Here is a 72,089-nt window from a genome sequence, read left to right as displayed (position 1 = left end):
ACACACCAATATTGCAACACACCATTTGCCCTCATTAGTCACTTGTCGATGGTATAGAAGTGCATTGCTTGGTGGTGATCTCTAAACCCCAAGATCTCTCTCTCTATTACTTAATCTCAATTACATACTTTTGTTATCACTTAGTTTAATTTAGTTGCTCTCTAATCAGCTAACCAACCAATTGTTTGATCACTCGACCTACTAGCCCTAATAACGATTCCACGACCTTGTTCGATCCTCACAATCCCTTGGGACGATCCTTACTCGCCCTAGCTATATTTATAGCGAAAGGTAGTAGTGGCTTCTATAAATGTAAAACTCTTGGCCCTCGCCTTAATGCACACTCTTAAGCTTATGTTAGGACGACGACCAGACCCCCAACTGGCGTGCCAACACAAAGGAAACTATCCCGCTGCATGACCTCTAGACCAAAAGAATGTGCAAATGAAGCAGATATGAATGAATGTGATGCACCCGTGTCAAGAAGAACTCTAGCCCATGAACTGAAAACTGGAAAGATACTTCGAACTATAGAAGTCCCAGCGGAGGTATCGGCCTGTGGCAATGCATAGACTCGTCCCTGAGCCCCTGACTGCTGAGAACTGCCCTGCTAAACTGAATGATGTCCGGAAACAGTAGGTGTAGGGTTTCTACTCGGATACGAACTAATCGGTGCAACTGGTTGTGGGGCTTGAGGCACCCTGAAACCTGACTGTGCAACTGTCAACTATGCCGGTGTGGCCTGTGGACCTGTGCCACTTTGTGCCCTGCTTCGTGGATGAGGGCGATCCTTCCTCATGTGACCTAACTGCTTGTAATAGTTGCAAGTCCCCTGAAACCCATTTGTCGAAGCTGTAGGCTTACTAGCCTGTAACTGACTGGCCTGTGGCTGAAGTTGTGGGCAGCGAGGCTTGATATGCCCCGGCTGCTGACAGTGGTGGCAAATCACTCCCTGGGCTGACCCTGAAGATACTGGAACTGCAGATGCAGACCTAGCCTGCTGTGACTATCCCTGAGTACGTGAACTGTCCCCGGCCTTAGCCTTCTTCCACGGTCCCCTAGTAGATACTGATGGAGCCTCTCCACGAGACTGCTTATACGATCCTTTGATCTCTGCCTCAACCATCATAGCCCTCTGGACCACCTCTCCGTAGGTCCTCAAATCTAATACTGAAATCTATGGCTTGATATCAAGATGTAACCCATCCTGAAACTTCTTTGCCCTGAGCTCGTCGGTAGCTACTATCTCCGGTGCATAGCGAGAAAGAGAAGTGAAGTGTGTCTCATACTCAATGACACTCATCATGCCCTGATAGAGACCTATGAACTGCACTCTCATATCCTGCCTCATAGCCCTCGGAAAAAAGCGGTCGAAGAACAATGTCCTGAACTCCTCCCAAGTCATCACCTCCACGTCGTGGATATTGGTCATAGACCTCCACCAGATATCGGCATCTCCCATGAATATAGAGGCTGTCAAGGAGATCCTCAATCGGTCTGTGGGTACTCCCATGCTATCAAGCTTGCGTACCATGAGATCAAACCATGCCTCCGAAGCAAGTGGATCTATACTTCCTGTAAATTGGTTGATCTTAACCCGCTGTAACTTCATAAAGTAGTCCAATGCCTCATTAGCAACTAGTGCCGGTGCTGGTACCAGTACCGGAATTTACATCCCTGCAATATGCTGACGAAACATCTGCTGAATAAACTCTGACATCCGCAAAGCCACTCCCTGTGCAATCTGCTCCTCATAAGTCGGAGCTCGTGATGGATTAAGACCCATGCCACGAACTGGAATCCTAGGCCTCCCTGGACCCCTTGTAAACTCGGTGTCACCCACCTGCTCCTCAACTCCCTGACGCGAAGACTCCCCACGTGTGACAACCATGATGCTAAACATATGCAATGAAAGAGGTCAACAATAACACAAGTTATTATGACCGAATACAACTCGTAGTATGAAAGTAAGAAACACGAAGCAAGATGAGGTATGTAACATACGGTCATGATAAAGTAATCAAAGAAAGCTGTTTAAATAGTTAAGCACTTAAGCAATATGTCGAACAAGGATGCTTCTTAAACATATAAGCATACAAACATAGAGACATATCATAATAACAAATATGTCACCAAGAAAAATGTAATCATGTTATAATGCCAAAAACATGTTATCAAAGGTATGCTAATAAATCAAAGTATACTAACAAAAGCATGTTATGCACGCAAAACCCGTCGTTCTAAGGTTTTCGAACCTAGGAGCTCTGATACCACCTGTGACGGCCCTGGTTTTAGGCCAGTGCGTCCTATGTTAAACCGAATAAAAATCAAATAATGATTCAAGAATGCGGAAGCTAAAGTGAAATATGGCCTCTAGAGATTTACATCATCCCTAAGACACAAGGATAGCTTCCTAAGAAGTCCCAAGACTCAATGGAAGCAAGAAGAGAACAAAGACTTTAAAATCCTATAAGAAATGGACTAAGGGTATTATGGTCCTTTCACCCTGAATTGAATGCTACCAGGTACACCATTGGAAACACAATGAAAAATTAATGAATTTAGACTCAAGAATCACCTAATTCGGAGTCCGGACGGAAAAGATATGAATTTTAGAAGAAGAAGCATTCTCTGATTTGGAGATTTCAGGAACCTGTCTCACTAAAATGGTCATAACTTTCACTACAGTTGGATTTTTTGAGTGTTCTTGGTATCAATGGAAAGATGACTTCAAGATCTAGAGGTTAGGCTCAAGAATGACATAATTAGATCAGAAATGAAGGAGTTATGGCCCTCTGAAGTTGACCCAAAAGTTCTATCCGAGATGTTGAGAGTGAACCATGCTTCAGGGAGGATCAATCGGCTGAACCTCCATCATCAGCCGACCGAAAGTCAATTGTCAGCCGACTGAACCCCAATCATCAGCCAGCTGATAGCTTATTTTTTTCTAAAATGGCTACTGGAATGCTACGAGACCATCATCAGTCGACTGATGATTGCCATCAACCGACCGATGGAACCTGCTGCTGCTAAAAATGTCTGCTATACTCACTGTAATCCAAAGGGAAAGATGTTAGGATCATTTCTAAGGTTATGCATGCTTTCTAAGTGATTCAAACAAGCTTCAAAACATCATTGGACCTTACTTGAACAACCATTACATGCTAATTCATGAGGGAACCTTGAATGATGCTCAATGCATGAGCTTTTCATGAAAATTCATATTTTCCTCCAAAATAGTTCAAAAGTTGGATTCAATGTATTTTTCTTGATATGAATATGCACGCATGTGTAAAATGATGATTTAAACGTGCTATAATGGCCTACGGCCTCATGGCATATTATATGCAAAATTTGACCCTTCAATGGATGAGTTTTCATATACTTCACAAACAAAGTATGAAAATTAAGTAGCATACATGGCTTAAAGTATCTTTGGCCCTTGGCCTCATTACAATACACATATATAGAGTAGCAAAAGGTGTACTTAAGTACACATTATATAGTTTAGACAACCAAATACAAGTTTTTATACTATGCACCAAAAAGATCATAATATACTAACAAGTGCATATCAATAACACCAAAAATACTTCAAGACCTCTAGCTTGTCTAAGAGTGTTGTGTATGCCACAACAAAGCTTCTTTACCTGCAAAACACCCAGTAACTTCGGGGTGAATGAACAAGACTAACAAGTTTATTCGTAGGGGATGAGCATGCACATAATTAACTTATTACAAAGTTAGCAATTTAATAGTATTTGGTCCATGCTATTAAAATGACATTGAGATTTTAACATGGTACATTGAAATGCAATATCACAAGATTATTAAGTCTAAAGATTAAAGAGTGAAATCAAATTAAGGTGGATACTTGGATATCGCCCGAACTAAAACCGTACTCTTGAGATCACTTTAAGGCTATTAACCCATGGGTACCTTTCCCCTAGTGTGCACTATAGTTTAGGAGGACAATCCCCCGTACTAGAACTAAGCTCTAACCATGTCAAGTTCTTGATAATATCCCAAGTTCCCAAAATCAACATATAGAGCAACAAGTCATAATATGTATTAACACACAATAATTTCCATTAATTACATGATTTAATCATAAGATCAACATGATAGAAATTAAATAGACCAACTAAGTAATATCTCTAGATTTCAAGAATTGTCCAAATGATTCCAATTAAATATATAGCAATGAATAAGTCATGATCATGCCATATTTCAAGTCTAGGATGGAATTCAAGTATGATACAATTAAGTAGTATTTAAATCAATTCATACTAATTAATTCTCTAGATTTAAAAGATTATTCAAATCATGCCAACTTGATGTATGTCATGGTTCAAGTCATGATCATGCCATATACAAGGTTTAAATTGATTTATATGCAAGCTACAATTAAACCCTCAATTTCTCAAGTTAATACTAGACATGCATACAATTAATACATCACTAAAAAGCAATGATTTACTTGAAAAATAAACATTAGAACACCCCCTACCTCACAAGAGGATTGATCCTCTTGAATCCAATGAAAGCAAAGGAAACTCAAGTTCTCCTTCTAGGGTTATGAAGATGATGATGAGGTAAGGCTTTTGTATCCCTAGCTCAATGATCTAAGGCAAATGGAAGGGCACCAAAATGAAGCTTTATACCATGACTCAAGCTTTGCTCTAATGGTGGTCAAGTTAGGGTTTGAGAGGAAAAGATGAAATATGCAAGAAGAAATACAAACCTTAAGTTAAATAAGGTGGTGGGCTTCTCCACTCACTAGGTGCTCTTGCACCACCTCTCACACACACTTGTAAGACTTAATCTTGTGTTTACACTTGTCATGAATCCAAGGTGTCTCCCTACACTAAATCCTTAGCCTACACTTGTCATGAATCTAAGTCAACATGTGCTCCAATCCTAGGCTAACAAATGGGTGAATCTCTACCCTCCATGTGTTAAGGGATAATGGCTCCAAGTGGTTTCACAACCAAGCCAACAAGTGGCACCTTAGGAATGTGACACTTGTCACATTTTTTGAAATTGCAAAAAAATCCTTTTTGAAAATATCTTCCAAATTAAATTACAAAATGGTCCCTAAGACGAAAAATAATTACTTTACTTAATTACACAAAAACCCCTCAAGTTTAAGGAAATTACCTAAAGTTATGCATTTATGCCCTTTACAAGGGAAGTGAACATTTAACATACTTTTCTACAAAAGTGTAAATGTAGATATCCTAGAATTCTAATATTATGGATGTATGCAAAGACGGAGTCAAATCCAAGCACAAAAAGTGGGATTATGCAAAGAAAAATGAAAAACGACAAAAGGACGAAATAGGGAAAAGACGAAAAAAAGAAAATGCCGAAAATGAAAAGGAAGGGAAATGATCGGGTCATTACAACTCGGTTGAGTGCGAGGAGCTTGTCGCTGGTCGTGGACTTAACTATAAAGAAGGGAGTTGGCCATCCCTACACAAACTGGTCGGAAGCTGGAACCGTTCCCCTGACGAGGCCAAGGCAGGCAGAAACCAGTCTGCATGTATCCTTAGGAAGGCAGGTCGTGGTGGTTGACCAGGGCGCTTGCGCGAGCTGAAGCAACACCTTGGTGCCGCACAGGCCGTGCCGCTGCACTAAATCTCTAAGCCCTTGATAGCGGAGTGTGAAGTGGTGGACCCCACACACCCTCCTCTCTTTGTGTCATGTTAAAAGTCAAAGTATGTTGCATTGTCTAGTACAGTATTCTTAGGTATATTAAAATAGTAATGTATGCTTTAAAATTGTCTCATTAAAACCTTGCCATCCAGTGGAATAAAATCTTGTCAAAAAAAAGTATACAATATGAAAATACCTTTTAAATCAATAAATTCCCCTCATAAACACATTCATCAAGATTATAGATGTTTCAAATAGTTCATCATGAACGATTTTTAAGTTGATGCATTCTAATATTGTGCACCAATTTCTTAAATGCCACCATTGATAGTACTTTAGTTAATAATTCTGTTAAATTGTCACTTGAGCGTATATGCAAAAAAATCATCAATACAACATTCTTCTGAAGCTCATGTGTGTGTAAGAATTTTAATAAAAAGTGTTTTTTTCTATTACTATCAATATAGTACCCTCCTTTTATATGTGCAATACATGAAACATTATTTTTATATAATTTTGTCTGTCTGTTTTTCTTTGAGGATGACTATTATTTTCCAAATATGTTGGACTATGGATCTCAACCAAATGCTCTCCAAGATTGGTTGATGAAATGCAGGTGTCTCATAGTGATTTGAAGAAGGTTCAGTTATTGCCTACAAAATATAGTCGTTTACAAGAAGTAAATATATATCGTATTTGTGAACGGGTTTTATATGGATTTGAAAGATAATGCCACATCAAATTAATTGAGTTCTTTTACCCTTTCAATAAAGCAAACTCATATTAGTTGTTTAATGAAAGTAACACGATATGTGTTTGACCTCATTTTAATGGCTTTGAATTGATACATAATTGTATCTTATTAGTAAATTGAAGAAAGATGTTATGTGAGGTTGTATGTGATTGCAAGATACATATGAGCAAATGTCATACTCCCTCAATCCCAAAATTCTTATCCATCTTTCTATTCTGGTATGTCTCATTCTAAAAATGAATGTACTTGTAACGACCCTCACCCTAGCCAGACACAATATTGTTCGTTTTTTGCTCCCCCAAACCAGAGACTTCCCAGGGGATTACCCATCCTAGTACTACTTTAGGTTAAGCACGCTTAACTCTGGAGTTCTGGCAGGTTCACGGCCAGCATGGCTTTAAAATACGTTGTGTCATAGAAAGGTGTTGAATCTACATATAGCACTTACCCCATCCACACACAGGCGATGTTGGATTGTGCACCTATAGCTCGCCCAATGTGATAGCCTACTAGTGCCACTTGCACATGCTCACACACACCCGCCCACAAAGTCGCCACAATCACCCCCCTTTTAGGGGCCAACGTCCACGTCGGCCATACTTCCGGCTGGATCAAACTCTGATATCATTTGTAATGACCCTCACCCTGTCGAGACATAATATTGTCCACTTTTGGCTCACCCAGACCAGAGATTTCCCAAGGGGTCACCCATCCTGGTACTACTCCAGGTTAAACATGGTTAACTCCGGAGTTCTGGTAGGTTCACGACCATCACAACTTTAAAATGCGTTGTATCATAGAAAGTATTAAATCTACATATAGCACTTTCCTCATCTACACCCAGGCAATGTGGGATTGTACACTTGTAGCTCGCCCAATGTGATAACCAACTGGTGCCACCTGCACACGCACCCACCCACCCACCCACAAGGTCCCCACAATCACCCCTCCTTTAGGGCCCAACGTCCCCGTTTGTCACACTTCCGACTAGGTCAGGCTCTGATACCATTTGTAACGACCATCACCCTGTCGAGACACAATATTGTCCGCTTTTGGCTCACCTGAACCAGATACTTCCCAGGAGGTCACCCATCCTGGTACTACTCCAGGTTAAACATGCTTAACTCCGGAGTTTTAGTAAGTTCACGGCCATCACGGCTTTAAAACGCGTTATATCATAGAAGGGTGTTGAATCTACATATAACACTTACCTCATCCACACCCTGACGATATGGGATTGTGCACCTGTAGCTCGCCCAGTGTGGTAACCTACTGGTGTCACCTGCACACGTTTACACACACCCGCCCATAAGATCGCCACAATTACCCCCCTTTTGGGGCCCAACATCCTCGTTGGCCACACTTCTGGTTGGGTCAGGATCTGATACCATTTGTAATGACCTCACCTTAGCCAGACACAATATTATCCGCTTTTGACTTCCCTAGACCAGAGACTTCCTAAGGGCTCACCCATCCTGGTACTACTCTAGGTTAAGCACGCTTAACTCCGAAGTTCTGGTAGGTTCACGGCCAGCATGACTTTAAAACGTGTTGTGTTATAGATAGGTGTTGAATCTGCATATAGCACTTGCCCCATCCACACTCAGGCGATGTGGAATTGTGCACCTGTAGCTCGCCTAGTATGGTAGCCTACTAGTGCCACTTGCACACGCTCACACACTTCTGCCCACAAGGTCACCATAATACTATTTTTTATAACATTCCCAAAGTATCCTTTTGACATTGACTTGATTAAATAAGTGCACTAATTATGGAGTATTCCTTTATCTTTCAACAAGGATAAATTTGAAAATTCATTTTTATCAATACAATAAAAAAAATATTAAAAACCCAATACAATAAAAAGTCGGATTCCCTAAAGACCCCAGAAATTTTGGAACAGAGAGAGTACTCTTTTGTTTTGTAAAAGTAATATGTCCAAATCAAAATCAAATGTTATATTCCAGTTATCGGAATACAATATTTCTTTTGCAAAAGTTAAAATTGATGAAAAAAGTATTTTTGAAACAATTTATGCTACGTTTGGTGTGCAGGAGTGGAATGGAATGGAATGTCTATTTCAATCATTCCTTTGTTTGGTATTTAATTTAAAGTGGGAATGACCTTTTTATTCGAATGAAAATCCATTCTACAGCAAAATCTATGGACTGACCATTCCATTCCCAAGTAATTTTTTTTTAAAAAAATCAAGTTCCCAAAAAACCCTTATGTTCCAAGTCCAAGAACCACTACCACCACTGCTTACTACATTTCACTACCACAACTATTTTCCACCACCACCACCACTGTTTTACACCACCACCTTCCACCACAACCATCGTCTCCTTTTACCACTGCCACCTCTATTGTCTTCCACCACCGTCACTGCCATCGCCACAATTATTACCGACTTCAACCTCCACGCCACTGCCACCTCTACTGCCTTCCACCACCATCACATCCACTATCTCCAACACCACCACTGACTTCCACCACTACCACATTCGACCACCACCATAACCACTACTGTCGTTGTCGTCACTACCACCACATTCCACCATTGCCGCCGCCACCACCCACACCACTACCGTCTTCCACCACCACTGTGATACCCCTTAATTTCTACATATAAGTTGGTTAGGCTTATACATAAAAAAAAAAAGGAGAAAACAAACACCTGGTAGCAAACATGTACAAAACAACATGCAATAATGAATAAATAATGGCAGAAGGAAATACTATCATTAAATGAAACTAAATCTGATAAATCCCATTTATTAAAACTTAAGAATCCCGTAAGCCTACGACCCCTAAAACCAAATGCATAAATATTATCCATAATCCATAAAAGTATAGAAAAAGTAATACTAGTAAAACTTATGCTGAAATAAATCAGGAAAATAGTAGATGATCACACCCAAGCTACGATAAACTGAGTTTCAACCCTATGGCTGAAACTATCTGGGAGTTGAAATATCAACAAAAGGTGGGTTAATCCCACGAGCAAGTCCTCTACATTACAGCCAATAGAGAACCGATAAACACATCTTCTCAAACAAAACCAACACAGTAACAAATATACCCCTGACTCAATACGTGATTAGCAATTATATGTATAAGAAAATAAGCAATTCAACTATGCATGCAACCAAACCACATACCCAACAACTCAACCATACCTTAGCAAATCAACCATGCTAATAGGTAGGGATGGCAACGTGGGCGGGTTTAGGCGGGTGTACACTCCCCCGCCCCTGAAACCGTTTAAAAACCCTGCCCCCATCCCCGCCCAAAACCGCAAAAACAGGGGGATTTTCCACCCCATCCCCGCCCCTGTTTAACATTTTTACCCCAGCGGGTACCCGCCCCGCCTCGTTTAAGACCAGAATTTCTCTTTCGTTTAATTTTTTATCAACTAAAATTATAGAATTATTGAAAAGATTAATAAAAAAATGGGCAATAAATAGTTTAATAAAAAATTCAACATTAAAAACATTCTATAATAGCAATTTCATAAAAGTAATAATATACCAAAACCAGATAAACCAAATTACATTGTTCCCATTTGGCTTCCAAAAGAGTTTTGATATATAAACAAAAAGATAGTTCATTAGATAGTGGCAAAAAGTTAAACATTGCAATAACAAAATCAGAAAATTAAGATTTCAAAACAATCTTCTCATGAGTTTCCATAGTTGCACAATTTCTTCAACATCCCCAAAAGAATTATATGTTGATGATTAATCTGCAGAAAACATCACTATTCACTAAAAAGTTCAAAATTAACATGGAATATTAAAGTAAATTCTTATTAAAGTTGAAACAATACCTTGGCAAACCTTAGTAACACATTCATTATCAGAATATATGTTGAGTTTGCATGGATCAAATATTGAATCAGTTCCTAAAAACAAAACAAAAGTGTCAGATAACTAATCCATTAGAAAACAATAAATTAAAGAATTTTAATATAATCAACTTACCACCCATGTTTTCACACATTAACCAATTCTGAGCACACATCAAAGCCTCCAAAGTAAATTGATGAAGTCTTCTACGATGTGGACTAACCACTTTACCGCCAGTGCTAAAAGCAGATTCCGATGCAATGATAGACACTGGAATAGTTAAAATATCACGAATAATCTTCTACAAAGTAGGAAACTTAACTCCATTCGAACCCCACCAAGTCAAGACATTAAAATTTAGGGTTCTACGCAGCACACTCTCTTCCAAGTAAAACTCCAACTCAGTCCTTATATGAAAATTAGTCACATTAGAGTTGAGATACTTATCAAACTTAGACAGACTTGCATCCTCAAACAAATTAGTAGCTCGACTTGAAGTAGGAGCAACATCAACATCTACATTTCCATCTGTCATTGTATTAACTTGGTACACACAAAGCAAGTTATGAACATTTTGGCGAACTTTTTGAATTTCCCTAGAAGCTTTATCTCCATATATCTCTCCAAAATGATATTCTACTAGTTTCATCTTATATCGTGTTTTTAAAACCACAGCCACTGCCCTTACTACATGACAAATATTCCAATATTTCAAAATTTATCTATCATTTTTTGTGCCATCACTTTAATGATCTCATTAGGACTTTGAAGCCAAAGAGACAATTCCTCTCCGATTAAATAAACTTTATGAAAATAATAATTGGAAGTAGGGTATTGAGTACCAGAAAACAATTTTGTGGTAGTGTAAAACAAATTCAATTTTTCACAAATTTTTTTCCCCCTTTTCCCAATATTCACTCGTTGGCAATCTAGTGTAAAGTCTCTCATGTTGTTTTAATCGTGGGAACACATCTTTATAATACAAAGCAACTTCAAGCATAAGATATGTTGAGTTCCAACGAGTTTTACAATTAAGAGCTAACTTTTTAGTATATGAGATCTTTAATTGGCGAGCAGCTTCTTCAAAATTTTCAATTCTACTTGGTGTTACTGTCCAAAAATAAACACTCACACGTATTCTTTCTATCCCATCCCCAATTACTTCCAACCCATTTTTAACAATCAAGTTTAGGATGTGTGCACAACATCTTATATGAAAAAAGCTTCCCTCAAGTAAAAGTGCATTAAAATCAAGTTTGTCTAAAAGACGACCAATGATATCATCATTTGTGGTGCAATTATCCAAAGTAGTTGTGGATAACTTCCTATTTATATTTCAATCATAAAAGGTATCCATATGAACTTTAGAACTGACTTCCTTATTATGTGGAGCAGGAGCATACAAAAACCTAAAATGAATCAAAATAATAATAAAAAAAATGCTTAATTAATTAAGTATAACAAGTGAAATAAATAAAATAATTGAATATGTAGTGAATAGACATAAATATGTAAATGAAGAAACTAATATTAGTCTATTACCTTGAAATTCTTTGTTGTAACTCCCAAGAATCATCAATAAAGTGGGAGTTATTGCCATGAAACCTTTCTTCGAACAATTGCAAGTCCACGTATCAGAAGTGATGGTAACTCTCCTCCCAAGGGTCTCCAACAACCAAGATGTTTTAGCTTTCACAGATTTATAAATACTTAAGATGTCCCTTTTGATTGTATTTCGATAAACCATCTTAAACATGGGTTGAAGGGCATTAACAAATCTTCGAGAGCGGGAATGTTCAACAATGGAGAGTGGGTACTCATGCAATATAAGCATGCCCGCAAGCTCATCACGTGCAACTTTTGCAGCTTGTTTATCAAACAGAGAAGTACGACATTCTAAATGTCCATCCATCTTTTTTCAGATTTTGTTGTAAAACAAATTGTCTCAAATCCTTGTTTCCAACTTTCTTACACCTCTTTAAATGGTCGCGTAAGTTACTTGTTCCATTCCTACTAGGTGCTTTCAACTTTGAAATGCAATGGTTGCAAACACCATACTCTGTCCCATTTATCTTTAGCTTTTCAAAATCATTCCACATAACTGACGTTAATTTTTTTTTCTTGGGCAAAGTTTCTGAATCAGGACCTGATTCATCAACTGAATCTGGATTTGTCATTGGAGCAGAATTAAGGGTTGGAGATGAGTTATCATTTGATGATAAATCTACAATCTTCCTTTTATCACCTTGTGACATCTTTCAATTTACTTATACTGCAAAATAGACAACAAAAAATAATGAAATTAAAATGATATATAATAATAACCTACAGGTCCTATGCTAAAAAAGAATAAGAGACAATTTTGAATCATTGGTTGTGAAAAAAAAAAAAAAAAATCAGCCAAAAAAAAAAAAAAAACAGATCAAGACATATTGACCACTATTCAACAGATCAGTTATAATATTATAAACAACATTAGAGTGATTGTTTGTGCTAAATTCCTTTTCAAATCACAGTAAGTTTACACCAAAGGTTCAGATTACGATGATTACCCCTACACTTATTGATGATAATGATTTAGTTGATGGGAACGTTACAAGATAAAATACAACATAAGAACCGTGAAAAGACAACTTAAGCTCATAATATTCCAGGATAAACATTACTGCCTTGGTTAAACTAAGAACACAAAAAGTAGTAGAGTAAAATTTATGGCTAGATAAAAGAAATATGTTGTATAGGATATATATATATTTTTGATAAGTATATGTTGTATATGATATCACAAGGAAAAGGAAATAAAACATTGACCTTAGAGTATAAGCACTGGAATACATCCATAATGTGAAGCTAAAAAGGGATTGAGATGCATTTACAGCAGACAAGAATTTATGAAAAGAATGTAAATGCATACATAACAAATAGATGTTGTGGGTGTAGATGTTGAGGGAATAAAAAATAAATAAATCATTCAAAATGCATCCTACAAAACAACTTTCTTGGTCCAATTTCAAGATTCCTTTACTTTCATAGTTTCACTATTCTTTTCCAATTATTAAAATATATATATAGACACATAGAGATAAAAACACAGAGGACTCAGAGTTGAGAGTGAAACAGATAGGAATTATATGGTATGTCGTGATATATATATATATAGTACATCTATATGTATATATATGTAATAGATTGGAATTATATAACATCTACACACACAGAAAGGACTAATTAATAGATATATCATCTATAAAACTCTATAAGCAAACTGAAATCCAGCAAGAGTGAAAATAACAAGATCAAAATTCAGTTACCCATGAAAGATGAAGAAAAAAATCTCATTAACAGAGGATGGAGAGAGAGAAGAGAGAACTCAAATACCATGAAAGAAGAAGAAAAAAAACCAGTAATATAGAAGAGGGAAAAGGAGATAATTGATCTGTAATGCTCTCTAGAAGACTGAAGAGTGAAGATCAGGCTGACAATGACAAGTCGGCACCGCTAACAGTGAAGAAGACTAAAGAGTGATTGAGAGTTATGACTTGTGAGACCTAGGGTTTCTAATACAAGTATATATATTAAATAAAATAAGGATAATTAACTATTGGGTGACGGGTAGGCGCCGCTGAGAGTAATTATGTGAATGAGAGTTAAGAAACCTAGGGTTTCTAATGGGAAATATATATAATAATCAAATTAGGGTAGTTAAGTAATTTGCATATCTAAACATGGCGGGGCGAGGCCACCTTCACTTGCCCCCACATCGAATCCACGCGGGTTTTTATTACATCAAACCATCCCCGCTCAAATAAGTTAAGTGGTCCCCCAAAACTGCCAAAAATGGGGCGGGGCGGGGAGGGTAGCCGCGGGTGCGGGTCAAATTGTCATCCCTACCATTAGGTACTTGTGAGACTGCGTTAATAGTCAGCCCAAAATGGTTCCATAATCCCATTCCCATGCTTATAAACATAGTGTGATACCCCTCGATTCTAAAGCCACGGGTGATCCAGTCCGAGCACAGAATATAAGGGATATCAAATAATTAATATTTAAACAAGCATTTGAATACAAGATGAATTAAGAATAAATAAATGTGTTAAAAGAAACTAAATAATAAATCCTCATTTAAAAATCCTCAAATAAAAATAATTAAAAATCCAATAATAAAATCTTCCAATCCTCTAATACTAGTAATTAATTAAACTACAACTCAGGAATCCATACTGTGGACCCCTAATAATATCCTAACTGAAATAAAACAATAAGTAAAACATAAAGAAGAGTTCTACGTAGAGTCGGAAGAGTGAATGACTGTCTCTGCTCGGCACGAACAATCTCTAAGACTGGAACTGATGAACACCTGAAAAATAATGGTGGGCCAGGCCCACATACAAGTTCTAATCTATTACATCCCAAACAGAGAGCCGATACACGTACATATCCTAATTAATTCAACAATAATTAAATAGTCCATATATAGTTATACACACACTAAAGGAATCTCACTAGACTATAAAGTTGTCTTAACCTGAATAGTTGGTAACATGCAAAACGCACATATAGTGGGCATGAGTACCTAGACCTACCAAGGTACACAACTACACTATATCTAGTTACACATCCCTAGCAATATACGCATCCTAACCACTAATCCTGAGACTCAAGCTCATATCATGACATATAATTATATGTAACATCCGTCCTATCCAACCATCAAAATAAACTATCCAATTATTATTTTAATAATATATTATAATACCCCTAATTTTAAAAGGATAGTCTCGGTATTTATTTATTTATTTTTATTGTATTTTTTTTAATTGTTTAATTGATTATTTGACTAATTGTTTATGTGTTTAATTGAATTAAGTGTTACTTGATTAATTGGCCACTTATCTATGTGTTATTTGTATTTTGTCTAGGTGTTATTTGTATTATTTGTTTAATTAGATTGTGTGCTTAAATGATGTATTTGATTAATTGTAATTAATTGTAAATTAAATGATTAAATGTTTTATTTTATTTTATTTTATGGTTATGGTTAGTGGTAATGGGCTAACTAATTGAGTCCCATGAACTACTTGGATAGGAGGTTGGATAGGTATGGATAATTACCCATGGATAGTTGTATATATATATATATATATATATATATATGTATGTATATACATATATATAAAAAGGAAAGTAATTTATTAATATTATAGTAACTTTAGTATTAATAAATAATCTGATGTATATATTTTATATATTTATATAATAAGGATATACATATATTTTATACGTAACATGTTTTAAGTTACATTTTTAATATTATGGTAACTTTAGTATAAATAAATAATCTGATGTATATATTTTATTATTTAATGAGGATACAGATAGATTATATACGTAACATGTTTTAAGTTACTTTTAAATATTATGGTAACTTTAGTATAAATAAATAATCTGATGTATATATTTTATTTATTTAATGAGGATACAGATAGATTATATACGTAACATATTTTCAGTTACCTTTTAATATTATGGTAACTTTAGTATTAATAAATAATCTAATGTATATATTTTATTTAATTAATAAGGATATACATAGATTATATACGTAACATATTTTAAGTTACCTTTTTAATATTTTTATTTTTTTATTTTTCTTTATTAAGTTGACTTAGATTGGAAAAAGGAATATGGTTATTATTTAGCCTATAAATACACAACTATAGGTTGAAAAAGGAGTGAAAATATATCACGTAATATATTCTAGAGAGAGAGAGTTAGAGAGAGAAGGAGAAAGAGGAAGGAATGGGGAGAAAACCCTTTAGAGAGAAGATCAAGGAAGAAGAAGTTTAACTTTCAGTCCGAAAGTTTAAGACAAGTTCTTCTTCTATCTCTTTCCCTTTGATTCGTGTTTCTATACATGCCTAGAAAATTTCAGGATTTATTAAACACTTAAAATTAAATAATTATGCATGTTTAATTGGATTAGAATATAGGTTTTATGAATTTGGTTCATATCTGTTCTTATGTTATGAATTGATAAATGCATAATTTTGATTTGATTTCCGGTGTGAATTTTTACATGTTTAAATTATGTATATTTCATATCTGTGGAATGATGGAACGTAGAAACATGCCTAGGATTCCTGAACATTAAATAGGATCTAGGTTTGGGTTTAAATAGACTCAATCATAATGATGCTTGCTATTTGAATGTTTCAAACAAACGAATGAATTTAATCTTTTAATATGTTTTAACAATTGAGATTTAATGTGTAGGATGAATTAGATATGGAGAATGCTTATTTGACGGTATAATAAAATATCATCATATGTATAAGATTCAGTTTATGTAGGACATATGATATAGGAAACTTAAATAAATAATAAGTCATTCCTATTTTGTGATAACTTGATATCATATTATCATAATTATTTCTGGATTGTTTGATGTATTTCCTTAATCGTTACATCAATTGTTGAATTGTGTGATTTATTACACCGGTATGGGACGGTGGCATTCTAGGAACGGATTAACTTATCAGTTAAGTCCTACCTATTTTATATAAGGGAATGGATTAACTAAAATATTAAGTCCTACTTATATTCAAGTCAGGTCAGCTGAACAAGTTGAATGACTTTTGGAGGATTAATTTATTATATAAGGGAATGGATTAACTAAAATGTTAAGTCCTACTTATATTCAAGTCAGGTCAGCTGAACAAGTTGAATGACTTATGGAGGATTAATTTATACTGAATAGGATGGTTACTAGATTTTATATATATAAGTATGGTGCCATGATATGAGCTTGAGTCTCAGGATCAATGGTTAGGGCGCGTATATCGCCAGGGATGTGTTGCTAGATATGGTGTAGTTGTGTACCCTGGTAGGTCTAGGTACTCATGCCCACTATTTGTGCGTTTTGCATGTTGCCTACTATTCAGATTGAGACAACCCTATAGTCTAGTGAGGTTCCTTTAGTGTGTATATATATATATACGGACTACTAGTTACTGTTGGATTGATTAAGATGTATACGTATATCGGATCTCTGCTTGGACTATAGTAGAGTAGAACTTGTTTGTGGGCCTGACCCACCGTTATTTTTCAGGTGTTCGTCATGAGTAGAGGTTGTTCGTGCTGAGCGGGGATCAGTCTACTTCATTCTTCCGATACTACATAGGAGTTCCTTTATGATTCAGTTTCCTGTTTTAGATTACTGTCATTTGTTTAGTTTGGATTTTCTAAGGGTCCACACAGTATGGATTCCCGAGTTGTATTTTGGAGGATCAATTGTATCAGAAGAGTTTATTGATTAATGGAAATATATTATGAGGTTTATTATTAGATTATCATTTTAGTTTCTTGTCAGCATTTTATTTATTCTTCTTTATTCTTTTGTACTCTGTGCTCGTTTATTATCAATTTGTTTTGATATCCTCGGGTATTCGGGCGTGGGCCTGGCCAACCCGCATTCGAAAATTCGGGAGTATCACATATATCATCCAACTATTCCGTTGACCTGACACGAATAAGTATGACTTAACACTATGGTTAATCCGTTCCCTTATTAAAAATAGGTAGGACTTAACTCTTAAGTTAATCCATCCCTAATATGTCTCCATCCCATAATGGTGCATTAATCCATTTCATAACCAAATAAAAGTTTTCAATCCAAGGATAATATAAATAATATTTACATCTAATAATTCAAATAAACATGATATAAATCATATACACATCCTTTTCATTTACTTAAGCAAAAATATCAATTCTAAGTAGCATGCATTTAATTTACATCACAAGAAATTAAGATGTATCTCAACTAAATTGTACATCTCCATGTTCTGATTAAATTAATTTAAATCTAAGCAATTGATTAAAATAATTCAATCCAACAATATCTAATTAATTTATCTTTTTAAAATTAATTAAATTCCATACTTAGCATGTAAACTTAAATCATGCATACCAATTCTTAATGAATCTATTTAAATTAAATAAATGTTTAATTCAAATCCATCAATCAACACTAACAAAAATTAATTTAATTTTCTAACATTCATTAGATTAATATTAAAAATATTTAATGAACGAAATAATACTATCAAATCACAACGGAACAACAAATATATATAAAACAATTTAAAAAATAATTTAAATAATCAATTCAGTCCATTAAATTCATTGATTTCCACTTCCTCGTTTGACATGCATACCATATGAAACAAAAGAAAACCAATTCCAATTATACTGATTATCTTTTTAAGCCATTGTTTGTTCGTGTTTTTTTTTTTTCTTTTTGTCTTTCTCGTACGGCGTGTACATGCAGGAAACATTCTAATTACAATTGTATGACAAAGTCATTGTTTTTTTCTTGTTTTCTCCTAGTTCAGCGTGCATACTTGATGAATAAACAAACAAAAAAATACAATTTTGACTATACCTTTATGAAACATTCTGATTCAAGAATTAATCTGGCATACGTAGGGTATGAATCAAAGGAGAAGAAAAGAATTAAAACTTGCCTTTAGGGATTTGATAAAAAATCCTACCCTCCTTCTTCATTTTTCTCTTACTTCGTCTTCCTTCTTTCTTTTTTTTAAAAAATATTACGTGATATATTTTCTAACCTCTTTTCATAACCTATAACTATATATTTATAGACTAAATGAAATAACCTAATCATTTTCTCAATCCAAGTCAACTTAACAGATAAAATAATAAATATTAAAATATTAAAAAAATAACTGAAATATATGTTACGTATAATCTATGTATATTCCTTTTTATATATAATATATAAATATACATCAGATTATTACTAAAGAACTTTCCTTATATATATATATATATATATATATTTATTTATTTATTATATATACATATACAACTTTTCATGGGTAATTATTCGTATCCATTAAATCCCTTATCCAAGTAGTCCATGGGATCTAATTGGTTGGTCCATTACCACTATCCATATCCAATTCCTTAAAAAAATATAAAAAATAAAAATAAAACAAAACACTTAAATTCCTAAACAAATTCCCATCATCATATACAATTTAATTTAAACAAATAAGTCAAATACACATAATTTTAGCACACCATTTAATTTAAACAAACAATTCAATTAACACATAAACAATCAAATCAATTAAACAAATAAACAATTAGCCAAGAAATCTAATAAACAATTAAAAATGCAATTAAAATAACTAAAAAAAAATATCGAGATTATCCTTTTAAAATTAAAGGTATTGCACATAGTAAATTTATTCTCATATCCAACCACTAAATTAAACCATAAATATTGTTATATATCAATTATAACACATAAGGCATGAAATTAATTAAACTATTCACATCATTAATTCCGATGTAGCACTAAGGTTCATGCAAAAAATTCTAAGGTCGAGCCTGAGGTCCAGTGGGGCGGAAATTTCAACCTAAACCAGCATAACATAATTAAGAATCAAAACTGGTAAAACCTTACCAATTATGCATTACAGTTTAGATTATACAAATCCGCAATAACATAAACATATATAAAATTTGAACCTGGTATGCTAAAATCATACAAATCAGCAATAATAGAGACATGCATAATTCAAACACGGCATACTTAAATCATACCAATCAGTAATAACATAAACATATTCAGAATTCAAACCAGAATATTAAAACCAATATATGTCCTATAGATTTAAACATGCAGTTCAGAATTAATAGAGGCGTTTCTATAATCCAGTTTAGATCTCAGAATCGTTTTATGTTTTAACGGTGTATAGACGTATATATATATCATTTCACAGAGCTGAAACGTTTATAGGTCCAAAGGGGAAGAAAAGAAAGGTACTTGCCTCATGGATTGTAAGGCAGCAATACGAATCCTTAAGCCTCCAGCCTAGGGTCGTAGTCCTCTCCTGGTTTCCCTTCTATGACCTAGCCCAGTGTTTCTGTTTTACCTTTTTCTCTCTCTCTATATATATACATATGGTCTATAATCCCTCTTTAACTAACCTAATTATAATATTAAACTAACCCACTAAGCCCACCAATAGGCCTAACTCGAATTCAATGCTAACCCATGGAACCCCATGACCCTCAGCATAAAACCCAACCCAATAAACACAACCTAGTGCATTAAAATCCCATAAAATAAACAACACGACAACAACACGAAATACACACTAGTAAGCATATAAATATTTAATCTAAACCTAATTTTAAAAAATAATAATTTCATTTATTTAATCCATAAAATTATGGGGCATTACAATCGCTATCACCACTGTCCACCATCACCACACCACCATCGCCTCCACTGCCTTCGACCGACGTCTAGCACTACTACCACCTTTTTTTTTTCTTTTTTTTCCTAATTAGGACTCACACACACTGCCTTCACCTTTCACTGCCACCTCCATTGCCTTCCATCAACACCACTGCCTTCCACTACCACCACCTTCCACTACCACCACCACCTATAATATTGTCGTCTTCTACTACCACCACACCATTGCCACCACCAATGCCTTCCACCATTATTTATACAACAAATGCCATCTACCATTACCACCACCACTGCCATTGCCATTGCCTTCCACCAACACCATTGCTGTTTTTCGCCATTACCACTGCCGCCTTCCAACATCACCACTGACACCACTACCGCTTTCTACCTTCACCAGCACTATCATCGCCATCTACCACCGTCGTCATTTCTTTTTAAAAAATTATAGAAGAACGTTATTTTGTTGATTTAATTTGTCACCAACAGGGGTATTTTGAATAATTCAATTTAAAATTCATTCCATTTTAAATTTTAAATCAGTCCAACCTCATTTTATTATTATACATTTCATATTTGAAGAATGAAAATGATGATTTCATTCCATTCCCATTTTTAATGCATTCTATTATTGCATACCAAATGCAACTTTAAAGAATTGTAAATTTAACAAAATGAAATGAATTGTATATTTAATCACCAAAAAATAATTTTTTTAAAATGAAATGAAATGAATTGTATATGAATTCCAAATGGTTGTGTTTTGAGGCATCATTTCCTAACCTTACTTATCGCCTTAGGCTACTTCTTTAACGATAGATCATTTGTTTTTATTTCTTGATCCATTGTTATTTTGATTTCTTATGATTCATTGTAAATTATAATTGCTCCTCATGATGGCAACGTTTAAATATTTGTATCTCCAAAAACCATTATACTGTTATGATAATAGGGCCCACAATTTTATTACTATGTGAGTACATTGCAAGTTGTTTTGCAAGTTACAAATTGTAATGATGTATCAAAATTGTAAGCAAGAAGGAAGCATACGTGATTGGTGCAAATGAGTGGCTTGGTCGGCATTATGTGTTATAAATAGGAGTGATATATGTTGAATTGTATTTGCACGCTTGAACTAATATAAATACAATAGTTCTTACTCTCCTTGATTTCCCTCTATCATATTTGTTGTTCTAGTTTGTCTTCCAATATATATTTATAACACGTTACAAGCACGAATTCTAACCAACTAAGACTTGAATTAACAAAAATCTCTCTTTCTATCTCAACTCTATATATCTCTTTTGTGATATTAGTTTGCTAGATTTGTTGAATTTGCTTGCTTTGCTGAAAATAACGAAGAGGAAAATTTTATCTCTCACTCCAAAGGTTATTCTGAAAAAAGTCGAATCTGACAAAGTTGAAATTCGTGGGCAAAAATTATTTATCTTGAATTTTGGATGCTCAAATTCATCTGGATGCCACAGGTCTTGGAAATACAATTCAAGAAAAAAATAAGGCATCATTAGAAGATAAGGCGAACTAAATTATATTCCTTCGTCGTCATATAAATGAGGATTGAAAAACTGAATACCGTACGGTCAAAGACCCTCCCATTTTGTGGAATAATATAAAGGAGAGATATAATCATCAAAAAATAGTTATTCTCCTAAAAACTCGGGTTTATTAACAGCAACTACGGTTACAAGATTATAAAACTGTGGGTGAATATAACTCTATCTTGTTTAAAATCAGTTCTACACTGAAATTATGTGGTGATACTATCTCTTTTAATAAATAAATAAAGCTCAAAGAAAAACTAAAATAATAATTAAATAAATCCTTCAATAATAATATCCCAATAAAATAAATCTCCAAATACTGTGATACCAATAATCCTCTAGAATACAATTCTGGAATCCATAATGTGCATCCTTAATAAAATCCAAACTAAAACAATAACTGAAATAAATATCTAAATACAAAGTCCGAAAGTATAAAGTAAAATCCTACGTAGATAATCGGAAGTGTCTGGTCTTGACTCTGCACGAACAATCTTTACACTTGACGAATACCTGAAAAAAAATAGTGAGTCAGGCACACGAACAAGTCCTTCTCTACTACATCCCAAACAGAAACCTGATACACAACTACATCTTAGTTAACTCATACAATAGCTACGTAGGCCGTATTTATACATAGATACACACTAAAGGACTCTCACTGGACTATAGGGCGGCATCAACTGGATAATAGGTAACATGCAAAATGCACATATGGTGAGCATGAGTACCATGATTTACCAGGGCACACAACAATTTACTATATCCAACTATGCATCCCAAGGCAATATACGCTCCCTAACCCCTAATCCTGAGATCTCAAGCTCATATATAATAGTTCTCACTCTCTCCGATTTCTCTCTATCATATTTGTTGTTCTAGTTTGTCTTCTAATATATATTTTTATCACATACTACATATAATTAAAATAGTATGGTTCCATTTCCTTAAGCAGTGCTTTGTAATATTTTCATCATTTGTAATTATGCAAGCTCGTTATCACGTTATCAAGGTGATGTTGGATGGGTCATCGATAATTATGAAAACTGTTTATACGAGCGTGTCTGTGGGCGATCTGACACATTTTTCGAGATAGTTTCAACGAGTCCATTTCAATTTGAAAAGGCTCATTTGTGATCGAGATATGGTCAACAATCAATACCACCAGATTAATGTCAATTGATCTAGCCAAATGAATCCTTCTCAGCCAGTGTTGTTGAGAAATGCAGTACGTGAGTTTTTGAAGATATTGTTTGGGTGCTTAACGGCTCCTTGTAGTCTAATGGTATTTTCTCAGTGCCATAAAGTGAGAGAAGTGAACAATCAAATTTCCATAAGAGCAAATGAATGTGAAGGATTCTTGCCAAGGGAAAAAAAAAAATATATATATATATATATCATGTTAGTTCCAAACAAGATAATGCTACAAAGTCACCATTTATGGCATACTAAAATCACTGAATACAAATGGATGCAATGATGCATAATTAATTTACAATTATAAAATAAAAGAAACAAGTAAAAGGTGAATAACAATTCAACCTAGGGCCCCTTTTGTGGGAGGCTACCTCTAAGAGATGTCTCCTTTTGTCACAACAGTTCTTTCTGCATGCTTATATAAAAAAATATTCTCAAAAACAACTTCTACATGATAAAAAGACCTTAATTTTCCATAGAAACTGACCATTATTAATTTAAATGTACTTCATCAGATCATGTATATATATAAATCGCGGTGTCGTGGTTGAGCTCCGGCTAGCTACAAGTCAGGAAAGCATTCAAAGAGATGACTTATGTTGTTTTGAGCATTTAGCTCATCATATTCATGGTAGATTAATGGAATATTTGAATGATCAAACGACACCGGTTCTGTCACTTGTGGTGCAAGTAAGTTGTCCAAATTCTTCCAATCAACATATTGGTTACCATGGTTGCTCCTTCCATCATCACAATCCTCATTGCCTAAGCCATTCTGCTCAAAACCTTCTTTTGTTGCCAAACTTGTAGAAATGGAGGGGCTATCTAGTTGTGGAAGTTCAACAAGTTGATTTTCCAAACATGTATGGTTGGACATGAGGTCCTGGTCTGAACCCAAAGGCAATTGATGATAACTTGTGCCTTGATTGGGATGAACTGCTTGCACTTGACTAACTGTATCTTGATATGAAGGCGGCCTAAAATTGCCAGTATCCCTGAAATAGTAAGCGTGGTTCCAAGCTTCAAAGCGCTGCCCTTGATTCGGACTTGGCTTCTTGAATGCTCGACACACAACCCATCCTTCTTCCTGCAATATTATCTAATTAAGTTTAGCTACTAGTTGAGAAAATGTGATGATAGAATTGGTTAATTAATCCAGAAGCATATATATGCATGAGATGCTACAAAGGGATATGATAGAACTTCTAGGGAAAATGACTTCCATTAGTTGGTCCTAGTGGATTAATAAGTCAAAGTGAGCATGCATGCCTTGCCTTAATTTGTAACAAAATTCTCCATTTTCAACCACAAAAGATAACTTTATTAAGAGCATGGTACTTTCTTTATGTATAAATCACATCCAAAGGAACATTTTTGTTAGAAGCTATATATTTACTACTTAGAAATTGAGAAGGAAGCTACTATTGCAGTATTTTTTGCATCAATTAATTTTTTTTTATGAGTCATTTTTAATTTATTGAATTTAACATCTGTACTTTAAGAACAAGTAAAAGTGAGCATGCATGCTTTGTCTTGCCTTTGTAACAAAATTCTCCTTTTTCAACCACAAAAGATAACTTTATTAAGAGCATGGTACTTTCTTTATGTATAAATCACATCCAAAGGAACATTTTTGTTAGAAGCTATATATTTACTACTTAGAAATTGAGAAGGAAGCTACTATTGCAGTATTTTTTGCATCAATTATTTTTTTTTTTTAATTTTTTTTTATGAGTCATTTTTAATTTATTGAATTTAACATCTGTACTTTAAGAACAAGTAAAAGTGAGCATGCATGCTTTGTCTTGCCTTTGTAACAAAATTCTCCTTTTTCAACCACAAAAGATAACTTTATTAAGAGCATGGTACTTTCTTTATGTATAAATCACATCCAAAGGAACATTTTTGTTAGAAGCTATATATTTACTACTAAGAAATTGAAAAGGAAGCTACTATTGCAGTATTTTTTGCATCAATTAATTTTTTTTTTTATGAGTCATTTTTAATTTATTGAATTTAACATCTGTACTTTAAGAACAAGTAAAAGTGAGCATGCATGCTTTGTCTTTGAAACAAAATTCTTCACTTTCAACCACAAAAGAAAACCTTATTAAGACTATATATGATACTTTCTTTATGTATATATAAATCACATCCAAAGAAACATTGTCCTTAATTAGAAGCTTATAATACTAGCTAGAAATTGAGAAGGAAGATACTACATGCAGTGTTTTTTACATCAAAATATTTTTCTTTGGGAGTCAATTTTTCAATGAATTTAACATCTTTACTATAACAACCAATTTCGTTATAAGTTACTTTTCAAAAACAAAAAAAAAAAAAATAGTTATAAGTTGATGATTGAGCTTGCCTGTGGAGGTCCATGTTCAGATGTTTGGAGCCTATATTCATGCATGATCCAGTCTGATTTCCTTCCGTTGGGTGCACGCCCCTTGTAGAACACTAGGGTTTTTCTCATTCCAATTATTTTGTTCTTCGAAAGGACAGCCTTGTCTCTCCCTGTTGCTTTCCAGAATCCGGCAGCAGTGGCTCTATTGGTTCGTGTTCCGGTTGGATACTTTCTGTCTTTGTGACTGAAGAAATACCACTCATTCTGTTCTTCACATCCAAACTTGCACTTGTCTGCATGTAGAAAATAAATGCATCATTAGAAACTCAGTTTCCAATTATCCAATTATTTTCATTATTATTTTTCCAAAACAGTGTAATTAGGTACTGAACCACTTCTTCTTCTTCTTCTTCTTCTTCTTCTTCTTATTCTTCTTCGATCTTTTTTTTTTTTCTTTTATTATTTTTTTATTTTGTTGAGTGGGGAGAGGATGACTACTTCTGACTATAGAGGAATGTGCTAATTAATGTCTCTTCTATGCATCCTCAAAGTGGATGGCTCCCAAACTTTTAATTATCTAGATGGTTTGACATGCATATATATATATATATATATATATATATATATATATATATATATATATATAAATATTAGTGATTGGTTCATAACATTCCAAATTAAAAAAAAAAAAAAAAAAAAAAAAAAAGTGAAGCAATAAAGATCTTTTCTTATTTGTATTTTTAGTTCCCATTTGGAAGAAATTGATTTTAGGCCATTAATTAGGACTATGTATATATAGGTGTTCTTTTACGAAGGGCTATATATATGTTGCAAGTGAATAATACCTTGAATGTCCCATGGCTCCATTCTGTAGAGATCAATGTCCACTATAACCTCTAGATCAATTTTCTGGGAGTCAACCTTTCTCTTGAGATAATAACCCACAAGCTCTTCCTCCGTCGGATGAAATCTGAAACCTGGAGGGACACATGACTCCATATCCATTGATTTTCTTCTCCTGAAATAAGTAAAACCAGATGTATGAGAGAGAGAGAGAGAGAGAGAGAGAGAGAGAGAGAGAGATTTTGAAGTTGTATATGCATTTTTAATGCTTCATATATTGCTAAACATATTAAAAGAGTGATCTTGAAGTTCTATATATATATATATATATATTCTTTAGAACCCTATCATGAAAAGAAAATTTTGGAAGCTAGACATGAGTACTCTTGATAAAAATGAAATTGTAGAATTCATTTGGTGATCGAGTAAAATTTTATTTTATTTTATTTTTTCTCATTTTTGTTTTGTATGTTAAACATATATATGTATGCATGATTCATATCCATTTGTGAAGATGATGAGAGTAGATATATATACATACATATATATATATATATGTTAGTTATGATCTCACTTATTGGGACCCAATTACAATGGTCCTGTATGTGTTTGAACAATGTCATCACTAGGAAAATGGCAGACCAATAGTGGTACCCACCAAAACAAACAAAGATTTTTAGCCTAAACATAGCCATTGGAGTTAGTTGCATGAACTTAGGCAAAAGAAGCTAGCCGAAAAGATTGACTTTACAGACACAAGCATGTTACATTAGTATGTTTCTTTGAGTGCAGTCCACTCCATGCTTGTGGTGGAAAAATGTTTTCACACCAAACATTTCTCAACTTCATGACCAAATCATTATTCAATGAAACTTACTTGCTACACAGTGCTAATTAATTAAAATATTATATTACTAAATTAAGCTCCTCTCTTTCTCTCTCTCTCTCTCTCTCTCTCTCTCTCACACACACACACACACACACACACTGCACACATAAACATTCTTGAGAGATTGATTCAGCCTTAAACCTAAGATCTATAACAAGTTAATCTAGACATGCATGCATTAGGCCATCCATTTCAGATCAAACTGGCATGACAACACACACACACAAGCAAACTAGTTGAGGATAGTCCAAGCAGAAAGACAAAACTCTCAAAAAAACTTTGAACATTTATGACATAAATATCATCCATATCAACTAACAAATTTTTACTAATTTATTTATTTTTTGGGGAAGGTTAATCAACTAACAATTTATTACAACCAACATATTACACTAGACAATTACCCAATATATATATATATACATGCATACATATATATATATATATATTACATGCACTAGAAAATACTAACCAGAAATTTAAACCTCTATTGTATGCTTGCACTGCCACCAGAGAGAGAGAGAGAGATTGGACAATCTGTTGTGTAAATGTTGTTGTGAAGATGGGGATATAAATATCATAAACAAGGTATATATATAGAGAGATGAATATGAATATGAATATGAATATGGCAAGTTGATAACATATAGAATGAGTGTGTGTATATATATACACTATATATAAAGGAAGGAGAAGGGGGAAGAGAAAGTGTTATTGATTGCGCGTGGGGTGGCAGATACATGAAAGGTTTGTTTGGACGGCGTGACACCAAATTTTCACGCCACCCTCCACCGCTATATTGTGCCCTAAGATTTTACAAAAACAAACTTAATTGAGATCTCTCTCATTTCTTTTTCAATTTGCACTAAAACCCACCCAAACACATTCTCTCTCCCACAATCCAGCTCTTCCTGTCTGTTTGGTGCGCCGCCCTTCGACAAGTGTCAACCTCGTGAGGTGTGACACGTCAGATTTTTCAACCTGTCAACATCACATTATCAATCATTTGTGGCCACCTAGAACCCGAATGAGACTCACATTACCCATCACACCGTTCACTCCACATAGCTTGGCTCAGCTAGGTTAAATTTGCCATGCATGCAATTAAGAGATTATTAGATGTAGTACAAAACCTATTTTGTTAGCAACACTACTTATTCTTAGATATATCCATCAAGGATTATAATCAAAACCGAACTCGTTGCTCATGTAACAGTTGTTGTGAAATTTATAAAGGAGTCACGATATATCTTCTGTATTTTAAGAATGTCTACTGTGGGGTATGTGTGAGAGGGGTGTGACCCCACATTAATTAGCAAGTTAGGGAAGTTGAACCGTGCATAAAATTATTCATGTTTTGTTGAGAAAGATTGAATGATGAAGATGCATGTAATTAAGATGGTCCATACATTGAATTATACTCAAAATCTATGTTCAAATTTGTCCCCCTTTTGTCCTTTCCTAGCTATCTCATGATTTGCAGCTATCACGTGAAAATTGCATATATATATATATATATATATATATATATATATATATCACAAAGTACAAACAAACAACCTACCTATATATAAATAGCAAGAGGTATCAACATTCTAAGGTACAATTGAAGCTACTTGCATTCACTCATGTTAATGGTTTACTATTTTGGACCATAAAATATTTGGTGCTCATAGTTCAGTCAAATTCATTTTTCAATTATTTTTTTATTTTAAAATTCTGCAATATCTTGTGAGTTCATTTTTTTTTTTAGTTATAAAGTTTTGATTGAACTATAGATAAGAACCATCTAATACTTTATTTATGTCTGATTAAACATTATTGATACAATGTCCTAGACATTTTCGTTTTCACTGTTATATTAAAATAGAGCGGGGAGAGAGAGAAGTGAATAAATAAAAGGGAGAAAAGTGTCAAAGCAACAAAATAATTGGGAAATTTTTTGCCCCAAAATTTTTTGTTTTTTTTTTCCTTATAGCACGTGTATCGACCCCACAATATACGTACCATTCAAGTCAGGAGTACAGCTTTCTTTTCATATAGCTGCCAACACTGCGACGCTCTTGGGGAATGATTTTACCCCAGGCTATAGCACAATCACAAGTACAAGAAGTTAAATTTAATATATATACAAAAATATCCAGCAGAGATATATATATATATATATATATATATATATAACTATATGCATTTATAATTATTATGATTAGTGTGCTGTTATACTTTAAAGAGGTTAGTTAATTAATGACATGGGTCAGATTATTAAAAGCAATTATATGCTACTAATTAACAAAATGACAAAGTGGTCCTTTCACTTGGTGCCGAATTTGGTCGGCACGTCACTTGTCATTTGGACCTCAATTCTTACTTTTTTTTGAATTAATTAACGTGGGAACAAAAAATATTAAATGTACGGATTTGATAATCCTATGTACCATTTTGCCCTTACATTCGTGAGTTCCTAGGGTACTTTTGTCCATACATAGTGTACCTGATCAACTAAACACTGGATAAGAAAGCAAGTAATTAAGAAAAGAAAACAAGGAGTGAAAAGTGGCTTTTTCAATTCTTTTCGGTTCTTTTTTATTATTTTTAGAATTCAAAACCCACTATAATGTTATATATGAAAATAAAAATAATTTCTAAATTAATTGATTAAATTATTTCAAAAATAAATACTAAAAGCTTGTTGAAATCATTGCATATGCCTTTAACTGTGCAAGTAGATAATGAAAGAAGTTGGTTAGATGGGGTTTGTCTACATACCATTGGTCTATATACATACACGTGTGTGTGTGTGTGTATATATATATATAATATTTTTAAAAATGGTTAAATGTGATAGAATATGTAAAGCAAACTCCAAAAGAAAATACTAATTAATATGGAACAAACTAGCTTTAAAAATAAAGAAAAACAACTTTTTTGTTTTAGACGTGGGAGAATATTCTATAATGAGCAAGAGGTTCTATTTTCGAAAGAATCTTTTAATTGTTTCTCTCTAAATGTTTTTTAATTATTTTAATGGTTGTCTTCAAAATGTGTCTTTAACTGTAAGATAAAAAATGAAGTCATAATAATAGTGTTTTTTTTTTTTTTTTTTTTTTTTTTTGGTTAATTCTCACTTTTGCAAGGGATGAGTTCTTGGTGTGATGACAAAGAACAAGTTTGTAAGGTCGGTCTAAGTCCCAAAGCTTTATCAAGCTTGTGGTTTAGTTGTATCTCCTTAATCTTTTAAAGTTAACCGTCATAATTCGAGTTCTTAAAAGAAAAAGTAGGTATCCGAGTGATGTGTACTTTTTTACCAATAAATAAAAAATAAAAAAAATTCCAAAACTCCAAAATGTAGCAAGTGGGATCATGGTTCGCTGTATCGGTCGATACGCAACCCTTTTTCAAATTCGATATGCGACCTGTATCGACCAATTTACACCGATTTTGTTCGAATCCATTACACCGCGACCGCTACTACGAACCATGAGTGGGATATACAATAGGCAAAGAAAGTGTTGTTTTTTATTATAATTTTTGCAACCTACAACGATTATCACCCAAAATAATGTGACAACTATCCTATTAGGGTTGCTCAATTAGTACATCTTACAGTTGGTATTTTGGGATTTCAAATTCAACATGAGATTTTGATTGTAGACATTTGGAGTTTATGTTGAAGTCACGAGACTAAGGATTGACTGGTTTAAACCGTTCCCTATCATCTATAAAAAATAAAAATAAAAAAGACATATCATAAAGCTGTGTCTGAACATTAATTGTACCATTTTTTTTTTTTTTTAATCAATAAGGGTGATATCAATTAGACTTTTTAAAACACTTTATAATTTAATGTTGATACTTAACAATTATCAAAATAAATTTTTATACAAAATAACCCTTCGCCTTTCAAGACATGAGATGAAAATCTTTACCATCACACCATCCGTTATAATTTGAGTGGTAGGAAAGCTGTGGAGATGGTATTATATGTGCACCGTAAATAACAGGTTGAGGATTGAAGTTTGATTGTTGTGTGTGTAGCGTGCATATGCAAGCTCTTTAAGCTCAGCAGGCTTTTGTGGGGCCCACGCTCATGACTTTGTTTCTGGTTTCTGTTGCTCTCGTGGGACCCACCCAGACTCCCAACCAATCAAGTGCGAGCATCAGTATCATTAACTCAATCTGGCGAAATCATCACAATTTTATGTGATCAACCGACCTCCCCTTTTTTTAATCTTTATCTATACATTAATTCAAACTTGCCAAATAAAATATACTACATATGTAATTAGAACCAAGATTTGATTAGGAAAAAGGATTGGAGGATTAGATAACTAATCATTTTAGCTAGAGAAACTCATGACTTAAATCGGTTGCTTGCAATAACAACCATTAATTCAACAAAACAAAATCATAATGAAGCTCAAACTCAAGCTAGGGTTGTACATCCTAGTGATGTCTTGTGTTAGATAAAAGAGTAATGATGCTCCATCCCAATTGAGTTGTGGTCGGAATTCTCTCTTTTGAAAATAATTTTTGTTAGGGTCAAATATTTCTTGTCTGTTAGGGTTTTGGACCAAATTTTCGGCGTCTATTGTAACTGATAGGAAAAAATAACCTACCTTGACCAGCCGCTGGACCTCTTCGACATATTTCGTTATCAGAGATAAAGATTTCCATCGGATAAGGATGATGACATTTCTTATCCAGGATAATGAATGACGACGTGGTTCAACAAGGTGAGGATAACCTTGGCATAATTTGAGAAAGTCAAAGGAGTAAATCATATCCCCGACAAATCTGGCAACAGACGATCTCCTCTGATCTCGCACAAGCAGATTTCTCGCGGGACCAATTTGATTACGATTGACAGCCATAAATAGGGCACTAAGCCGTTAAAGAAGGTACGTGAAAAAACCCCTAAACATGATATACATAATTATTATGTGATACGATTACAAGTACTAACTTGATCGTCAGAAGGTCCTTGGCTGGCACCCCACCAGTGCCATTCGAGGTGACGTCCCTTTGTTTTGCAGGTAAACGCCGTCGTTCCGAGTCGTAAGGATTTACGCATCAACAGCTGGCGCCGTCGGTGGGAACGATTAGTTCTCTGAAGAAATAATTATCCCGATGCGACTTGGCTCGAACGGCAAGACGAAAGTTTCTGATCATGAAAATCATTCCAAAGTCATCAGTTGACAACGGGTTTCCATGTTCTTATATAAGGACGGGACTCTACATCTTGATTACCCGTCCATCATACTGGGGGCAAACCAGTGGGTTGCGTGATGCCACCCAGTGTACGATGACAATAATCAAAATTTGGCATGTCGACCCAAGCCGTCCAATATGGTGATTTCCATCTAGCGACGCTTGGTCCCCTCACTACTGAGGTTTGGTCATGTAAGACCAAACTCCATCTCATATCGGGCAGCAGCCAATTACCAAGGCCTGATCGTTGAAGACTAAGACACGGTCCTTCTACACCTACATAAATGGGTAGGTCTCCACCCATCAAGAAGATCACCACCAACAAGGAGGTCTCTACCTACTAGTAAAGCCTCTACTACTAAGGATGTCTCTAGCAACGGAGTCTCATTACTCCGTCCGTTCGTGCAACTAGGGTGGCCTTCTACACCCAAGTATGTATCGAGGCCTTCAGGTCCAAGGAGTTCAATGTCCCTCAAGATCCCATGAGGTCTGTATTCCCAAGGAGGTTCCTAAGTTAAGGGCGATCATTAGACCCAACGAGGTATTGGCCACCAGACCGTCATCTGTCAGCCGTTGGGTACCACGCCCCTATCCACCAAGCATCAAGTTAGTCGCTGGACACTAAGCCTCCACCTACCAGACGACAGTCGTCACCTCTCTTGCCTTGTAGAATTGTCTATTAACTTCAGATTATGCAGAATTTTGGATTGACAATCCATTGAAGGTTAATTTTCAGTAATTCTTTCTAACACAATTTAATATTTTTAGACAACTGTAAATTGTTGCAGCACCAGACACCCCGTCTGTTGTATAAACGTCCATAAAATGGGTCATCACCCAAGATCCCAGCACCGGGGATAGAATATTGGATCACACGATATCAATCGGCGATCTACATATGATGACAAGGTTTAGAAGATTGACGTACCTTGGTGCATTGAGCTAGTTGGGTTTTTAGTCTCTTTCCTTTAGCGACCCCTCGGGGGCACTAGTCATCTAAGACCGGTGCTCGATCCTCCGAAACCATAACCAGGTAAGTCTCTACACACCGGAAAGGGTACAACCCTTGGTTATCATAAATCAAGGCTTGGTTATCCAAAACCAAGGCCTATTCAACCAAGATTAAGAATTGATTGCCCAAAGTCTACAAAGGCTCGGTCATCCAAGATCAGTGCCCGGTTACCCCAAGTCTGGTCATCAGAGACCAAAACCAGAGCCTAACTGATGAAAGTATGGTCATCAGAAATCAAGACTTAACCTACAGAGGTCAGGTCAAAAAACGATCCTCCCCCTCACGTGTTATACCTATGTGGTAATTAATTCCCTTACTAAAAGGACGAGCTGAGTTAAGCTCGTAAAACCTAATTCCCTTACTAAAGGGACGAGCTGAGTGAAGCTCGTAAAATTTATTCCCTTGCTAAAAGGACGGGCTGAATGAATCCCGTAATCAATATCCCCGTACTATAAAGGATAGTAAAGAAATATCTTGTACTAAAAGAACTCGGGTTGAATGAATCCCGCAATCAATATCCCCGTACTATAAGGGATAGTAAATAAATGTCCAGTACTACAAGGACCGGGGCTGAATGAATCCCGTAATTAATATCCCCGTACTATAAGGGATAGTAAATAAAAATTCCTTACTAAATGGGACGAGCTGAGTAAAGCTCGTAAAGTTTAATTCCCTTATTAAAGGAGTGACGACCTGAGTGAAGCTAGTCCAATTTATTCCCTTACCAAGGGAAGAGTACTCAAGGGTATCAAAAAGAATACCTAGGGGTAGAGTACCTAAAGGTATCAAAAATAGTACCTGGGGGCAGAGTACCCAAAGGTACTAAAAATAGTACACGTGAGGAGATTACCCAAAGGTACTAAAAATAGTACCCGAGGGAAGAGTTCCCAGGGCCAAAAAAAAAAAAAAAAAAAAATAGTACCCGAAGGAAGAGTTCCCAGGGCAAATAAAAAATAAAAAATAAAAAATAAATTAAAAAAAAAAAAAAAATCTTCTACTATTCACATGAACAGTACCCGCGGGAATACTACCAGCGGGGTACTGTTCCCAGGGTAAAAATAAAATAAAAAAATTACATTCCCAAAGCTAGACAAGCAAGCTTGGGAATGAAGGGCAACTGATAGAGAAAAATAACCTACCTTGACCAGCCACTGGACCTCTTCGGCATATTTCGTTATCAGAGATAAAGATTTCTATCGGATAAGAATAATGACATTTCTTATCCAGGATAATGAATAACGACGTGGTTCAACAGGGTGAGGATAACCTTGGCATAATTTGAGAAAGTCAAAGGAGCAAATCATATCCCTGACAAATCTGGCAACAGACGATCTCCTCTGATCTCGCACAAGCAGATCTCCCGCGGGACCAATTTAATTACGATCAATAGCCATAAATAGGGCACCAAGCTGTTAAAAAAGGTACATGAAAAAACCCTTAAACATGATATACATAATTATTATGTGATACGATTACAAGTACTAATTTGATCGTCGGAGAGTCCTTGGCTAGCACCCCACCAGTGCCATTCAAGGTGACGTCCCTTTGTTTTGCAGATAAACGCCGTCGTTCCGAGTCGTGAGGATTTACGCATCAATAGTAACTATAATATATTAAGAGCGTTGGAATCGCGGTTCGCCGTATCAGTCAGTTTGTAATTCTTTACACCCCTCCATGAATCATTTGGTTTGCCCAATTTACACTGATATTCGCATGAATTCATTACACCAACCGATACTATGGTTAGAATTTTGTATGTTTCATGCATATGGGGAATCCCGAAATATATAGAGAGAGACACAAAAAGTATATAGGGATTATGGTTTGAGAGACTTGTACATTTTTTTTTTCTTTTTCGCACAGTAATATCTCCTTGTTGTCTTCGCTGTGAATACTGTTACGACAATCGCAGCAAACCAAACAACAATTACGAAACACGACAGAAAAATAAATACACCACACAAAGAACACAAAGAGTTTATACGCGATTTGGCAAAACCTACGTCCACGGTGGAGATCCGATGAAAGTCTTTACTATGTGTAAAATCAAATATTACAAGTTTCAACCCCTCACTCACTCATACAATTTTCAATGTCCCTTGATTATCACACTCTGCGCCCTCTTATTTATCGGATTACAAGATAATACTAATTAGGGTCTATGACCCATGAGCAAAAACAGATCAAAGATTTTTCACATCGGGTCGTAATGCGACTCAACACCAAATTTGGGCGACAACATCACAAATACTATAAGGTTATGTTTGGCTATATGGAATTGGAGTTTTGAAATTGAAGTTGACGAAAAAATAAAAAAATTTAGTTTAATTTTTTGAATTGCTTTATTTCAATTCTACCATTTTCAATTTTAAAGTTTCCAATATATACTTACCAAACATATCCCAAGTCGAATTAAGTTAAATCTTTATATTTTTGGTTGGGGTGTGATATTTCTTTTTCCTGTTTTCTTTTTTTGTCCTTACTTGTTTTGTTTTATACAAAAAGGTTTGTTTGGTTAAAAAAAAAAAATCAATCACGTGTCGCGTGTAAAAAGTGCTAAATGCAAAGGATCCTGTGCTGGATTTTGCTGCTAAATATTTTAAATATGTGTGTGTGTGTGTGTATGCGCACACATATATTAATGTGTAATCTGGTTTAATCATTTACTGTATATCTCAACTAATTAACTTTGGGGTCATGTAATAGATTGCTTTGGTGTCATTATCATTCTCGGAGAGGCGCTTGACTTTTCCATGCAATCAAAGTGAAAGTTAATAATGGTCAATACATGGATTTTTAACCTATCATAACATTGGGAATGAGTCATGTATTTTGTACTGGTATTAGTTTATCCATTTTTTGAGTGCCTTGCACAAGTCTTAAGACTATATATATATATATATATATATCAATGATGAGAAAATTTTGTGAGGGAGCAATTTTTAATTTGTGAAAATAAATTTATATAGTGGGTCTATTTTTGTAATTTTAATAAAAAAAAAATTTCATAAATTTTTAAAATTTTAAAGTATAAAATGCAAAAAAAAAAAAAAAAAAAAAAAAAAAAAAAAAAATTCAGTAGGGATGAATTAAAATTTTAGTGGGGTCATTTTCATAAATTCTAAAAAAAATAGAGGTATAAAATGAAACTATTAAGAATCTAGTGGGAGTGTGCCCCACTGGTCCTATGTTAAGTCCGTACCTCTCTCTCTCTCTCTCTCTCTCTCTCTCTCTCTCTCTCTATATATATATATATATATATATATATATATAAAAGTTAAAGCAATTCATTCACGCACTTCTGTCTCCGGTCTCTACATATATTCCGACTATATCTATTATATATATATATATATATATTCTTTTTTTTTGTGAAAGGTATATATTTATATTGTTCCTGTATCATTTGCAATGCTTCAGATACACTTTTTATTGTCCCAAAATAAATATCTCTTTTAAAAATTTTAAAAACTAATTTTTATAATATTATCAATTTAAACTTAATTAGATTCCAAAGAGATTTTAATTTGAGATAGAGGGAGTAATAAAAAAGTCATTTATAAAAATTAATAATTAGATAAAGAGAAGGAATTTATATGCAGACCCTGAAATATTGCTCCAAAAATTTTCACAAAAACGAAAAATACTACTACCAAAATTTTTGGATTCTGATATTTTCAGAAAACAAAAAAAGTCTTTAATGCCCTCTCGAATAGCCACGAAATTACAATATATATGGCCATTTAAAAACAACAGAATGTCCAAGCATGCCCTTATCCATCTTTTGGTGTTTTCGCTCAAAAGCATTATGCTTAGACGGTGCAATGGTGAGGAGGACCTCTTGGTTCATAATTATGAAAAGAGTTATGTTGCCACACCAATACCGAACAAGGTACAGAGTTGTGAGGTTAAGAATAATAGAATAAATCATTACGAGAGTGAGGTGAACATCTTTACATTGGACAATGCTATTCTTGCTGATATAAAATGGCCGAATGTACATGGATGTCACTTTAGTGGCGAACATAGGGTGTCATTTTAGTGGATCAGACGGCAGAAGTTTCGGTCAACTCAGTCGGGGTTTTTTCTTCTTTATCTCCTTTCACATTTGGTTAACCTTCTTTGTGATAGCAATTGAATCACTATTTTCTCTACCCTCAATTTTTGTTTTGATGTGATCAATTCAATGATAAAAAAAGCAAAGGTATCTGTTAATTAACTTAGTGGGGGTTGAAATCTCTGAAATAGACGTTTATGATTTTTTCATCATTCGAGTTTTAGCCGTTCAACCAATTAAAACGTTTTAATATATTTTTATAGACAAATTATGTTAAGTCTCTTCGACTCGTAGCGTTTTGTAGTAAATCTTTCAACTAAATTTTCTTTTTTGTCAAAACTCCCTCCAACTAATTGAAGGGGTTTACTTTTGAATTAATGCCAAAAATACCCCTACGAAGTCAGGAGGGGAGTTTTATGCAATTCACCCCATTTTCATTTACCCTATAAAATCAAATCACCTTTTTAAAATCTCGGTTCAAAAGACATTAGGATTGACCGATTACTTATTGTAGTGGATTAAAATTAATTTAATTTTAGTCACCATTTTCTTCTTATCTTCTTTCACATTTGATTAACCTTCTTTGTGATAGCAATTGAATCACTATTTTCTCTACCCTCAATTTTTGTTTTGATGTTATCAATTCAATGATATAAAAATGTATAGGTATACATTAACTAACTTAGTGGGAGTTGAAATCTCTGAAATAGACATTTTCTGACTTCTTCATCATTCGAGTTTTAGCCGTTGAACCAATTAAAATGCTTTAATATATTTTCATAGACGAATCGATTAAACCTTCTAACTTGTAGCTTTTGTAGTAAATCTCTCTTCTAATATTTTTTTTCCTTTGCCGAAAACTCTCTCCAACTAATCAAATAGCTTTACTTTTGACTTAATACCAAAATACCCCTACCAAGTGAGGAGGGGGTTTTGTGCGGTTCACCCTATTTTCATTTACCTTACAAAAAAAAATCTTGCAGATCAAATCACTTTTCTGAAATCTTGGTTCAAAAGAGGTTACGATTAATGTTGGTTCAAAAGAGGTTAGAGTCACTGCTTAAAAGCACTTTTGTTTTAAAAAATAGCATTTAGATGTATTTCATAGCCAATTATTAAAAGTGCTTTTAATTGTTACTAAAATCTAATTCAGTATAATTTTTGAATGAAGTTAAAATTTGGAGTTTTCAAAACTACTGAGTAGAGATTGAATATTTTAAGTAACTCTTTTTCATTAAACAATTTTGTCCTTTTTATTTTTTATAAAGACAATTACACTTCTTCCGCAATAGAGTTCTATTATCAAATACGATAACATCTTATTAAATAATATTATTGTAAAATTAGCAATAGAAGTATTTTAAAAAATATATATTGTTATCAAATGATTTTAAAAATAATTTAATTGTGAAAAATATTTATTATAATGTGTCACCAAACACCTAAATATTTTTACTTACAGCAATTTTTTGACAGTTCTACAATTAAAAGCATGTTTTTTAAATTCCAACAGCAACCCAAATAGGCTGTCTCTAAATGCAGAGGATTAAAATTTAATTTAATTTAATTTATCATAGTGGAATTTTTTTACCTTCAAGTTTAGATTATGATTAGCACAATAACAATCAGAAGTCTGCTAGTAAATAATGACCAGATAGAAAATTGACCTGTATAATAAGAAATTGTTATGCACATTAAACAAGAGTAATTAATGGAACATAGATAGGAATATGAAATTCCCTAGGGTTTGATTGGGGATGATGAATACACCCTAGTTGCATCATAAAATGGCTTCTTATTTTAGAAGGGGTGGGTTGCTTTAGCAAACAACAAATAGTGCAGATCAAGCAAGTGGGGTTTCTGGGGCGGTTTGTGGGACTACAGAAGTTGTGCTGCTTCCCCCACACACTAAATGCCACAAAACAAGATTTTCAACCCTCCAATCATACTATCACACACACACATATATATATACGTGTGTGTATATATATATATATATATATTTATGAATATATCAACAAAAGGAGATAAGCATGATGATAATGAGATAACAAAGCTTCTAGAGAAGGGGGCTATATACCAATGGTTGATAATGACATGTCTCCTCACACAAATCTTGATGTCTCCCTCTCCCATCTTTAATTCCTTCCTCAAATATCAGACATAGACTGCTTCATGATTGCCTTTGTAGGGTTTATTCCATTTGTCTGTTCTTGTTCTATTAAATAATCAACTTAGGAAGACAATGTTCAGCTTTAGAGGTTTTGATATTTTGACAAGGCAAAGTGTGGGAATACCATGCTACTGCCTTCTATTGGTTCCACGTCAAAAGTAAACCTAGCTATTAATCTCTTGAACATAACTGCCATTGCATATTCTACGCATTGCCTTTTCTTTTTCCTATAATTGATTGTCTTTGCTTTTTCTTTACAAGGTGGTTTTACACTTCTAATTGTTGTTTATTTTTATAATTAGGTTAACTACTGTTGTTATTGCTGTGAAAAATGCTATTTTTTTTTTTTTTTTTTGATTTAAACAAGTGAATGTTGAACTCAACTCTTAACAGTCAAGAACAATAACCCTGTTTACATTAAACAAGTTATACAGACATTAAACAAGTAATACAGATTGTCTAATACTTGTTTGGGTCGTGTTATACAAACGTAGTAGTTATTCATTTATTTTGTATTCTCGATTTAAAGTAGTCTTACTTCTTATTGAATGTTTCTTATAATTTATAAGACAACGTTTTCAAAGAATAAATGAGTTTGTTAATTAGTTGAAAATTGTTAAAGTAGCTAAATGTGGTAGTTTAAACAGTTAGATGGTGTTGCTTGTCTGTTTATTTAATTCCAATACCCTCCCGGGATCTACAATTTGTTGTAGCATTTGGCAATTCCTTTGTAATGGCATACAGGTTTGATCCTGGTAGAGAAATGACTTCTATATTGTTTTTCTCAAGTTTTTTTATCATGGAAAGCAAGAATTTGACAAAGTCTTCCTTCTCGCCTCGTCATTCTTTTTGTGTAATTATTATTATTATTATTATTATTATCCTGGCAATAAGAAAAACAGTTATACGGCACCTACAAATACTGCCATAAACGGCCGTACAGAGGCCAAAAAAAAAAAAAACTAGCTTCAGATTTGTTGGAAAATACCAGCAGACCACCAAGGGAGAAAAGCAGCAACGAGAGTGACCCAAAGGTCAAGCCATCATCAAGACAACGATTCCAAGGCTGCATCCACAAGGCGCCACCGACCGGGGGAAAAACCACCCAAACCCCGCATTAAAAGGCGAGGACAACAAAACCTGACATAAATCAGAGATCTAGTCGGAGATAAAACAACAGATACACCCCGTCGAGCCAGAAACAAACCAAACAGGAACAGATTTAGCAAAGCAACAGCAAAACGACGTAAAACCCACCCACTGAGCGAACTTATTACAACACGCCGAATTTATTAAGCAGTGAGAGGTAAGGATCGGCACGTCCCCACTCCCATGGGAAGGAGTGGGGAGCAAACAAAAGGGAGAGAACGAAAGCGGCTGAAGGGTTAGAGAGGCGATTTGTACAGATCTTGAATCCATTCTTTTTGTGTATGAACTAACAAAATAACGTAATGTAATGCTATGTTTGAGAACACCAAATCAACACCTTGCATTTGAAATTAAAGTTTTGCTGTCAATTTTAGTCAAAAAAACCTTATTTAATATCTTGGCCCTAAGGTCTTCTAAGAGAAAATTAAAAGACAAGATATTCCACTGCTCGATTCAAACACAAATTACAATACAAGGGAATTGCTAAACGCTACTACATAATTTCATCTACCAAGCAAAACAAGAAATTTAAATAAAGTAAACAATAAAAAATAAAGAAAATGAGGACGAAGGTATGCTCAAGGAGGAATGTATACCAGCTTCCAACATCACTAAATATTATTGAACATCTCGTAAAGATATGAGAAATAGATACAAAGCAATAGATACAATTCAGAGAGCTTTAAAAAAAAAAAAAAAAAAAGAAATACAAGAGAGATCAAAAGTAAAACTTTGCCTATGTTGTTTTATATATTCCTACTTCTGTTGTGAGCAGCATAATAAAACAAGAACCTCAAAGAACAGAACAATATAAGCCATTCATTTTTTGCCCTAAAGGAAGTTCCGTTGAAAGGATCCCGAAGAAAACCTGGAAGTCAGACCCTGAGACATGTTATCAGCGTCCAATTTTACGCTTTGCCGTCCAGCTGTCAAGTCCTTCTCGCGATCCCAAGGCTTCCATGGATGCTGCCCTTCCCACTCCTCTTTTGTCAGCGGCTCCTGCTTGGATTTTCTTTTTGACCGGCTCCTAGTATCCTCTTGGTGCTTTTCTACCAATGACTTTGATCGTTTCGCTTTGTTGTATTCATCTACCAGTTGTGCATCTGAATTTGCCCTTTTATTGTCTTCTTCTTTCGAAGCTAGTGCTGCAGCCTCATTATAGGCTTCTAAATAACTGTCACATATGAAACCACGCAAGTCACAAAAATCCATTTCCAAAGTCAAGAAAAATATGAACCACATAAAGAATTAAGAACATCCTACTTCATCTTTGCTTTCTGAGATTTGTCTGTAGGGGTATCCGTCCAAGCACTGGTATCACCTCGCCCTTTAGAGGTCCTGCTAAATTTAGTCGTTTGCGAAGTCACACCAGGCTGAGAAGAAGAAACCAACAGGACGTCAAGTTACTGGCGAAAATTACTAGTGTAGAAGTTTTCAGGTCCACTATAAATGAAAATTTTTCAAGGTGTTTTGTTGCTATAACTCATTATGTATCTGTGACCCCTCCAGTTTGAAGGATTGATTTGTACCTTCGAACAAAATAAAAAACAGAAGTAGACAATCCTATTTACAGCAATGGCATATTCATCTTTTGTAGTTCATATCACGGAAGCGCTAACAATTCCATGCAGTTCCTCATGCAGCAATAACAGGTGCTACAAAGCGTGCATGTCAAGTGGAACTTAAGTCTATATTGCAAGTGAAATCACAAAAAATGCATCCATCTGTTTCATATAAATCATGTCCAAGCTTTTAGGTTATACCCACAAGAAAATGCTTCTAAAACCAATAGTTGTGGTAATTTCCATTAAACAAGGTTATGCAACACAATGCGAAACAACCAAAACTTAGGCATGCATAGAGCTTTTTATAATTTTGCTTTCGATTGTTACAGCTTAATTCATATACTTCAGGGGGGGAAGCATGAAAAAGTAAAAAGAGCGCATTACTTTTCTTTCTGGAGGTAATGTCGTCATCCATTCATCTCTCTTTGGTTCCACTTTCACGTCTAATTCTGCCAGCAGCTCATCATCACCCTCCATGGATATACCTGCCAATAGAACAGCTTTCTTCCACATCAACAGGAGTTTTAACAAGTCAAGAAGTATCTACTAAAGTAAGAGAAGACGGCCCCAAGTTCCATAGACTGCAGCAAACTAGTAATAAGCGTTATACTGCTTGCCAAATGAAAATAAATGGTCCAGTAGCTCTGAGAACAACAAACATATTCATTCACTATCCATGTAGATATTGACATCAATGACAGGAATCAGCCACCAAAAGACAATCTCATGTAGTCAACATAACCACATCACAAGAACCTAGAATTACTTCAACACGAGCATGATGACACTTACCTTTGGAAGGAAAATGCCTTGGGCAATAAAAGTGGAAGTAATGCACATAGCACACTATTCTTGTCGTCTGTTAATAAGAGGACGGCTGAGAGAGCAGTGAGGAGTCCTAAGGATTTGGGTAGAGTTTAGAGGGAAGATCTTTCAACTACAATAATGGTGCAGAGGCACTCTTTAAGTGAGCAGTGACAAGTGCTTAAATTTGACATAATAATTAAGGCTATGTTTGCTACGGTGGGAAAGGAAAGAAATGATAACATTAGTTATGAGGGAAAGGAAAGGGAAGGGAAGGATAATTTTAACCCCCTATCGTGTTTGGTTGATTAATAAAGGAAAAGAAAGGAAAGGATAATAATCATGTTTGGGAAAAGAGAAGAAAAGAAAGGAAAGGAAACTATTTTAATAAATTTACTATTATACCCTTTTATATTTTAAAAGATAAATTTAACTATGTAATATAAAAATAATATTTTTAGGGCAAATCATTTTAGCCTCCCCAATCGCCTCCATCTCTATTCTAGTTCTCAACTCTGAACTTGCCCTCTCTCTCTCTGCAATTGCAAACTACAAAATCTACAAGAATCAGAAGTTCAAAACCCATATATTTCAGTTAATCTATCTGTCTGCAAGAATCAAAAGTTCAAAACCTATTACCTATATCAAAACCCATATCGGCATATCATTTCAGATTGTTCAAAAAATCAAAACCCATATCTTTCAGTTTCCATCGCCCGCTGTTCCAGTTTGGGTTCGCCGTTCGCAAGCTTCAGCCGCTGTCTCTCAACTCTCAAGCTTGCCCCCCTCTCTGCAACTGCTAACTTGCACGTATGGGTTTTGTTTTAATTTTTTTCTAAATCAACTAATCAAGGTCTGCAATTCTTGTTTTGCAAACTAAAATCAAGTGTAATCTTGATTTTGTGTAAGGGTAAATTTGGCATCAGAAATAATACATCAAGCCTCTCCTTCCCTTTCTTTCCATTTCCTCCCATTTTTGGGAGGATAAGAAAGTTACTGCTTAAGTCTAGGGATATCCTTCCAAAACCATCCCTTTCCTTTCCTTCCTCTCCAACCATTTATGCCAAACACAATTTTTTAATCACCCTCCATCACCTTTCCTTTCCTTTCCTCCCTTTTCCATTGCACCAAACTGACCCTAAATTAATTGAAGGTCATGGGAAAGAGATCTATTGCTCGTTCATAGGGATCAACTGCAGAGATGTCTACTTTAGAACATTGAAGTTGATTGTAGCTGTCTCCAATATTTCAGTCTTCCCTTGAGTGGCAATTCCAGAGCTCTTAGCTTTCAAGGGTGTAGATGGTGTGGAAAATAGATATACTTTCTTTTTGGAGGAACAAAATCACTTGCATTCAATCTTGCTTGACTAACATCCTTTCTATATTTGCCTTTTTGTTTAAAATTTCAACTACATTTGAATGTGAATTTAAATCACTTGCAACCACTCAGAGTCACAGAAGCACCCTGGACACCATTTGATTAAGTGGAAATGGTTTTGTCCTTAGAATCTTAGGAACAAAGGCATTGGAAAACGGTTGTGGAATTTTCCAAATGAGCAAAACTGACTTTTGACATTGTACAGTTTTTAGGAAAAATTAAGTGTTGCTGCATCCTTGGAAAAGCATTTCTTAGGGATGACTGTATTTTTCCCCCTTAAACTAAATGTGTCAGCACAAATGTGAACATATCTCTCTATTTGGAAATGTTCATTTCACATTCGGCATTACTTCAATTTTCAGAGAGATTTTCAGCAGGCAATGCCATGTGAACATGTCTTGCCACCAATAGTAATACATGAATTATAATTTCCAAAGCTTTTCATCATAAAGAACTAAATTTCAAGTACGTTAATAACTTAATACAATAAAGTTTCACTTAAAATTAATGTAATGGATTTTTTTTTTTTTTTTTTTTTTGATAAGTGAAAAAATTGTCATTAAATGCGCTCAACAGGGGGGCGCTCCCTAAACAGCAAAAGATACCAAAGGCATCACTACAATTTCAAGCTGTCAACGAAGTCCAAAAGATTATCCATCCATAATAAACAATTACGCCCATTGACCCAAAAAAAAGAGGGAATACAAAATGTTGAATTTAAGAGACCTAAGTGGGGACTCCTTGCCATCAACGGATCTTTTGTTCCTCTCACCCCACAAACCCCACTATAAACAAAGTGGAGTTGCCCTCGATGCGTCTCTAACTCGGCTGTCCACTGAACACCCTCTCCAAGCCTCTAACATCTCCACCGTGGACCCTGAGATAGCCCAATCCACACGAAAAATGACCAAGAACATGGACCAAACATCCGTTGCCACAGGGCAATGCAACAAAAGATGGTTGACACACTCACCCGACTTCTTGCACTTGCAACACGAATTTATTGTAATTTGGTTACTGTAATTTGGTGTCTCCTTCTGAGGTTGTCAGAGTGAGAATGCTTCCAAGAGCAGCAGTCCACGTGAAAAAAGCCACCTTCAAGGGGGCTATAGTTGTCCAAACAGTCTTCCAAGGGAAGATACTGCTTGTTAACTCCATAAGGCTATGACAAAATGACCTCACCTCGAACACCCCTCTCGAGGTACCTGTCCACACCATCTCATCCCTACCCACCCCTTCCACCACTTGCCTATAAATCAACCCCATAAAATAAAAATTAATGTAACGGATGTATCTTTAAAAGAAAGGTATTCTCATTCGATCAACTAATTTTCATCCATGGAGACATCATCACGTGTCCAGTTCTGTCCTAAAGAGAAACCAATTTTTCCCCCAAGGAGACATCACCATAATCCAGTTCTGTTCTTAAGAGAAAAGCAAATTAATCTACTCATTCTCTCCTCAGAGAGAACAGAGAAAGAAATGCCAGATAAAAAACATGAGCGGCTAGCGCGAAAGGTTGCTTTACTAATATTAGCATAGTTGGCGCCTTGGCCCTTATTGTTTCTTGCTCATTGGTGCTTTTGTTTTCAGTAAGGGGGGGAGCTTGAAGAAGTAAAGCGAGCCTAGAGTAGCAGCCTATTACGTTTTCAGGCCCCTTTGATATTATATCAGTCAAGCGCTAGCGCTTTCCGCTTAGTAGTAGAAAGTCAAGATTTTCTGCTATCCATAAAATATAGAGAAAGGCGCGCACACATACACATGCGCACAGAGAACTTCAATTAAATACTGACCTTGCAGGCGTCTCCATTGTGCAGCCTCACGTAACACTTTCAACTCTTTCTACACAGGTAAAAACCATTCTGTTAATAATATTGATCATTAAGAAACTACCTCAACGTATACCTACGCGGCTACGCCAATAAAATGTACCTTAAATGCTTCCTGTTCCTCCTTGAGTCTGATTTTATCATCCAGTGCTTTTCGCTATTAAAAAACAGAGTCAGAAAGAAATCCCAAGATCAAACACTTTATTGACTAAAATTCATACAGAGTACAGAACAAATCCTCCAAAAAAAAGTTATATCCATTACAAGAGAAATAGTCTTACCCAAGACTAAAATATGACAAAAAGAAACAACAATCATCGTATGTCTGTACATAGTTAGTCAGCACTTGAACTTATTGAATGAAGTACAATGAAAACGAGCAATGATGCAATATTTCATCAGCGATCCAAATTTAAGGGCAAAAGGTGTGATGCCGCTTAATAACAAGAGAAGGCCTCTTCAATAGAATTAAATTTTGAATGAAAAAAAAAATTAAATTAAATTAAATTAAAAATATATAAATAAATAAATAAAAAATGGCTGATATTTTCATGTTCCAACAAATGAAAATAAATTGAACTGTATTTGATAAATACTAATAGAAGTACAAGTAACTGAAAGCCAAACCGGGTAAAGATCCTAAGGTGTGTCAGAAATTTCCATTGCCACTTCTTTTTGTGTTGTAATATCAGTATTCAGTAATAGAAGTTCAGAACAAGGGAATAATTTGCAGCCCTAGAAAAGCAAATGCAGTTCCTTTGCAAGAACCAGAAGTGATTTAAGGAACCAATTTCCCAAATATAGCATGCCAACTAGTTGCTCCCTTGATCAACCTTTCAATCGGTTCAAGAAATTTATCATAACCATGATTTCAAATTTCATTTCTGAGAGAAATCCAGATGTTGAATTCAGATTTGGGAAGTCCAATCAATATGAATTTGAGTAATTTAAGGTGAGGAAAGCTTGGCCACCAGACTAGACCAAAAACAATTAATTCAGAAAGTGACTGGTTTATATTTCCCCGAGTTGGATGAGAATTCAAACAAGTCAAAGTATTAGTTGAAATAACAAATGAAATAAAATGAATTCCAGAAAAAAAAAAAAAAAAAAAAAAAAAAAAAAAAAAAAAAAAAAAAAAAAAACTTACAAGCATGGTTCTTAAACACCTATGTGATGACCTTGATAAATGATAGCTGCCTATTCATTTCCTAGAGGTCATCCAATACACATCATACACATGATACTAGCTGCATTTTGGTGCTAAATTTTTCAGGAGCCGTACCACTCTAGGCAAATTTTCCATAAGAAATGTTTTAAAAACTTCATAATAAGAGCACTTCTTCTACTTTAAGAGTTACGACAAATGCAACAAACCCAAGAAAAAATCAAGAATCACGACAGAAAAATAAACACACCACACAAAGATTTATACGTGGTTCAGCAACAGCCTACGTCCATGGTTGAGATCCGGCGAAAATCTTCACTATGTGTAAAATCGGAGATTACAAGTTTTCAGCCCCTCACTCTGTTTATGTACAAATTTCAGAGTATCTCCCTTGCACCACTCCAAACCTTAAGCGCCCTTATATATCGGGCTACAAGAGACTAATTAGGGTCCATGACCCATGAGCAAAAGCGGGTCAAAATTTTTCCTTGTGGACAAGCCTTCAACGGGTAATTGGGTTATAAGCGGGTCGCAACGTGACCCGGCACCAAATTCGGGTTACAATAAGTAGTAATACTAATGAGTACAAACCGAAAAGGCAAAAAATTTAATTCCTATACTCATCATAGATCAGATGTCAAATATTTGCAAATAGAGACATTTATCATTTGGAAGATATTTTCATAATTTTATGCACCATTAGATTAAAGATGGTTCTTTCGCCTTATTCTTAGTTTTCAACTTTTCATGGTAGTATCTTCTCATGCTTTTATGCATTTGCTCAATTCATGTATTGGAATGGATCTCCTCTTACTTGTTATGCCATTCTACTTTATCCCAGTACGATTGTTTCTTATTTTAAAATATATAAATAAAAAAAATAAGTGAACCTTTTTGTGTCGTTCTTATAGTCTTTCACAGCAGCACAAGTCCCAAAAAGAAAATGGGACAAGGGTTGCAATGGAGCCTTAACAGCCACCAAGAGTAAATGAAAGAAAAGGCAAAGAATTCAAATAGCTGACCCACGTAATTGGGATACAGGGCTTTGTCCGTTAAGATTAAATTCGAGCAAGAAGTTAACATACTAAAAAAGCATATAGAGGTAACTAATATGTGATAACAATTTATTAAGAGTCAAAAAAAAAAAAAAAAAAAAAAAAAGGAAACACATAAACTCACTCTACTAGCATTGAGAACAACTTCCATTTACCAAAGATATCCATCATAAACATCAGAAAATTATATATATATAGTTAGACAGACAGACAAATAACGGAGAGAAATTTAGTCGTTTCCTAAATTTAAGTTCAATTATTAGAGTTGTTCATTTCTTTTCTTTTCTTTTTTATTATTACTTTTCCATCTTCATACCAAAGGATAAGTCACTAAACATATCTGATATTGTTTATTTTGATAAGAAATTATATCTTATTAGTTTACTTAATACATCTAAACAGATGTAGCTTATGACTTGTGTCAATATTTACATTCCCTAGCAAATAATGGATTTTCATTGCTGAATTATTCAGCAGTGAAATCATTATAAGCAATCAGTTATGTACAAGGAAATTTTTTATAAAAAAAATGTAAGTATGAAAGAAAAGGTTAAAAATTGCATTAGTTTCTAAAACAAGAATAACTTGGCAGTAAGCCTAGTAGGTGATTAAGAGCTAAGCAACATACGATGGCAACCCAGCCAAACCAAGCAAGATATTAAGCTTCACTCTGCAAAAAGATAAGATAAAATAAAATAAAACAAAATACAATAATTCTTGGAATAAAGCATTCAGTGAGTATAAGGATAACTATATCGTGATGGTAATTCAGCACTCAACAAAGTCCAATCTCAACATGATTGCTGGTCAGATGCGAGAATTATGGTTGTGTTGTTCTGCTTCATCCTACACCATATAATCTACTAAAATCTTATCATAACACCAAACTTTAAACAAAGGCAGGTTCTCCAAACAGGAATACATGCATTAACAGTGAATGAGCCATTGGCATTCAAATCAAGAAAGAATAGAACTACGCAGCAAGATCAAGGGCATAGAAAAGCATCTTTAAGTACACTAAGAAACCTTCGCAGTGTATGACATGCACCTTTTCTGGATCTTGTAAATCTTTAAAAGCTTTATTCAATTTGATAAATGCTTGATTAGCTTGGGGATGAGGGCATTTGTCTGGGTGCACCATAAGAGACAGCTTCCAGTACCTAAACAGACAATGAAACGGGAAGCTATAAGGTGAAGAAACAGCTTTAACAAATAGCAAATAAAAGCCATTAATGTAACTTACAAGTTGGCAGCCAAACAGAGACAAAAATAACAATCTAAAAAATAAGCAACTACTAGACAATTAACTGAGATGACTACATTAGACGTTTGGTTCTATGACTCATCTTACTGCACTAGCACAAGAGAAGAAACTTATTGTTTGACTGCAAGTAGCACATCAATGAGTATCGTGCACAACCTTCAAGAGAGAAACATTGCTTCTCAGAATTTCAAAAACATACCTCTGAGAAAATATGCCACGTTTACTATATTTTAACATCCTCAACATTTTTTTTTTTTTTTTTTTTTGTCTTCTTTTTTTTTCGGGATTTGGGGTGGGCGGGGGAGGAGGAGGAGGGGGGGTTACACATTATCAGTTCTACAATCCAAAATACAAAAATCTTCAGGAAAACATGCCAAGGACTAGATTCTGGCTGAATCATTTCCAAATGTCCAGAGGCATGTATCACCGATTATGGTTGAAAGAAATGTTTTAAAAAGATCACCAATCTAGTTGGTCTTTCACACCTAGTTTCTTTTAGTTAGAGGACAGTAAGTAACAACAGGAACTGGAATAATCTTTTCTCTAAAAACTACATAACTCGATGGCAACAGGAAATAAACTCCATGAAGAACTGGTTGGAAACCACCTATGAATAATGTTTACCATACAAATAGAGAGACATTCAGGACAAATATAGAGAATACAAGCTACAATCAACAATTTACCTTTTCTTCATATTGTCAGCTAACATATTTCTGTTCACTCCTAGAACATCATATGGACTGTCAACCTCGACTCCCATTATTCGTGTTACCTGAGCAAATAAACATCGAAAGCTCATAACTTATTGAATTCATACACGATTTAGTTTTTCAGGTACAACTATATAACACACTAACAGAAAAAATAAATTAATTAATTAAATCTCATTTTACAAATTAATGACGTACTACAATTTAAGATAAACACGTAAGCTTCCTATAAAGTAATATTTAGGCCCTGTTTGGGGGAGCTTTCAGTTTTTAAAATTACTTCCACTAAATTGGCTTTGAAGAATGTATTCTAATGAAAGGAATTTAAAACAAAAGGTTGTTCAGTCGGTAAATTTTTTGAAGCTCTTTTAACTATTAACAAAATTTAACTTGACAATTATATCCTTAATAAATCATGAATAATAGTAAAGAGTTGAATTGGAATGTACAAAGAAGGGAAGAAAAAAAAAACCATAATTAAAGTGATGGAGTGAAATTGCCAATGAAGCAACAACCATTAATTGGCATAATAAAACGAAAGAGAGAGATGGCAGCAAAAATATCCCATTTTTATTCTTATTTATAACTATAAATTACTTTAACAGCGAAACGGGTAGCCGTCAACAAAGGGAAAAAAAAATATATATATATATATATATATATATATATATTAGAGAAAAAAAAAGTTATCTAAAATTCTACATAGGGTTGAATTTTGGATGAGGGATCATAAATCTTGGAAAACGAACAAAGAAGATGATACAGAAAGAGAAAGATAAAAGTTTGCAATAAATTCATAAATGGAAATATGTTAAATAATGGACAATATACGAATTTTATATTTATTACTTAAAAAAATGTGTAACTTACTGGAAGTCGATCGGGAAGCATGTTTTATTAGCTTTGGTCAATCGGGCTTCTAAACCACTTATACTTTTTAAAAGTTCGTTTTTAAAAAATTTACCAAACGCTCTCTATTATTGGCAAAGGACTTTTTGAGCTTAGAAGCCCGTTTTGAGACTACAAGAAGCCCAGCCGAACAGGCCCTTAGTAAAACGCCAATATTAAAAGCTTAAATTTCTAGAGTTCTTCCTTCATTATGCAAAAGTTCCCAACTAAATGTAACACTATTATATTTTTATAAGCAACCAAATTGCAACATTTTTAATAGCATATCATCACTATTCAATATATAGGGTATAATAACTGCAATGGCATCTATAAGGGATACACCAATGCAGATAGCCAAAAGCTCAAAGTAAAGTGAGTTAATGACTTCTCATCTTCGTTCAGATTGCCGGAGGAATTTTTCTTTTCCTATTTGAAACTCACACACCCACTTGCCCGTAAGGGGACTTGAAACCTCAACTTTCTACTTTGGAAGGTGAGGAAATACCACTAGACTACAGCCCTTGGTAAGTAAGTACCACTAGATTGCCTGAAAATTTGTCATAGAATTAAGTAAAACATAAAGGAACATAAAAATATTCTTTGTCTTGCATGCAAGAAATTTTTTAGAGTTTCCTATTTTAGCATTAAAATTTACAAAATTGTTTCCACTTTATACATACACACATATATTCTAGTTCATCTGCAATAAAACTCTACAAAGTGAAACAGGAGTAGTTTCTTGCATCTAGCCCCAGAAATAACCAGTTCATGCTCAGTTCCTCGGCAATAAGATAAACAGGAAGCACACAACATATGACAATTGTAGTAGAAATGTTGTATTTAGACTTTCTTCTTAAATGCCATAACTGTTTCGAGACCAATGACATACAAATGGCCATGCCTTGTTACAATTCTTCAATCTAAACTTTGAAATAGAAGAAGATTTCAGTGAGTCATATGCTAAAAGTGTGAATGAAATTAACGACTGCTGGCTGAGATGATACCTAGATGATGAAAAAGATGTTGCATTGGAGATAATCCATAAGATAGAATGCAAAAAGAATATATATCTAGACGTCATCATCAGAAATTTCAGAAATTTTGCATTCGATATTGATCAGGTCATGAACCAGGGAAAAGAATTGACCCAAACAAATGTGGTAAATTTTATGAACATCTAAAAAAAGTAAAAGAAAAAACAACAGATAACAGAAATTTGCAGTGATCTGTATCCACCATTATCTGGAGGTCAATAAAAATTAATAATGTAAAATTTCAAAGCACCTTCAAGAACCAGATAATACATGGATTAGAAAAATATTATTCTCAATTTTAATTAATAGTTTTGAGAAATAAGAGTTAGGAACCTCTTCAAAACGCTCCGCCTCATTCGCTGACTCAGCTTCAATAACCAAAGCAGGTGGTGGAGGTCCAATAAATACTCCAGTGTCTTCCTCTAACTCAGCCTCCCTAGATATTATTATTAGTGAACAAAAACATGGACATATCAATTAGGATTTACATGTCCTATCAAGTTCTGAATTTAATTACAAAATATATGATATGCAAGAAAATTCTAAACACATAAGCACCTCAGAAAATAATTTTTAAAAAATACCTAAGATCAGCTTCTGCTTCTGTTAATTTGGCTGCAGCAGCAAGTAACTCAGCAGATGGCATCTCAGGGCCAATCGTCCTGCAAGAGTCATCAAGTGTTCAACTTAATACGGAGTAGATAGGGAGAAAAGGGCTTTAAAAAGCAAAAAATCCAAAATCATCAAACAACTACATCAACAAATTATAGGAATGGCTACATAATATGGATATATAAATCAAGCACAATATAGTTTTTGAGGTCAAACTTAATTACAATTGGTTGAATATATTCAGCTTCTTCCAGGGAAGGTAAACTGTGGCACAAGGACAATCAACAAGTCCTAGTATTCCGAAAAGGCAAATCTGAGAGTATAGGTGAGTCAAGTTACATCTATTACACTCTTTTTCTTTTCTTTTTTTATAGAAAAGTTGTAAACACTTGATAATGGAAGGGTGACTTGCGATGTGCAGTTTCGTAAATATGCTGAATGACTGGGAGTTTATGGAGGTCTCAGATTTCCTGGCTTTGAATTGTAGGCAGGTGGTGGAGGGTGTGGGTATGGATGAGATGGTGTGGGAGGGATCTTCGAAAGGGGTGTTTGAGGTTAGGTCTTTCTACCAGACTGACGGAGATTCCTCGGCCCACTTTCCCTTGGCAAGCAATTTGGAGGACGAAATCCCCTTTGAAGGTGGCTTTCTTTTCTTGGCTGCCCTTGGAAGTGTCCTAACTCTTGACAACCTCAAAAGGCGACATCAGATTGTGGTTAACTGGTGCTGCATGTGCAAAAAGTTGGGACAATCCGTGAACTATCTGCTGCTCCATTGCCCAGTAGCGAGGGATGTTTGGTCTATGTTCTTGGTGCGTTTGATATGGCTTGGGTTTTTCCAGAAACCATGGTGGACATGTTAGAGGCTTGGAAAGGGTGTAAAATGGAGAGATGAGTTAGAGATGCTTGGAGGGCCACCTTTGTTTATGATGGGGTTTGTGGCACAAGAGGAATAGGAGATCCTTTTGAGTCTTAGGAGTCTCCTATTTGGTCTCTCAAATACAACATACCGTCTTCTTTATTTTTTTTGGGTTCATGGGCGGAATTGTGTATCGATGGACATTCTTTTGGATTTTATGAATAGCTTGAAATTATAGTGTCGCCTTGGACAGCTTTTGTTTGCCCTTGGGAGAGTTCCCCTTTTGGGTGCCTTTAATGAAATCTTACTAATCAATATGACTATATATATATATATATATTATCCAAGAAATCAGCATATAGTCAAAGAACAGAGACAGCTGATGAGGCAACGGTAAATAATCATAATGGTCACTCAACAGGCAAAAGTTAATGGGCTGTTTCTAAATGCAAGATGCGTTGGCACTCAAAAGGCAATGTATAATAATGACATTGTATTAAATAATGTGTCTTGCCTTGCTATTGATAATTTTAAGAATTTTTTTTTCCCTAGTTGGTACTCACGCCCCCTCCTCGAGAGAACGTTTGCACCCAAGAGAAGTCGAACCTTAGACCTGGTGCTTCAAGTGACTTGCCCACTTGAGCCAACCCCTTGGGGGTTTAAAAAATATATATATAATTTTAAGAATTAACAATGGAAATCCAACATTTGATCTACAAACAGAAATACTGATTTTCAAAAAGAGAACATTGAAACTGAGAGTTGCAGCAAGTTAGAACTGAACTATTCAAGACAGATAAAGATGGAACAAACTAAGCTGAGATATGCCTTAACATCACAATGCTCACCCTCAAAATTTGGATACCAAGTACTTTGACTAATTCTATGATCCATAGCTTGAAAAAAAAATGATACTGATGGAATTTAGAAAATAAAAGTAACTGTAAGACAGAAGATATTGGACCCATCAAAATTTCAGCTCTAGATAAATATTACCAAGTTGCTTTTACAAATATCTACATGTTCATACATCACTTTTCAAAACTTAACAATACAACGTAGTGCATTCATGAGCAATGAGCATGAAGAACATACATACTGAGGAATCTGCGGACCGTTACCCAAAGCTCTAATATGTAAGAGTACACACGGTTCAATTAGACCAAAAGAGGGTGAATACGTGTTATGGATATTAATTTGTGGATAACTAATTTTTCAAATTTTCGTTAATCATTATTCAATTTTTAGTTAATTCATTAATCAAATGTCTCAATTGCAATCACGTAAACATAAAGCACTAAATAAATAAAAGTAGAGACATGAGATTTTTATGTGAAAACCCCTAAAAAGTGAAAAATCACTGAACTTTGTCCAGCCATGAACAATGCAACCAAGTTATCCAGATAATGGAACCTCTACAATCCCATAATTATATCTTGACCCAAAGTTACACTAGACTCTCCACCCGAGCTCTTGCATTTGTCAGTCAACAGATCCACTCCCCACGAGATCTGCTTCTCCAAGGTTGTTCTTCAATTTTTCTAGGCTGATTGCTCCTTTTTCTTCTTCTTTTTTATAAGTAGCTGATTGCTCATGTTTGATTACGCTAGGCACTTGAAGAGATATTCAGAGATACCCAATATTCAAATCCTAATACATTTTAAAATTCGGTTTTGGGAGAGTTTCCAAAAAGATGGTTTCACACAGGTATTAACCGAGACAGTGATCGAGTGCCCCTAGCTATGCTTCGATCCATTCAGCATTCAACCGATAGCCATTTTTTGAGTTCCAATCAATCGAGAATTTGGGATCAGAAGTTTCTTGACATCAGTAAAAAAAAAAAAATAAGACATTTGCTAGTCGATCCATCATTCTTCTTTTGCAAAATCCCTTAATAATTCAGTCGAATTCTTTGAAGAAAAAAAATATTATGATTAAAACCCAAGTTATGCAAAACTAAAAAATATTATGATTAAAACCCAAGTTATGCAAAACTGCTTAAAACGTTAGTTTAAGCCTTTTAAAGATCTTACCTAGGTCATAAATGGTCTACATGGTCTCTACTTACCTTATCACATATGTGATCGAGTTTGAGAGTTTTTCAGTATAAGCCTTTTAAGCCTTATATGCTAGAGAGTTGTAGAGATATTCAGAGAACCTATATAAAATAGTTCGGTTTTGAGTTTCCAAAAAGATGGTTTCACACAGATCTCAATCGGGAAATTGAAGGTATAAATAAATCAACAAATTATCTTCATTTGCAGCAATGCCAAAATGAAAATGAATATACATAATTACCTCCTTCTAGGAGCAGCAATATCTTCCACAGGACATGGCATTTCCAAATTACTATCAGTGTCATCCACTCCTTGTCTATCTGTAGTAAGTGGTACAGAATGAATATCATTTGGTGATCCCAAATGGTCAAACTGTTGCTGTTGAGGTTCCATATGAGAGCATATAATGGGTCCAACTACCTCCAAAGTAGGACGAACATTTGAAGGCAGCAAGAAAACTTGGTCACCATTTTCTTTGAGATTTAATGATTGAAAAAGCTTCTTCAGATGCTTAACCAAAGACTTTTCAGATAATCCTTTTATATCAACAGCTTGTCCATCATCAATCATTCGCAGAAGCTATGACAGAAAAACAATTTACAAGAAATAATCAATTGTACATAACTATATATGAACACTTAGTCATGCGAAATGGGTATAGGAAGAAATGAGAAAACAGGGGCATTGAAAATAAAACAAATTCTAAAAATTGATAATTATGGCTTTGGATCCCATAAAATTGGTCATATAGTTAGCCTGGTAATCAAATGTATCAAAAATCATGCTCAGGCTTGACCTAATGTGCATTGCTGGCATGTTAACTTTCTTGAGATGTGGACGCAGACTGGATGCCATAAGGATCACTTAGCAATCATCAACTCAATTATTACAAGCAATAGCAGTAATGTATAAGGTCTACCATTGACAAACTAGCTAATTTATAAATTTTCAACCATGCCAAGTAACAGTAAGAATGGGTAGCACAAGAGGCATCAAAAGAAATGCTAGAAATGGACATTCTAAGTGGTAAGAGTACCATAAGAACCAGGAGAAGTATTTATAGTTCAAATATTGGAAGCTTTGTCTCCTACATGTTGCCTTGAGCATGAAGACTTCTACTCAATTGATCATTCATACAACAAATGTTTTGCCTTATGATGTGGGATTTTAACATCATCAAATAATTTAAACAAGACAACGATAAAACCATTTGAATGATAATGCGGCCCCAACACAAAACCAAGCCTTACGTCAAGTAGAAATCTCCTCCTCCTTCCAAGTGGAATGTTGAGGGTTCAAGTCCTCTTAAAGGCAATAGCGGGTACATGTGTGAGTGACTTACCTATCAAAACAATAATAATTAATGCCCCAACACTATCCCTAATGCCACTATTGTCGTCAAGATGGCCATTCTTTCCCCCCTACTGAATCTACATTCCATCTCTCAAGATATAAGAGCAAACTACTATTTAGCATTTTGAAAATCTTACTCAATGAAATTGCAAGTGTTGTTGACTTGTTTCCTATATTCAACATCCCATTTAAGAACGAATACTATATAAGAACCAATAACTTAGATGTTGTCTGATAACCCAATTCTTCAGTATCGTTTTGATTACCCAATTCAGAACTTAATTCTAAATAGATTCAGCATATTTTAATTCAGTGTGTTTGATAATTCAATAAAGATACGACTCAAAAATAACTTAAAAGTTTAAGTGAGACGGGTCAAAGACTTCACTTATCATTGAACACTTAAAATTCAAAAATATATCGAATAACTTCTTAGTTTAAAGTTATAACTTAAATTTCCAGTAACTAAATTTCAGCTTTTAAAATTTTTAGTACTTATTTCAGTTTTTATCAAACAACACCTTTAGTTCTCACTCATCATAGAATTAGAAACAGAAACCCTAAAAAAATCCAAAATTGACATGCAAGTAAAATATGATCACTGCATTAAGAATATATATTTTCCATCTAACCCAACCAATAAAGAAACAAATGTCAAAAGCACCATCATTGGCAAACAGAGCAAAAGGTGATTGATGCACATTAAAAATTTATTCCTAAATTGATACACAAGAAACAGTGACTTTAGTTCTCACTCTCTCATAGAATTTTTTTTTTTTTTTTGATAAGTCACTCTATCATAGAATTAGAAACAAAAACCCTAACAAAATTTCAAATTTTGACATGTAAGTACAATTTGATAGCTGCATATAACAAATGTACCATCATTGGCAAACAAAGCAAAATGTGATTGATGCACGTTAAACTATAAGTCCTAAATTGATACACACAATAAACAGTACCTGCTCTAAATCACCTTCTACACCAGGAAATTTCTTCAATATATATCGAACTACACCTTCAGGTTCGTTCCGCGGACTCACTGGCTCCAATTTATCACCACTGGCGTCAGATTCGGACTCACCGTCCGACTCTGTGTCCGAATACTTTCTCTTCCCCTCTCGCCGCGACCTCCGATGCTTTTTCTCCCTCTCCTTTCTCTCTCTTCTCTTCCTTTCTCTCCTCTTCTCTCTCTCTCTCCTCGAACTTCCATCGCTCCGGTGGTGCTGACTTCGTCTGCCTCTGTGCCGTTTCGCAGAGGGTTCCACCTCGTCGGAGCTCGGCGGAGACGAAGATGACGGTGAAGGAGTAGTAGTGTCTTCCGAACGTCTTTTCTTCTTGGTTCTATTGCTCCGACTCGAATGGTCTCCCATATGAATGTAGAGAGAGAGAGTACAGGAGATGTAGAGAGAGAAAAATCGGCTCTCTCAGATGTTGGTCTCTTAACACTAGTCCGAGAAAATCTGTTCCTAGCTGTAAGCCTGTTTGGACCTTAGGGTCAGTTTGGTGCAATGGAAATTCACCCTTACACAAAATCAAAGAATACAATTTATTTTAGTTTGCAAAACAAGAATTACAGACCTTGATTTAGTTGATTTAGAAAAAAAAAATTAAAACAAAACCCATACATACAAGTTAGCAGTTGCAGAGAGAGAGAGAGGGGGCCGGGGCAAGCTTGAGAGTTGAGAGACAGCGGCTGAAGCTTGCGAACGGAAAACCCAAACTGGAACAGCGGGCGATGGATACTGAAAGATATGGGTTTTATCACTAAAATAATTGTTTCATATTTTTTATGCATTTGTCACATAAATATTATGCAATTTTTTAGTCCACCTTTTTTTTCATCTTTTATTGGTAATTTTTAATTTAATTCATTTATATTAAAATACTAACATTTCTTTTGCCTATATAATATATATTTCTTTTACTTATCTAGTATATAAGTTAAAGGTATAATATGAATTCAAAAAAAATATAATGTTTTTATCAAATTATTATTTATTTTTATATTACATAATTAAATCCATAAATTTATCTTACTATTATGCATTTTTATCTTAAAAAATATATAATAGTAAATTTATTAAATAGTTTCATTTCCTTTCTTTTTTTCAAACATGATTATTATCCTTTTCTTTCAACCAAACACGATAGGGGTTAAAATTATCATTCTCTTTCCGTTGACTTCCTTCGTAACTAATGTTATCCTTTTTTTTCTTTCCTACTGTACCAAACATAGCCTTAACACTTGTCTAAGAAAATCTGTTCTTAACTATTGCCTGTTTGGACCTTACCAAACACCGTCTAATCTATATTTGGACCACAACTAAGCTCAGTAGAACCCGCATTGGGCTGTTTGCTAATACCAAAGAATAAAATGGGATTAAGGGCCTGTTTTGAAGGAGGTATGATATTGGTATGATATTGGTTTGGGTGTTTTGGTTTTGGTTTCGGGGCCAATATTATGTTGGGAGTGGGCTGATGTGATATTGAATAGTGTTATAACAGATATGAAATTTGGGCAAAAACCCATATCACCAATTTGGTGATATTGGGTGATATGGCACTGTAGCGGTGGATATCAACCCAAAACCAAAACATATCAACCCTTATTTTTTACTGTAGTGGTGATATCAAGTATATAATATCGCATATCAGAAACCTAGCCATTTTTCAGCCTCACTTTCTCTCTCTTCACGCAGCTCTTTGGAGGAGATTTCAATGGCGATCTAAGTGTAGGTAACTCCATACACAACCTCTTCCACCACCGATCTAGCGGAGCTCCTCCACCAACGAGAACAACCATTTTTGCCTCTCATTTCTCTATATTCTTGCAGGTCGGTTGAGGCGATTTCATTTACGCCTCTCATTTCTCTCTATTCTCACATATCGAGGTTGGTAGACCATAGATCAATCCTTTTTGTCTGCAAATCTTTCAAAAACAAATACTAATTTCATCTCGGGCTCGGCTTTCCTATCATTTCTCTCTATTCTCTAAAACCCTAGCTCGGTGGCTAGCAAATCGAAAGTATTTCTTTAATTTTACATAATTACTAGTAGATGATTTTTGCCTTTATGAGCCAAACCCATCCAAACCCATCAATTCTCTGAATTGTTTTTTAATTTTTTATTTCTATATAACCTATGACTGAAATAATATAGATGATCTATGACTGAAATAATTTCTATATAACCTATGACTGAATTGTTTTTTAATTTTTAATTTATATTTTTAATTCTTATATAATGTAGATGATCTGTGTATATATAATATATATATATATATATATATATATATATATATATATAGAGAGAGAGAGAGAGAAATATGCCAACTTTATAAAACAACAACTATTGTACCTATACGTATATTCATCTGAGTAATCAAATTGATGAGCTTTTTGAGGCTTATCCAACTTTCTCATAACAATTACTATTGTACATTTGTGTGACTAAATAATTATTTTTTTAGCATACTTGGAATATACAATATTATGTCAAATTATTTGGTTCATTCCACTTCAAGGCTTCCTTCCATATTTTTATGTGATTTTAGTTTATAATTTAGATATTGATCATTCATATATTTCACGTGTAACCATTCTATTATGGATTTTGCTTCATTAATTTTGAATAATTCCGCATTTTATGATTTTTTGGTGATGGTTAATCTTATCACAAATTGCTACAAAATGTTTTTGTCAGTGGAAACTCTCTTAGTTCTATCATTGATGGGCATCATTAAATACCCTTTGATTGACAAACACTGTGTGTAGTAGCATTGAATTATCACTTTAAAATTAGAATTGTATAAACAATTTACTAAAGTGTTAAATTTACTTAATAATAATCAAATGGACATGAACAATGACAATGTTGAACAATACCCATCAAGAGACATTCATTCTCTTGATGGTGAGAATGGTGAGGACGTTGTAGTTATGGAACAAACCGATGCCGCTGTTTGGTGTGATGCCCATTAAAAGAAATTCATGCTCTTGATGGAAGAAGAGGTTGGAAAAGGAAATCGTATAAACACGACTTTTAATGCAATTTGGTGGACGCATATTGTGGATACAATGTTGATGAAAACTGGAAAGAAGTATACGAAGAACTAATGTAGACAAAAATTCAACATAATTAGAGCATTGTACAAAGATTGCAAACAAATATTATTTAAGACTGGTGTAGGGTATAACAGTGAGACAGGGATGGTTGTGTTGGAAGCTGAAAAATGGGTTTGATTGTGCAAGGTTAGTATTTCAATACGTGTCTATTTACCATACATAAAGTTAGTAATTAGTGATTTAGTATTAAAAGGGTTTGATGAACAATAATTGTAAGCTAATAACGTGCAGGTTCTCAAGTATGGCAAAAGAATAAAAAAAAACAGGGGTGTAAGAATTATAAGCATATGGTAAGGTTTTTTGGGGGATACACATGCTTCTGGTAAGCATGTTCATCCTTATATAAAAGCACCCAAACTTCACCAAGTGGCAACACATGAAGCTGCAATTCATAACATTGAGGGCAATGCGGACATGACTGATGTAGAACGACCTATTGTAGAAGGACCTATTGACTTCAGTCCTACTCCCAAACCTGTAAGTAAGAAACCTAAGAAAGAAAATTTTTCCTCCATAATTTCTCAAGTGATGGCATGTTTAACTGATATTGAGAACACGAAAGCCGATCGAATTGTCAAAGCCATAACAGAATCATCTTCTAGTTGTCCACCATCTCGTGTTAAAGAAATGCCTGAAGTTCAATCTCCCAATAAAAAAGGAAAAAAAATGGATCCCCAGCTTGAGGAGTGCCTTAGGATCGTCAACACATTAGTGGGGATTGATGATGCCCATTATGCTAAGATCATAAGGATGTTTGGTGAGGACAAGGTGTGGAGGGACATATTTTTTCAAATTCCTGATGACAGAAAGGTTGGATGGGTAATGAATCAGCCTTTGTGATATGTTTGCTATCTTACTTTTATGTATTTTTGGATGACTGTTTTATAACTCCTTTTACATTATTATTGAATGACTGTATTTAATTTCTTTATCTATTACTTCTACATTATTGTTGGATGACTGTATTTAATTCCTATATCCACTGTTTTTACATTAATGCTGAATGACTGTATTTATGTTCTATATATATTACTTTTACATTATTGCTGGATAATTATATTATTTGCTATGTATTTTTATCCTTTTTGTATTATTGCTGAATAAATATATTATTTGCATTATATTTTTTCATTTTCCTTATATCATTGTGTTGTTTAATTTTCATTACAATAACTATTTATGTTTATTCTTAAATAGGATAGTAGATATGGATATAAGGACAATATTAACCATATATGATGATGAGGAGGAGGAGGAAATTCTTGTATTGATCGCAGTCGTATATAAATACTATCATAAACATTTTTATAGGCAACGTTGTAGGGATTCCATGTTACAAGAAGAAGATTACATATTCGAGATTTTAAATGAACATGAAGATAGGTGTTATGAAAATTTTCGGATGTACTCCAATACCTTTAGGGCTTTGTGTCGTGAGTTGAAATTGTTAGGATTGAAAGATTCTACATTTGTAACAGTAGAAGAACAAGTTACAATTTTCCTACTTACCGTGTCTCACAATGAAAGGAATCGTGTCATTGCTGAAAGATTCCAACACTCTACATCCACAATTTCATATCACTTTCATGCTGTCTTAAAGTTAATTTGTGAGTTAGGGACTAAGGGCTTGTTTGGTACATAAGAATAGAATGAGATAAGAATGGAATGCAAGTGGGAATAGAATGGGAATGATGTAGGAATAAAATGATCATTCTCAATCCACTGTTTGGATACAAACAGATAATGGAATAACCATTCTCATTCCTATGTTTGGTTAGATTAAATAAAAAGTTGGAATGGAATGATTTATAAATTGGTTTCTCTAAATTACCCTTACTTATAATATATCAATTATATTAAAATAAAATGACATATTCTTATTATATAATAAAATTAGCTTATACCAATTAATGCATTTTTATAAAATGCATATATATATATATATATATATATATATATATATACAATTATCTTATAATGTGTAATGTTTTTTTTTAAAAAAAAAAAATTATTTTATAAAATGATAGACAAATGTATCAGCTGCTTGCCATAGTATCAAAGATGTAACAAATATTTGTTAAAAATGATCTAATATAGGTTTAAAAGAATACTATTACTTGAATTTACACATTTGCATCACATGCTTGCCAAGAAAATAGAAATAATCAAACCAAGACACCATACTTGGCCTACAATAATAGAAACATTAAAAGGACCCAATAAAGTATTACAAGCTGAAAGATTTGTGATTTTAATTACAAAAACAGATTGATCATTCACAAACCATATTATAGGAGTTACATAAACATAAAAAAAAAACTACATAGTTCATCCAGATCATATTCAAAAGTAAACTTAATAAGAGTTATATAAATATCCAAAGACCACAGTTACTACTTGTTCATCCAAAAACCATATCCAAAAGTTTAACTAGTATTTAAATAACTACTTCCTTAACCCATGCTTCCTTCTCCTCATCTTTAATTGTAAAAAAAATATCCAGCAAGTCATGGTCACGAGCAAGTTTAGCAGTTGCTTTATGTCACTCAACCATGCTAAAACCGAATATTTTCTTCAGTTCTTCATTTAGCTTGAGTTTCATATCTTTAATTGATGCATCTTCAATTGCTCTACTAATGCGTTCACTAGATGAATCCATCTTATAGCTAATGAAACTTGATGAACTCTTTACCACTTCTAATATCATTTTTTCACCATTTTGGCTTCTCTTCTTTCTTTTCTTTTTAGAACTTGTTTCACTAATATTACCAACTATTAGTGGTATAAGTATATCATCTAAAGGGTTTTCAACATCATCATTATTAACCTTTTTCTCCTTATCAAGTTTTTCATCTTCCAGTGCTTCTAAAACATCATTCGGTGTTGCAGCTTCCTTACCGTTAGCACTATCCTTTCCAAATATTTTGCACAACTCCTTGTAGTATGGAAAACACTAATCTTTAAATTTTACAGCATTCCATGACTCTGCAAATTAACATAGAAAACTAATTATTGAGCACATTATAATGTAAAAAGATTTATCTAAATAAAGTAATGTATAAAAAAAATACCTGTAAGTAGGCATCCCATACTGCTTTTTTAGCTACCACGCACTGTTTCATTTCATCATAACCAAATCCACTAGCATTTAACATATCATGGACAATGTCAAAATGAGTTTTCAAAGTTTTCATTCTTGATTTAATATGTGGGTCTGCTTTTAAGCCTGAACTTGGTAAATTGTTTGCAAGTATTTTTTCTACAGCTTGAAAATGACCGGGTTTAAAACCACGATCAGCATTGTACTTCCCAGTGTTATGTAAATCAAGAAGAGCCCCAATAAGTTTCATATCTTTTTCGTCAGTCCACTTTCTTTTATTTTTACCGGGTCTGTAATACCCCTAATTTTAAAATAATAGTCTCAGTATTTATTTATTTATTTTAATTACATTTTTTAATTGTTTAATTGATTATTTGATTAATTGCCTATGTGTTTAATTGAATTAAGTGTTACTTAATTAATTAACTTTTTGTCGAAGCATTATTTGTATTATTTGTTAATTTGATTGTGTGTTTAAATGATGTATTTGATTAATTGTAATTAATTATAGATTAAATGATTAAATGTTTTGTTTAATTTTATTTTATTTTATGGTTATGATTAGTAGTAATGGCCAACCAATTAGGTCCCATGGATTACTTGGATAAGAGGTTTGATGGGTATAGATACTTACCCATGAATAGTTATATATGTGTAAATATATAGATATATATGTATATACATATAAAAGGGAAAATAATTTACTAATTACTTTTATGTTAACTTGAGTATTATTATTTAATCTATTATATATATTTTATATTTATATAATAAGGATATATGTAGATTTTATATGTATCATGTTTTAAGTTACCTTTTAATATTATGGTAACTTAAGTATTATTAAATAATCTGTTAATAAATAATCTGATATATATATTTTATTTATTTAGTAAGGATATACATAGATTATAGACGTAACATATTTTAAGTTACCTTTTCAATATTTTAATTTTTTGTTTTCTTTATTAAGTTGACTTGGATTGGGAAATGGAATAGGGTTAGTATTTAGTTTATAAATATACAACTAAAGGCTGTAAAAGGGGGTTAAAAATATACCACGTAATATATTTTAGAGAAGGAGAGGAATGAAGGAGGAAAATAATCTTTAGAGAAGAAGACCAAGAAGAAAAAGTTTAACTTTCGATTCGAAAGTTTAAGGCAAGTTCTTCTTCTATCTCTCCCCCTTAGATTTGTGTTTTTACATATGCTTAGGAGATTCCAGGATTCTTAAACACATAAAACTAAATAATTATGCATATTTAATTGGATTAGAACATAGATTTTATGAGATTGGTTTATACTTGTTCTTGTTTTATTAATTGATAAATTTATGGATTTGATTTGATTCCTTTATGAATTTTTACATGTTTAAATGATGTATTTTCATATATGTGGATTGATGGAACCAAGAAACGTGCCTTAAAAATCCTTAAACAGTAAAGAATAAATTCACAGTAGGGTTTCTGGGTAGTTTCGCGTAACAGTGTTCGATCCGCCGTTACAGTGCTCGAGCCTGGGATGAAAAGTTCGAGCCTGAAAAGAAAAGCTCGAGCCTTAGGTGAAAAGCTCGAGCTTAGGATGTAAAGCTCGAGCTTGAAACAGGAAGCTCGAGCCTTGGACAGGAAGCTCGAGCAATTAAGATAAAAGCTCGAGCCTTACCTAGAGAATTTACGTAAAAGCGTTTAAATTAATCTTGATTGATTTTGAAGGGTCCTGAACATTAAATAAGGACTAGGGATGAGTTTAAATAAATTTTAAAGAAACTTAAACGCAACAATGCATGCTATTTGAATTCTTGGAAGAATGAATGGATTTAATCTTTATTTTGTTCTAGTAATTAAGATTAAATGTGTAGCATGAATTTTATATGGAGAATGCTTACTTGGCTGTAAAATAAATATCAGAATATTTAACATTCAGTTTGTGTAGGATACAGGAAGTAGGAAGCTTAAAGAAGTATTAAATTATTCCTATTTTGTGATAGCATGATATTCTATTATTATGTTAATTGTTGAATTAATTGATGTATTATTGTATTTGTTACATCGATTATTGGACTGTGTGGATGTAGTGCACCAGTATGGGATGGTGGCACTTTAGGGACGAATTAACTTATCAGTTAAGTCCTACCTATTTTGTATGAGGGGATAGATTAACTAAAATGTTAAGTCTTACTTATATTCAAGTCAGGTCAGATGAACAAGTTGAATGACTTATAGATGATTACTTGTAGAGGATTAATTTGTACTTGATAGGATGGTTACTAGATTTTATATATATAATTATGTGTCATGATATGAGTTTGAGTCTCAGGATCAGTGGTTAGGGTGCGTATATCGCCAGAGATGTGTAGCTAGATATAGTGTAGTTATGTGCCCTGGTAGGTTTAGATACTCATGCCCACTATATATGCGTTTTACATGTTACCTACTATTCAGGTTGAGGTAATCCTTGTGATACCCCTCGATTCTAAAGCCACGGGTGATCAAGTCCGAGTACGGGTCCGAGAGATATCAAATAATTAAGTATATAAACAAGTATAGAATACAAGAGGAATTTAAAGAATAATGATTAAATAGGCAGACAAAATCTAAATAATAAATCCTCAAAACTCTAATTAAATAATCCACTAAATCCAAAACCTCTAATATTTATTACAATTCGGGAATCCATCTAGTGGACCCCTAAAAATATCCCAACTGTACTAAAAAGGAAAAACCAAAACTAAAATATAAATAAAAGTCCTATGTAGTCGGAAGAGTGAATAAATGTCTCTGTTCGGCACGAACAAGCTCTAAGACTAGAACCGTCCGATATCTGAAAAATAATAGTGGGTCAGGCCCACGAACAAGTTTTACTCTACTACAATCCAAGCAGAGACTCGATACGCAGATACATCCTAGACAACTCAATAATAGTTAAATAGTCTATATATGTAGAAATACACACTATAGGACACTCACTAGACCATAGGTCTATCTCAACCTGAATAGAAGGTAATATGCAAATTGCACTTAAAGTGGGTATGTATACTTAGACCTACCAGGAGACCAGATGTCTATTATATCCAGTTATCCATCCTAGGCGATATACGCACCCTAACCATGATTCTGAGACTCAAGCTCATATTACGGTACCATAATCATATATATATAAGTCCATCCAAAACCAAAGTATGTCATTCAACTGTTTATTGACCTGACACAAATATAAGTAGGACTTAACTTTTATAGTTAATCCATTTTCTTATTCCAAAAAAGGTAGGACTTAACGTTTTGAGATAATCCGTTCCTAATATGCCATCGTCTCATACCGGTACATATAATCCACAAAACAATCCATTCATTGATAAAACAAAATAAAGTAGTTTATCAATTAAAATCCAGAACCTGATATAATGAAAACCCGATATTTAGCTGAACACATTATATTGAAATATTCAAAAGAAATTTCATAACAATCCGTTTAATTTGCTAGAACAACACCAAGCAAATAAATCTTCTATATTCATTAACAGCATGCAAATAAGTATTTAAATTTCACGATGTCCAATATTTTAGCATATGAGCATATACTAACAATTCTGGGATTTTAATATGTTGATTTAAATCATTTAAAACCCCCCACAAATGTCCAGAATTTCATTTTAACCCCTGAAGTTTTCAAAAATACCAAAAATATACCTACTGGTGTATTTTAGCAAAGGAGCCGCCTCCCCTAAAGAGGGAGCCGGCTCTCCCCCATGGGGAGCCGGCTCAACTCTTGTGGAACCGGTTCTCCCCCGTGGAGAGCCGGCTCTCTCTATTCCAAAGAGCCGTAACCTAAACTCCTTCATCTTTTTCGCCTCCGGCAATGTTTAAACACCTCTATAACTCTTTGATAAGGTTCCTAAGAGTTCAATCCATGTCCCGAATTTATACCAGAAACTCACAAAACTCAGTATGCATCAATAACAACAATTAAATTACACAAGATGAAATAATTGATAACATAAATCAATTTCAATTTAACAACACCTAATATAATTTAAACTTTGAATTATCATGCATACAAAATCAATTTTAATGTCTGATTAAACTCTGGAGATTATCTAGGCATACACAGAACATAAATCAAATGGAAGGAATAATATATAGAACTTGCCTTTGAGATTTTGGATTAAAATCTCAAAGTCATCTTCCTAGATTTTTCGGCAAACCTTGACTGTTCTCAACTCCTCTACTGCTCCTGGTTCAACCCACAAGCAAGCTTCAATAATCTCTCCTTGGTTCAGCCTTTGCTCTTGGCCAAAACCCTAATTCGTTCTTTCAGTTCTCTCTCAAACCTCTCGGTTCTTCCTATTTGCCTCCACTGTTACGTGAATAGGGTTCTAAAACCCTTGGCAGACACAACCTTACATATTTATAGGTTTATACAAACCCTAATCCCAACCCGATAATAAATCGGCTTACACAAAAGAAAAGAAAAGAAAAATTAAAATATAATTACATATACATGTAATGTCCTATACGTGGTAACCAAATATACCTAAAATTTATAATTATATATATATATATAACCTACTAACATAATATTACTATTGTTAATATAAAAAATAAATAATTAATAATAATAATACTCTATCTTCTTAAATATATATACTCAAGTATATATATAACCAACCATATATGGGTAATTATTCGTACCCATAATCAATCCCTATTCAAGTAGTCCATGTGACCTAATTGTTGGTCCATTACTACTATCCATGTCAAAATCTTTTTTAAAATAAAAATAAAACTAAACACATTTAATCTACAAATAATTTCATGTCCGCAAACACACTTATTTAACAAAAAATCAAATAAACAATTACTTCAATTACCACATAAGCATACAATTTAAATTAAAACAAATAAGTCAATTAAACAGTTAAACAAATAGCCAAATAATCAAATAATGAATTTAGATGCACTTAAACAATTAATTAAATATCGAGACTATCCTTTTAAAATTAGGGGTATTACATTCTTCCCCCCTAAGAAAATGAATTACGTCCTTGGAATTCACTCTTATTTTCTTTCAGTATTTCAGGAAACTGCGAGCGAATGACATCCTCCCGTTCCAAAGTAGACTCAACCTCATTATGGAGACTCCACTGAACACGCACTAAAGGTATAACCTCATTGCGAAGAATCGGATTCCGACGGTCTATAATACGACATGGTGGCTCCATATATGTTGCATCCGGCTGTAACTCAATCTCACCAACATCGATATACTGATACCGATCCTCATCTCATAGAAATTTTCGCAACATGGAAACATGAAACACATTGTGCACACGATCCAAATGGTCCAGAAGTGCTAACCGATAAGCTACAACTCTAACTCGATCCGTAATTATGAATGGACCGACAAACCTTGGTGCCAACTTCCCTTTTTTTCCCAAAACGCATTACTCCTTTCATAGGAGACACTTTGAGTAGAACCTGATCTCCAACCTGAAACTCCAATGTACAAGTACGATGATCGGCATAACTCTTGTGCCTACTCTGGGCAGTGTGCATGTGATCCCTAATAAGAGCAATTTTTCAGAAGTATCCTTAATGAACTCAGGACCCAAAAATCTGCTTTCTCCAACCTCCATCCAACAAACAAAAGATCGATATGGTCGACCATACAATGCCTCAAATGGTGTCATACCAATAGTCTTCTGGAAACTATTATTATACGTGAACTCCACAAGTGGCAAATAATCCTCGCAATGGCCCTTAAAGTCAATGACAGACGAACGAAGCATATCCTCCATAATCTGATTAACCCTCTCGATCTGTCCATTAGTCTGAGGATGATAAGCAATGCTAAGATACAACTCTATACCCAAAGCCTGCTGAAAAATCTTCCAAAACCCTGAAACAAAGCTCGAATCCCTGTTCGATATAATAAATAACAGAATACCATGTAACTGCACAATCTTGGTAATGTAAAGTCTCGCCAACTGCTCCGAAGTGAAGTCAATGCGAATAGGCAAGAAATGAGCTGATTTAGTCAACCTATCAACGATGACCCAAATGAAATTATGACCCTTGAATGAATTAGGCAATCTTTCTACAAAATCCATAGAAATGTTTTCCTATTTCCACTCTGGTATTAGTAATGGCTGTAGAGATCCTGGCGTCCTCTGATGATCAATCTTGACCATCTGACAAGTACTACACTGAGAGACAAAAATAGCAATATCATTCTTCATACCTACCTACCAAAACTGCTACTTCATATCCTGATACATTTTGTCTAGGGGTGCACAAAAGAACCGAAGAATCGGAACCAGAACCGGAACCGATTTTCCGGTTCCTAAAATAAGGAACCGTTAATTTCGGTTCCGGTTCTGGTTCTTAACTCACGGTTCGATTCAATCGAACCGAACCGATATATATATATATATATATATATTGATTACTAATTAGTATTTTAGTATTACTAATTTACTTGTGGCCCTTGTGGGGTGTGGGCTCGGTGTGGGCTGTGGAGTGTCTTGAGTGTGGGCCGTTGTAACTTGTAAGACAGTAACTAAGATGTGCTCAAAGCCTCAAATTTTGTTTTGTCTATCAAAGATTCAAAACCTAAATTTACGGTTTACTTAAACCTCTCAATTTCTCAAACTCACTCAGACACCCAGTCAGTGCCGTCACTCGACTCACTCCGCCGCTCCTTTCCTCTCATCTCCTTTCAGTCTCAGCCTCTCGGCCCTCTCACTAGACACTATCTCAAGTCTCAGAACTCAAATCAGAACTCAGAAGTCACTTCTCAGATCACACTCGTGACTCTCGTGCCTTCTATTTCGGTGATTCGTGGATTCATGGTCTCTGTCTTCTCATATCTGACAGATTTTCGGCTTCCGGTAAATAATTTTTATATTTCTATAATTTGCCTTCTCAGATCTAACAGATCTTCTCTTCTCAGATCTCAGATTTGACATATCTTCGCTTTTAAGCTGGGGTTCACTTATTTTTTCTTTTCTTTTTGAGTAAATAATTTTCTCTACCTCTCAAAATGAAGGGCTGAAGGTTTAAGTTTACATGTTATGGAGCTCGTAGGGATAATAAAAGTGTCCTCTTGATTGCATTATTCGGAAGTACATTACCAATCAATAAAAAATTGTTTTTAAAATCAAACATGTACACAACCAATTCACTTATCAAAATAATAATAATAATAATAATATTAATGTATACAACCAATTCCTGTACGAACTTCAAAGACAGACCGAATTTGACTCGAATACCTTATGGGCACTAAGATATTAAAAT

General features: G+C 34.3%; 2 protein-coding genes across 4 annotated transcripts; both read right to left on the bottom strand.

The window, feature by feature from the left end:
* Positions 1 to 23,520: 23,520 nt before the first annotated feature.
* Positions 23,521 to 26,730, bottom strand: LOC132273829 (NAC domain-containing protein 30). The gene is made up of 3 exons (XM_059774911.1): positions 26,506 to 26,730; positions 25,682 to 25,953; positions 23,521 to 24,397 (listed from the first exon to the last, which is right to left on the bottom strand). Exons 1-3 carry the CDS (start codon positions 26,663 to 26,665, stop codon positions 23,873 to 23,875), a joined length of 957 nt encoding a protein of 318 aa, XP_059630894.1. The 5' UTR covers positions 26,666 to 26,730; the 3' UTR covers positions 23,521 to 23,872.
* A 14,836-nt stretch (positions 26,731 to 41,566) lies between these two features.
* LOC132273828 (uncharacterized) lies at positions 41,567 to 59,302 on the bottom strand. 3 transcript variants are annotated; one of them, XM_059774908.1, is made up of 12 exons: positions 59,200 to 59,302; positions 58,530 to 59,091; positions 56,456 to 56,793; positions 53,274 to 53,351; positions 53,023 to 53,125; positions 50,738 to 50,826; positions 49,836 to 49,947; positions 46,671 to 46,724; positions 46,532 to 46,580; positions 42,941 to 43,041; positions 42,255 to 42,364; positions 41,567 to 42,165 (listed from the first exon to the last, which is right to left on the bottom strand). In XM_059774908.1, exons 2-12 carry the CDS (start codon positions 58,938 to 58,940, stop codon positions 41,823 to 41,825), a joined length of 1,788 nt encoding a protein of 595 aa, XP_059630891.1. In that variant the 5' UTR covers positions 58,941 to 59,091; positions 59,200 to 59,302; the 3' UTR covers positions 41,567 to 41,822. The 3 variants fall into 3 exon arrangements, with proteins under 3 accessions (XP_059630891.1, XP_059630893.1, XP_059630892.1); XM_059774910.1 differs by having other exon boundaries at positions 58,530 to 59,048; positions 59,200 to 59,297; XM_059774909.1 differs by lacking the exon at positions 59,200 to 59,302 and having other exon boundaries at positions 58,530 to 59,106.
* Between the last annotated feature and the right edge of the window lie 12,787 nt (positions 59,303 to 72,089).

Source organism: Cornus florida, unplaced genomic scaffold, assembly GCF_030987335.1.
Source record: "Cornus florida cultivar Cherokee Brave unplaced genomic scaffold, ASM3098733v1 CherokeeBrave_3.0.0_Hap2_Chr09, whole genome shotgun sequence".
NCBI lineage: Eukaryota > Viridiplantae > Streptophyta > Magnoliopsida > Cornales > Cornaceae > Cornus > Cornus florida.
The sequence above is the reverse complement of the archived record's forward strand: the minus strand, read 5'-3'. Positions and strand labels throughout refer to the sequence as shown.

What these genes read in the sequence shown, in the direction of transcription:
- LOC132273829 (XM_059774911.1), bottom strand. Translation starts at nt 26,665, where the DNA reads ATGGATATGGAGTCATGTGTCCCTCCAGGTTTCAGATTTCATCCGACG. An exon ending in GGAGCCATGGGACATTCAAG is followed by an intron (nt 25,954 to 26,505) that starts GTATTATTCACT and finishes TTCTACATGCAG; the next exon opens with ACAAGTGCAAGTTTGGATGT. An exon ending in CTGAACATGGACCTCCACAG is followed by an intron (nt 24,398 to 25,681) that starts GCAAGCTCAATC and finishes ATAATATTGCAG; the next exon opens with GAAGAAGGATGGGTTGTGTG.
- LOC132273828 (XM_059774908.1), bottom strand. Translation starts at nt 58,940, where the DNA reads ATGGGAGACCATTCGAGTCGGAGCAATAGAACCAAGAAGAAAAGACGT. An exon ending in ACAATGGAGACGCCTGCAAG is followed by an intron (nt 43,042 to 46,531) that starts GTCAGTATTTAA and finishes TTCTATTGGCAG; the next exon opens with GTATATCCATGGAGGGTGAT. An exon ending in CATTACCTCCAGAAAGAAAA is followed by an intron (nt 42,365 to 42,940) that starts GTAATGCGCTCT and finishes TCTTCTTCTCAG; the next exon opens with CCTGGTGTGACTTCGCAAAC.